This window comes from Euprymna scolopes, chromosome 21, assembly GCF_053919585.1.
Source record: "Euprymna scolopes isolate OS-2025 chromosome 21, ASM5391958v1, whole genome shotgun sequence".
Lineage (NCBI taxonomy): Eukaryota > Metazoa > Mollusca > Cephalopoda > Sepiida > Sepiolidae > Euprymna > Euprymna scolopes.
The window spans coordinates 51,009,402-51,081,490 of record NC_136502.1 but is presented as its reverse complement, the minus strand read 5'-3'; the positions used below and the strand labels follow the sequence as shown (position 1 = coordinate 51,081,490).

At 31.4% G+C, this 72,089-nt stretch overlaps 2 protein-coding genes across 5 annotated transcripts; both read right to left on the bottom strand.

Annotated features, from left to right (window-relative positions):
* Nucleotides 1–13,239: 13,239 nt before the first annotated feature.
* Nucleotides 13,240–47,324, bottom strand: LOC145242287 (uncharacterized). Of its 4 annotated transcripts, XM_080105294.1 has the most exons (3): nucleotides 25,437–25,513; nucleotides 18,176–18,250; nucleotides 13,240–15,414 (listed from the first exon to the last, which is right to left on the bottom strand). In XM_080105294.1, the coding sequence occupies exon 3, from the start codon at nucleotides 14,852–14,854 to the stop codon at nucleotides 13,697–13,699; it is 1,158 nt and encodes a 385-aa protein (XP_079961420.1). In that variant the 5' UTR covers nucleotides 14,855–15,414; nucleotides 18,176–18,250; nucleotides 25,437–25,513; the 3' UTR covers nucleotides 13,240–13,696. The 4 variants fall into 4 exon arrangements, 3 of the variants coding, with proteins under 3 accessions (XP_079961420.1, XP_079961422.1, XP_079961421.1); XM_080105296.1 differs by lacking the exons at nucleotides 18,176–18,250; nucleotides 25,437–25,513 and adding an exon at nucleotides 47,254–47,307; XM_080105295.1 differs by lacking the exon at nucleotides 18,176–18,250 and having other exon boundaries at nucleotides 25,437–25,512.
* Nucleotides 47,325–62,339: 15,015 nt separating this feature from the next.
* Nucleotides 62,340–71,136, bottom strand: LOC145242286 (uncharacterized). Its single transcript, XM_080105293.1, has 2 exons — nucleotides 71,040–71,136; nucleotides 62,340–65,215 (listed from the first exon to the last, which is right to left on the bottom strand). Exon 2 carries the CDS (start codon nucleotides 64,878–64,880, stop codon nucleotides 64,080–64,082), a length of 801 nt encoding a protein of 266 aa, XP_079961419.1. The 5' UTR covers nucleotides 64,881–65,215; nucleotides 71,040–71,136; the 3' UTR covers nucleotides 62,340–64,079.
* Between the last annotated feature and the right edge of the window lie 953 nt (nucleotides 71,137–72,089).

The window sequence follows — 72,089 nt, the reverse complement described above, 5'->3', positions numbered from 1 at the left end:
TCCTTCCTCCTGTTAATAATGGGTTTCTAAATAATGTTATTAATTCAGCATGGTATCCTAAGTGCACAAGTACCTTTTATTTTTTACATATTTGTTTTTTCGTTTTTTACCACTAAAAATACAATTCTACCTTAAGTACAGGTAAGAAGTTATAAATACAATAACAGAAACGCATGTACTAAGTACATTTTGTTGTTTTTTAGTACATTGTACTAAAAGCGTTGAAATCAACTTTGAAAAACTTGAAAATAATTTTTTTAAATTGACGAACTCAGCATAAAAAATGAATTTAAGAGCAGAAAAAACGAAACTCATTAATGCACTCACTTCAGTTATAGCAAACTTTTTCTCTGTTAAGCAGATTTTAATTTCTATAATAGATAACATTTTAAAGAAATTTTCGCACAATAAATAATTATCAAATATTTACATATTATACATGAAAATAATTCTGAAACTACTATCTATATGAAAATTGATGATATATACCGATTTATCTTATGAATTTTGAAATATTCTTTATTAACTTTGCTCGGTGATAACTTTGCTTCCTGTGGTTGTAAAAATATAAATCAATGTCTAGTAGAGATTGACTTCTATGCTTACATAGCCTGTAAAATTTCAGCCATATCCAATCAAATTTGACCCCGCGCATATGTATCCAAACGTAACGTATGAAATGTAAACATTGAAAAACCAGTTTCCCTTTTTGTCGTCATTTTTTACCGTTTTTTCATTTTTAACTTAGCGCATAAAATCATTAAACGCATAAACGAAAAATGAATTACCATCATTGAAATGCTTATTCTATTCTCTTTCCAGCAATGTAGTTCTTTTAAAAATTGACTCACAAATAAAAAAGATATAGCTCGTTGAAGCACATTATGTATGTAACATTGCCGATGTCCACGAAAATACAGCATACTCTTGTAATATATATATATATATATATATATATATATATATATATATATATATATACACACACACACACATATATATATATATATATATATATATATATATATATATATATATATATATATACATAAAATAAAAATTACAATTAAATTTACCAAAATGATCCAAGATGGTAAAACTAAAGTACATTGCAAATATTAAAGAATTAATATTTATAAAGTTATCTCAGCCAGATGTAAAAGCTCGATGAAACCAAATAAGAGATAGAGCTTATAATAGGAGCAAACAGTTAATAAAACATGTTAAAAACACTTTGAAATGAGTTAAAAACATATTTAATCTGAAAAGGAAACACTTGATAAGTGGATAGTCCTTAATCCGCGGAGTTTCGAAGAAATACTTTCCTTCTCATCAGAGAGTAGGAATTAGCAAAATGCGGGATCGGATTTTGCATGCAAAAGTATTTGATGAAGCAACAAGTAAGTCAAAGATCTTACGTGATAACAAAAAAGTGAAGGAGAGGAAATATGGTGACGAAAAAGGTGATTACACATGAATGGATAGTCTGGTGGAAGATAAAAAATCCAATGCTGGTAAAATCCAAAAATATAACTTCAAGAAAGTTAATTGAAATAAGTTAAGTCTTATACTCCAGACTCTAAGTCATGTCGCCTCTGCACAACCGAAGCTATAACTATAATTACTTCCCCTCAAAGTAACAATATAATAAATTCTAAAAATGAACTGATCTCTTTCTGTAAACATTTCCAAATTTAATTATCTTTCACCAGACTATCCATTCACGTGTAATCATCATTTTCTTCACCATATTCCCTCTGCTTCACTTTTTTGTTATCAAGTAAATGCAAAATACAAGATTACAAGAGAAATAAGCAGGACTTATCCTTGTTTTTCAACAAAACCTGCATAAGAGAAAAAATGCTGCTCAAATATACAAATAAAGATATGTATAGATCTTATTTCTAATAAAGAGAAAAGTTCCAGGGGTTTTAGGAAGTAGCTTTAAGAATTTGAGATGCAAAAATATATCTACTATGTGTACAAGGGAAAGACTATAACATTACATTAGATATTTTCACAGAAAACTTATCATTAAAATCACATGAAATATTTTTTACAATTATATTAGTTTTTGGTGAAAATATTGAATAAACCATGCTTAATTAAATGATAATACAGTTTGTTCAAGAATTGTTTTAGTTAAATGGACTTCATTAACACGGATTTCAAGTTTTTTTCGTACTTGAAATATTTTTTAATTGTTTTATTTGTTAATATCTATGATTCTTTATTTTAATTAAAAAGGAAAAATAAAGCCATGCGTTTTTCTCTTTTTTATTACTTTATAACTTTAATAAAGGTGCGCTTTATCTACACAAAATAATACATTTTCATCAAGATTAAAGACGCTAATAATGGATTCATTATATTCTATCATTAATGATTAAATACTGAAAATTTAATTAAAATCCTGAATTTTTGTGAACTTTTAAGTGAAGGGAGGAAGTCAAAGTGTATATACATTTTGGGGATCGGTCCATATCTTAAATGTACAATATTACATCAACTCTTTGTCATACAATACAAAGATGGCTTTCTTAAAAAAGTAATGTGTTTATTGTTTGTTTTATACGTAAACAATTTAAATATAAGAAGTGTAATTTGGATCTGTTGCAGATAGGGGAACAACAAATGTCATATTCACAATTACAATGCTGACAGAAAAAATTATAGAGATGCAGAAAGACCTCTGCCTGTGTTTTATCGATTTCTCAAAAGCCTTTGATAAAGTAAAACATGAAGACCTAATCAAAATGCTAAATAACATAAACATTGATGAAAAAGACCTTAGAATTCTGAACAGTCTCTATTGAAGACAAAAAGGAGACAGAATAGTGAAGAAACATTAATAAGAAGTGGAGTCTAGCAAGAGTGTGTTTTGTCACAAGATTTAGTCAACCTTTATAGCGAAAACATATTGAGAGATATTGAGGACATCTAAGGAATAAGTTTGTATTGACACAACATAAATCATCTTAGGTATGCAGACGATACTGTGTTAATAGCAGAATCCGAAGAGACCTTCCAACACATGCTGGATACTGTAGTAGAAGCAAGTGAAAGTAAAGGACTTGTTTTAAACATCTCAAACACGGTAAGCATGACAGTATCCAAGAACACCCAAGCTCCAACATACAAGCTACAGTTAAACAATTTGATAAATTCAAATATCTGCAATACTGGATCACATCTGATGCAAGGTGCACTACTGAAGTTGCATAACCACAGCCAAAGTCACCTTCAGGAGCTTGCCATAAATCATGATCAGCAGAAACATTAAAATTGGCATCAAATTCAGAATATTCCGAAGGTATGTATGGTTTGTTCGATTATACGGTTGTGAGTGCTAGACAATCACCAACACCATGAGGAAGAGACTAGAGGCAACTGAAACTTGGTTTCTGAAGAGAATTTTGAAGATATCCTGGACAGGAAAGAAAACAATTCAAGAGGTATTAGAAGTGGCAAAAACAGAAAGGTATCTAATAAAAACAGTACGAAAAAGACAAATGAGGTTCATGAGCCATGTCTACAGGAAAAACAGAATAGAACAGATTAGTTTGACAGGAAAGATCGTGGGTAGAAAAAGTAGAGGACGTCAGTGAGAAACATATGTTGACCTTGTGAATACCTGGGCAACATCAAAAATGATGAGCAACAATGAATTCATGAATGTCTCAAGAGAGAGAGAGAGAAAGAGAGAGAGGTGGATAGCCATAGCCGTCAATGCCTATACCAGGTAGGACACTACTTGATGATGAGACGTAAACAAGAACATTGTGATTTAATAAAGCATAATTTTATAAAATAACACTTGTCTCCAATCGGGTGATATTTTTGTGGTTTCATGTTTTTTTTGTTTGTTTTTTTTACTTTTGCTTTTTTTTATTTTGTAAGTGTTTTGAGAAAGATTGTAGTATTCTGGCCCTAATTGAAACAACATATTTGTTTTAACTGCTCAAAATACTTAGAAAAAGTAAACTGGATTGGAGTGATTCTATGAAAATAGCAAGTTATAAACTATGGAAACCTTTTAAAAAGACATTTAAACCAACAAAAATTAAAAAGTATATATATTTTTCCAAACTGTAATTATTATTATTATTATTATTATTATAGTAAAAGAAACTCTTTAATATATCGAGTTACTTCCCCTTGAGCACTCCTTGTATTTATATTAGTCAGTTCATAACAATAAACGTGTGCACATTACGATCGATCCCGTCTCTAGTGTCTTCATTAACTTACCCACAATGTTATAATTATTTTTTTTATTTTCTTTATTTTTTGGTACTGTACATAAATCTAACATTCTAAAGTGGAATTAATTTGAAATGAGGCTCGATCCATTTTTTTTTTTTTTTTTTACCTGGAATTGCAAAATAAAATGTCTCTTGAAACTACTAAACTGAAACTCCAAATGCCGTCGTTAGATGAGCGAACAAAGCTCTGATTCAAATAAAGCCCCCCCCCCGTTTTTTGTCTGATCAGTTATCGACGGAAATAGGAAAATAATGAAATATTAATTAAATTATAGATTTTACAATGAAATTTCAAGAGTCGATAAATTGATATAATCATTAATTTAAAGAAATACTAATAAAATAAAAATGGTCAACATTAAACGAGTCTCAATAATTGCTAAAAAAATCGAAAATTAAACAAAATACTTATAGAAACCCACTCAATAAATGTTATCAATCGTGCAAAATTTTGTGTTCTACCAGTATTTTTTTAATTTTATTTTCAATTTTAGAGCGAAGATCGACACTCCCAGATAACCGTCTCTTATTGCCCATTTCTTTCTTGTTCTAACTTAAGTCTCGGCACTACTTGTGTTTCCAAGTAAATAAACGCTTCAAAATGAGTTAAAATACAAAACATATCTAGATAACTAGAAAAGTAACTTATTTTGCCTTCGAAAAAATTTATTTATTAAATATTTATTTTTGATTTTTACTACTTTTTTGTTTTGTTGTCTATGGACTTCACGGGAAACGTGGACCCAGCGTAATTTTTTTTTTTTTTATTAATGAATGCTCCATGAAAGCACATGCACAAAAGGTTTACAAAATTAATTGCAAAAACTTTTTTTGAATTACTATTTGAGACAAAAAAAAAACCCAAAAAAACAAAAGCATTATTTGAATACGTATGAAAAAAGAAATATAACAAAATTTTTTTTTAAATATTTAGTAGAGAAAATATAATGAAAATAAAATAAAATAAAATAAAATAAAGAAGCACAAAATAAAAGTATGGAATCACATTTACTCAAAGAAATAAAAAAAAAAATCCAAAAAATAAAATTAAATACACGTTTGATTAAAAAAAAATAAAAAGTGGGTTTGTATTACTGTACACATAGATTCGAAAAAGTTGTCAAAAAAACAAATATATAACAAATAAATGTTATCAAAGGCAAGATAAGTTACTTTTCTACCAAACTGGATACATTTTTTTTTGTTTTTATCCAATGTAACATGTTTATTCAGCTCGAAAAACATGCAGTATTGCAGTGTTTACCGATGTATTGGAAAATTCAAAATGGCGCCCGACACTCTCTTTAACATGGTAAGTTTGGGAAAAGGTGTTATAAATAATAAACTAGATAAAATACTATTAAAAAAAAACACCGAATATATGTCAACTTCACGGTAACATATAATGAGTGAATTTCTAACAGTATTTTGTCTAGTTTATTATTTATAACATCTTTTCCTGAACTTACCGTGTTAAAGAGAGTGTCGGGCGGCATTTTGAATTTTTCAATACATCGGTAAACACTGTATGTCTTTCGAGATGAATAAACATGTTACATTGAATAAAAACAAAAAAAATGAATTCAGTTGGGTAGAAAAGTAACTTATCTTGCCTTTGATAACAATTATTTGTTATATATTTGTTTTTTTGACAACTTTTTTGAATCTATGTGTACAGTAATACAAACCCAAGTATATATACACGAACAAACGTGAAAGAAAACCTTTTGCGCATTTCAGGGAGCTATCATTTAAAAAAAAAAAAAAAGAGAAAAAGAAAAACGTTTACGCAGGGTCAACGTTCCCCGTGGAGTACCAAAATGCTAATGTTGAAGAAACAGTGGATTTTATAAATACTTACTCGTTTTAGATTTCCCGTTGAGTTAATTCGACTCTCCAGTTTTGTAAGACAAAAAATTGGCTGCCTGGAAGAACACGGTGTATGTATTTATTTGCTTCCCCACGGAAGCAAATGTGACACAAGATCGTTTTTAGGATTCGGAAAAGTTATCAAAAAACAAATAAATGTTATCAAAGGCAAGAGAAGTTACTTTTCTACGTAACTGGATAATTTTATATTGTTTTTATTTAATGTAACATGTTTATTTCAGCTCGAAAAACGTGTTTACCGATGTGTATGTATGTATTGAAAATTTTAAAATGGCGCCGGACTTTCTGCTGAACACATTAAGTTTGGAAAATGAGTTCAAAATATAAAAATATACAAAATACTGTTAAAACGTGACGAAGGCTGACATATATTCGGTGGGTTTTTAACAGTATTCTGTATAGTTTTTTTTTTTTTTTAATTATTTCTAACTCATTTTCCCAAACTTACCGTCTTTAACATAGAGTCCGGCGCCATTTTAAATTTTCAAATTCATCGATAAACACTATGTTTTCGAGCTGAATAAACATGTTACATTAAATAAAAACACCAAAATTTATCCAGTTAGGTATAAATGTAACTTATCTTGCCTTTGGTAACATTTATTTGTTATATATTTATTTTTTGACAACTATGTGTATAGCAATACAAACCCCGTTTTTAATGGGGGGGGGAGTGTCCAGCTCCCCCAAAAAGAGCACTCTGGAAGTAGGCAAAAATATCCTGACCTGTGCCAAAACATGATGTATCATGAAATTTAGTCCCGTTTTCCGTTGTTTTTATTGTTTAATTATTTTAGCGTTCACAGTTGAGATATATTTGGTTTTACTTGAAATTTAATATATGTTTTAAATTAATAAGTTTTTATTTTCATTCCAATTCAACACTTACCTTTAAAATAGCAACTTTTATAGATTTTCGTGTATGCTGAAACAAACATTGCATTTAAATTTTGTGCAAACAAGTAGTTTTTATTTTACATATTAAGAAATATTTTCTAATGTCGATGGCATTCACCATTCTTAACATGAGGAGGATGGGGTGTTTTGTGACACGCATTCCCGTTAGTAATTTTCAGTTGAAAAATAAAACAGTAAAACCATAAGGGATTACATTAGACAATAACTGTCTTAATATCCAGAAAACTACTTGTCTTTGCAAAATTTAAATGTGATATTCATTTTTAGCACACGTGAAAACCTATTTAAGTCGTCATTTTAAAGTGAGTGTTGACTGTTGAGGTGGAAAGAAAGTAAAAGAAAATACCGTTTTAACCAAATTTTGGCACCTATGCAGTTTAATATTATCAAGAAAATTTAGAAAGCCATTCTTAACATAGACGTGAGGTGTTTTTTTTTTTTTAATCTTACATTGTGCACACGGAATTGTCCTAAAATGAAAACAATTTACTTGTGGATGTTAAACTGCACTAGCGTCCAATTTTTTTTATGTAGGTTATGAATAGATATCAACTACCTCTCAGCCAAGTTCAATAACAAATGAATAGTTTCCGGTGAGTGGCAGAATTTCCGGCATAAAAACGGAAGGAAAAAACAAAACATCTAGTCAACAAATAACTGCTACAAAAAACAATGAATATTAACCGACTTACAGATAGTCTACGGGTCCTGGTGTATTTTTTGTGTATTTTTTAGGTAGCAGTGTGGTCCCTGACCTTGATATGGCCATTTTGAACGACGATAGAGTCTTTGGGTATAGCCAAGAACAACACTAAGATTTAATATAAATAATATAGTCAATAATAAATAATATAAAGGTATGCAAAGGGAGAAAAAGAAATTTAAACAGTGAGAAATTAATCATTGTGAAATTATCAAGTTTACATAAGGGGAAACATGACAAAATCCAATTTTTTGGATCAAGTAAAGATTAGATACCCCATAGCAGACGACAAAAAAAAAAGCGAACAATTCAAGAGGCACCGTTTGTTCGACCTTGACATTGATAGGTGTTTCTAAACTTGTAAACAGGCCAAATAGCAAACATATTCGAATGTTCGCGAGCAAGATTTTTAAAAAATATATTTACAAAACTTTTAAAGATTTAAAAGTAAAAAGTAAATATTTACAAAACATTTTCTTAGATATTAAATATTTACGAAACTTTTACAAGTTTAAAAACACCTAACGGCAATGTCAAGGTCGAACAAACGGTGCCTCTTGAATTGTTCGCTTATTTTTGTCGTCTGCTATGGGGTATCTAATCTTTACTTGATCCAATTTTTTTATGTGCGATCGTTTTGGAAATGATATCCTATTGAGCTTTTTATAACTGCAATACTCCTTGATCTTATAGACCTTGTCTATAACACTCTATAATATATATATATGCACACACACATATTTTCGCTTTTATATATATATATATATATATATATATATATATATATATATATATATAAAGCGAAAATATGTGTGTGTGCATTTTTTTGTATGTGCAGCAAAGGCTTTTGAAGAGAGGGGGGCGTTCGGGGACGGGGTCACTCATTCTTACAACTTTTTATATACGCACTAGATTATAATCTCTCCGATTTACGAAACAAGGTCGTGTCTATCTTTTATTTCAGTAACTTTTATGTTACAAAATTCGCGCTGTGATTTCATTTCTCTATGGCGTGATGCTTGACCCAGAAAACCACATGTTGACGTCCATTTAACCGCCTGCTTTTTTAAACGTTTAATTTCAACCATTATCACTTCTCTCCCCTCGTAGTGTCGTGGTAAGTTATCAAGCTATTTACCTCAAGGCTTCAGGTTCAAGCTTACCTTCCTACCAAAACTTTTTTTTCTTTTACACCAACAAACACCCAGGAAACGCCAGGCAGCCCCGCTAGTATATGTATATAAAGCAAAATGTCTGCAAGCATTTGTGTATGTTTACGAAAGCCTTTTCAGAGTGGGGTTCCATTGTCAGTTAAATTATGCGAGAAGTTTTCCCATAATTCTGAGATCATAATAACTGAGAGTCGCAAACGAACACCATTTCTTTCTTTTTTTTTTTTTTGGATAAAGTTAAAAAAAAAAAATGCCCCCGTGCCATTGTCTCAAGTGTTTGTTTGTCTTTTTCGTATAATAAAGTGAAACTATTCGAATGCAAATGACAGAAAGTGGGAAGTTTGCATCGATCCCGAGCATCTTTGTCCGATTATCATATCCAATGTCGTTGATAACGTGAGGCCACTGTGGGATCGGGAAAGACAAATGGTCTACATTACGATCCTGGCCGTGACAAGAATGGTGATTTGGACGTTGTGATTCCAAGGTGGCTGGGGGGATGTTGTCTTTTTCTGATCAGGATCTGATTGCTTTCTTTAAACATCAATTATAGGTGAAGATCAGACGTAATAGCAAGAGGCCGCATCGCACAGTATTTGACAGAAGATGGATACATGTAGCAAGTCTGTGTGTACGAAAAGGAGCCAAATTTGAATACGTGTTTCCCACCTAGGTGTGGAACGTGCAGTTCCGTCAAGTGTAATCTAATTTTTAGCCTCTTAGCTAGCCGAGTGAGTGCGCCATCCCTCTCAGACTCCAAGATCCTCATCCCCTCCTAATAGCAATTTTTCTTTTCACCTCTCTTTTTAAATTTCACGAATCTTGGAGAGAAAGAAATCAATCACTAACACCCTCTTTTTCGTCCCATGTAGAGGGCATCGCCACTTAGAGACTGTCCAACAGGAGCTCACATTTCTTTATAAACCGAAGTGCAACGAGTGGACCAGCTTTGGGTAGTATTGAAACCGCTACCTTCAGACAATGCCCACCTGGAACTATAGAGATTCAACAATCTCTAATGGCGATCAAGGTTGGATTTTTTCATCTTATAAATCCATGTTTATTTATTATCTGATCAATGGGTCCGTACCAAAATATATATTATTTATTTGGAATTCATTATTGAGATGAGTATTTATTAATTTATTTATTGCAAACTGTTATCCTCATCTTTTAATTGTTTTTTCACTACATTCTGGCCAACAGTTCCTCTGGCCTTCATCAGGTTGTTACCGTAACTGGATAGGAACTCCAAATATCCTAACTGCATCCTCAGCAATTACTAGACGATAAAAGTAAAAATTAAATAATTTTTTAATTGTTATAATTTACGATGCTTAGAAGCGGGAGATGAAAGAGGGTAAGCAATCATAGCAATTTGCATTTTAGCATTCGTGAGGGGAAGAGGATCACTTTGCGATTCAATTAATGCACATCTCCAAAATACAACCATGCTGCAATTATTTTTACATTTTCTGTTGTTAGTTTTAAATAAACTTCATATTGGAAGTCATATCGACGGTTGACTAAAAGATAAATCAATTACCACGTAGCATGTTCTAGTTTTACACACACAGACACGGAGAGATCTGTCTGCTTTAGTTACATAATGAGAACAGAGACAGCGAGTACTTGTAAACACTCATTTATATAAAGGGGAGTAACTCTAAGTTACTGAACGGCTTAGATCATTAAAAAAATGACACGTCATCACAAACCCATACACGGGGAGGTAACTCCTTACAAGGAACACAACAATATTAGTAAAGGTATTTTTTTTTTGTTTAAACTTTAGTAAAGGTATTTTTTGTTTAAACAAAATAATATATTTCCACTAAAATTTAAGTAAAAATAATAGGGAGGGGTCAAAATGTTTATTCATTTTGCACATACCTACCTGGAATAGAAAGATGAAGTCACTATAACAATATAAACGCAAAATTAAAAAAAATATATTAAAAAAGTGCATAAAAAAATCAATTTTTCACAAGTGTTTACAAACTATATATATCTTCAGCATGTAAAAAAATATATAACTATTTCCACAGCTGCAATATCTGGCTGTGGAAATAATTATTAAAAACTTAATAATATAATGCTAACTATTGAACAATTAACAGTATTATCAGCTTTGACTATGAACAACTGTTCGTTAAAGTGGCTTACCAGATTATATCACTCAATTAGTGTAGCCAAGACCACTAAACTATTTTAAACAAATATATCCTTTTCCAGGTCATTGCATAAACTATAAGCTTTCTATTATAATATAGTGTGACTTCAATTTGGAGAAATTATTAGCATTCATAAACATTACAATTCAATTTCTATTTATAAGTTCGGGGTTAAGTGTTTTTTAATGAATTCAACGAAAGTAAGTTAGTGGCACTACATAAGCCATAGCAGCGGTTATAAGAACTATGAAACTAACTAAAGCCGATAATTCGCCATATGGTTATTATTAAACTGGAAGTTGCTAGAAGATTGTGCCTGTTTCGTGAATCTATTTCTTACACATTACAATTAATTTTTATCCAGTGTACATTTGCTTTGTATTAAAAGAAATGCTGACAGACATAAAAACATAAGGTATTTCAATTCATAAATTATTTTATTCACATCTTATGCAAAAGAAAATTAATTCATTGCTACATTGAAAACAATTTATAAAGATCATTAGAAAAGCAACAAAAGGCATTTTGCATAATTTTATACCATAAGAAATTAAAATATACTTTTTATACTGACTTTTGTGAGAATTCTTTAGAATAATAATTGTAATTGTATCTCGTGTTTATTTGCATGTCATAAACAGTAATGGTCAGATATAAACATAAAAATAAAGCACTTGAAATGAAAGTAATGTCTTGTGGTTTGATACATTACAATTAGACTTGCAAACTCCCACGGCCTGTGATACATGAGGTAGTCAAAATATATCGTTTTTGATCTGAAGATCCAGTGTCTCTCAAGTTTCTTTCCCATCATAATCAAGTCTCCCTAAGTTATCTGTTTTTTAGTCTTCCTTTTCCTTTTTTCGTCAGGTGTCCATGGACACACTTGTTTCGTGATTCTTTCTAGCCGAGCCAGCAGAAATGTCATTTGCAGGTAATTATTTTTTTAAAATTAAAATGATTCAACATTTATCACTTGTTACAATAACCATTCAACCCATACACAGTTTCACATACTTCAGAAATAGAAATTTTTTTTCTCCAATTTATGTGTCTCTATTTTTACCCGAGAACCCAAGGAAATAACTTGTTGCATATTTCGCAAAAACTAACCCCCACCTCTGAAAATGTGATTTTACAAAAAGAAATTTTGGATTTTAAAATAACTGATATGAATATTATGCTTTTATTGGGCGCAAAGAATGTTGAGAAATCTATCCCATAATCTGCAACAGATTTGTGCACCTTCTCTAAGTGATGTTGCTTATAGTAAAAACACTAAACTGGATACTCCACCAGATTAGATGAATTCTGGTCTTGGACTCCCGTAAGACCAAGAGGCAAACAGAAGGAGATATTATAAAATAATTAGCTTGTCAATAAGTGAGATGAAAAATAATATTACTAACCTCTTTATTAACTCAACGTTGGGAGATAAATGAGAACTGTAATGGTACATTCGAATATCTATAAAGAAGGGGTCCTATAATTTTAGAAAACTTCAACTGAAGTAAAATATAACATGCAATACAATATGAACAATAACACCCGTTATAATTCATGTTATATAGTCCTTTAGGTCGAATAAATATATTTCCACAATATGATGTAAGAAAATATGGTAACCTTTTTTACTTTAACTGCAACTCAATACTCACTTAAATTAACAGCTTTTACAGGTTTTTAAGTTTGCTGAAAATGAATACCACATTAAAATTTGGGACAGACAAATAGTTTTTTTTATATCAAAGCATTTTCTTCCAATGAATTAATTAATTTCAGTGGCTGTCACCATTCCTGACATGTTTTGTAGCATGCATGCGCATTAGTACTTGTTCAGTTGGGGAAAACAGGAACCAGTGAAAACAAAGAATTACATTAGATAATGAATTTCTTAATATCCAGAAAACTACTTGACTAACCCAAATTTAAATATATTTGTTTTCAGCATACCAAACAACCTACAAGTATCGTCAATTTAATGATGAATGTAGAGTTGCAGCTAAATAAAAAAAAAATACTGAAAAGCCTTTTAGCAGTATTTATATGTGCGTCTTTGAATTGATTTATCACAAAAAAGTCCCCATTCCCATTTCAAAAATATCTGCTTTTTGGAGTTATTTTCGAGAACATGATTTAATGAGTGAAACAATACTGAGGATACAAACAAAATTACAGGAATAAAGTTTTTAGTCTGTTTTTGCTTTTGTTTTGATGTATTTTTAAAAATAAGATGCAAAGTAAGCAAAAATAAGGTTTTACTATTTTATTGTTAAAGCACTTTAGAAATTACTCCTTCATATATTGTCCCCTCCATTTGATTATGCTGTATGTTATTTTCTTGTTGCCTTTGCTGTATTAAAAAAAAACTTTCAGCAGCACTGGTGTAATATCCATCATAGTGTTGTTGACTGTGGTAACATCAACAGTCAAAAGTTGAACATAATTAAATTTTATAAGCCAGAATAAAGCCACATAAAGGTTTTTATTCTAGTTTTATAATCGTTATGCTTTCTCATTTTCATTTCTTTTTGGTTGGTGTTTCAGTTTAAGGCGAGTTATCCAGATGTCTGATTAAGCTGCTGGATCTTCTGTAGTATGAGTTTTCATGTGCGTCTTTAAATGCTCCTTCCTTGGAAAAGATGCATCACAGACTTCACAAGAATAAGGTTTCTCATTGGTGTGTCTTCGCATGTGTACAGTTAGATTAGATTTTCCTGTAAAAGTTGAACCACACACTTCACAAGAATAAGGTTTCTCTCCAGTGTGTATTCGCATGTGTATCTGTAGATGAGGCTTCTGAGAAAATGATGAACCACACACTTCACAAGTGTGAGGTTTCTCCCCAGTGTGAATCCGTATGTGCCTCTTTAAGTCAGATTTTGTCGTGAACGATAAAACACAAACTTCGCAAGAATGGGGTCTCTCCCCAGTGTGTTTTCGCATATGTACTGTCAAAGTAGACTTTTCTGTAAATGCCGAGCCACACACCCCACAAGAAAATGGTTTTTCTCCACTGTGGATCAGCATGTGCGTTTTTACATAATGTTTTCTTGCAAATGAAGATCCACATATTTCACAAGAATACGGTTTCTCTCCGGTGTGGATTTGCATGTGTATTTTTAATGGCGTCTTTTGTGAAAATGCTAAGCCACACACTTCACACACATGTCGTTTCTCCTTCATGTGAATTTGCTTGTGTTCCTTTAAATCAAACTTTGTTGTGAACGATGAGTTACACACTTTACAAGAATGATGCTTCTGTTTAGCGTGGATTTTTAAATGTCTCTTTAAATCAATTTTGGTCGGAAATGATGAATCACAGGCCTCACATGGATGAGAAGTCTCTCCAGTATGTGTTCGCATATGCACATTCAAATAATACCTTGTCGTATATGTGGAGCCACATACTTCACATAAGTGCACAGAATAAGGTTTTACTCCAGTGTGGACTTGCAGGTGCCTCTTTAAGTTCTGTTTTGTAGTGAACGATGACTCACACACTTGACAAGAAAATGGTTTCTCTCCAGTGTGTATTCGCATATGTACCGTTAACTGGGATTTTCCTCTGAATGCTGTGCCACATACGTCACAAGTGAAAGGTTTCTCTCCAGTGTGGATACGCACGTGAATTTGCAAATCAGATTTTGTTGTGAACGATGAACCACATGCTTCACATAGATAAGGTTTCTCTCCACCACGTTTTTGCATGTTTGCTTTTTCATTTAACATTTCATAGCATGTCACACATGCACACTGAACAAGATTTGACAATCTTTTGACTGTGTGATTTAAAATTAGTTTTCTCTAAAAACACTGAGAATGGACATATTTTCTCCAGTCAGGTGCTGTGTTTTTTAAATTTATTTTATTGCGAATGTATATATTTTATTGTTTTTTGTATTTTCTTCCTTTGAAGATTGTAACTTTCGGTATGGGGCAACCAAATCAGCTGTCAACATTGCCCAGAAACTAATCGAGAGCTCTTTTTAGTATCCTTGTTGTTCCCCTATGTGCAATTGTCTGGATCTCTTTTGCATTTGGTTCACCAGGAATATTAGTTTAGTAGGACTTATAGTGTACACTTGTAGGTTTCTTTAAATTCGAATTTGTTGAAGACTATGATACACACACTTTGCAACAAAAATGTTTTCTTTCTTATGTTTGTCTTGACTTCACGTTTTTATGTTTCACATTAATTATCACTTGTAAAATAAAAATTTATGCACTCATTTCAAAATTACGCATTCTATTCCATATGTGCTGGAACCATTTTCATTTCATAGTTTTACCTGAAAATTAATAAGATATTTTATTAATAAGCAAATCATACATTGATTATAATAATAAAAAAACAGTTATGGTAAAACCAAATATTTACAGAAATGTTTATAAATTCAGCATGTAAAAACTTACTTAGAGAAAAATGAATTATACTCAACCGTGAGATCATCTAATCTACTTCTATGTATTCGAATGTGTACATTGAAACCAATATGCTGATCTTGCATATTGTTTCATAATTGTTCCTCATTGAAATTGATATCCATAAACCCTGTTTAAGGCCTAATTGACCTTGCACACCTATTCGTGTCACATTAAATTTAGACATGAAGTGAAACAATTCACTAAATATAAGTGCATTAAATATTACGAGACAAACCAGAGTGAATAACTTACATCAAATATGCAAAATTTTACACTTATCCTTGTAAATGCTGATTTTAAGACGAATATTAAGATTAAAAAATAAGAAACATTAGTTACAAACTAATTTACTTAATAATGAGAAAATAAACTGTTCTAAGATTTTAATTCCAACTCAGAACATTTTGATGAAATGGAAATTATGTGAGAGATATTTGATTTCATGCAAAGAAACTTAAAATTAATATGTTCTCCATTTAAAGTTCTATCCAAGAACTGAGAGATGTCATTTCACTAGTCAACCCCACACAACAGTTATAATTACCAATCTATGTCTTGCTAATGAAACACAGTCTTTTAACGTTTTATAAAAATGAGAGAAAGTTTATGTTTCTATTAATTATCGATTCAGGTTTCATTCCCTCTCATCCCAAGGATTAACACATTTTTTTTTTTGCAAAAAAAATGTATAATTGAATGACAATAAATTCGATTGATTGATTGATTAATGCATGGATATCGATTGATAATGTGTATAAATTGATTGATAATACATAAAAATTGATTGGTAATGTATGTAGAAAAATGATGACAAAACTGTATCTTCATTTTATCAAATATAATTTACACAAAAGGTATTATAATCATAATTGGAATTCATTTAAATATTCTTTCAGTTACAAAAAGTCTGCAAGGATATTCAAACCAACTTGCAGTAAAATAATGTATTTTCAGTTCAGAGTATATTGAAGCTAGTAGATATGAGAAACACTGCTAGAAATATCTGATTGACAGAAAACATTAAAACATGAATTTTATTTAAGGCGATTTGATTTCATGCAAATTGTTTTACAAGTAAGATTATTGAAATTGTTCATTCCATGAGTATCTGAAAACTTTAAAAAATGTAAAGCACCAAGAAATCTAAAGTTCCCTATTTTAATTTCTTTCCAAGACCTTGGATACATTATCCAACAGCATGGAGCAATAATTAGCCTAAATTCCTCCTCTGATTAGGAGGGTCAAAAAATTCGGTTTTAGTAGAAGTGTATGATATAAGTAGCCATCCATATCTAATAATGGTTTCATTTGAATTATCAGAAATGTGTGAGACAATATACATTTCAAAGAACTCAATTAGAAAATCATAATATTAATAGTTATAATAATTAATGAACTTTATAAAATATTTTTATAATAACTCAATTATAAAATTATTAACTTAATAATGAGGAAGAATAATAATTACCTCAATTATAAAATGCAGTGTATAAAAACATACTTAGAAAATAATTAACTAATAATTTTAAAGTATGGTGGCTCATTGAAAATCTACACTCAAAAAATTAATAGAAAATTGTTCACTTAATAATCATAAAATTTTTAAGTATGGTGGCTCATTGAAAATCTACACTTACTTAAAAAATTAATAGTAAATCGTTCACTAAATAATCGTAAAATTTTAAAGTATGGTGGCTCATTGAAAATCTACACTTAAAAAATTAATAGAAAATTGTTCACTTAATCATAGTAAAATTTTAAAGATATTCATAAAAAAATCAGTATATTCTTCATTTTGAAAACAGGCATACCATTTCACCATCCAACATGGTACAACAATGACAAGCCTTAAATCTATTTTCTTGCTAATTAAACATACAATGGATGCAATAAACCTGTAATGAAAAGAGATAAAAACTTATATTTCTACCAATTATTTATTCAAGTTTCCCTCTTTCAAATCACTATGTAGAAAAATTTTGTTTTAGCAAAAGTGTATAATTTGAATGTTCATTAATTGGCATGTCAATGCATGTTTTCTATAGAAAAGCGACAAAACCTACATAAAAACTAAAAGCATGTTTATGTATAATGTTTCCTGCGAAAGAACATTGAAATGCTTCTCAATCTCTAAGTGTCCTCCTATGTGTACTATAAGGGAGTGAACTTTTCTTAAAACTTCAAATAGTCAATGGGTTGATTATGTATGCGCCCCTCTAAAAGAGTCGTGGTGGAGACACTGCCTTCTAACTTTAAATACATCGTTCACATTTTCATTGCATTTAAATATGTATATGACACTAATGATGAAATGGAGGAGTACAAAAACGTAATATAGTATTAGCTACATCATGAAAAATGTACATAATATTCTGAGTAATGTTGGATCTTTCTGCTACAATTCAAATTATTCCTTTGTACCTTTTTTCTCAGGCGGTCAAAATATTTTACTCTGAATGTTGGATGAAAAATGACAAAAATATTATTTAATTTTTCTTATATCAAACCGAAATTTAATTTGAAGCATAAAATAGTACTGCAAAATTTTGTTGGCAACTTAGTCTACTTAGAGGTAATCCAAATATACAACAAAAACATGAAAATAAAATAGACCATGCTTCTTACCGGTAACCTGAGTTTGGGTATTTTTGAGTTTTGATAAGCTTGCTAGAATGTTTGTTAGGTTTCTGTTGGAACAACCTTGAAAACAAACGAAATGAAATAGCTTTAATCTAAAGTATATCTAGTAGAGCTGAACTGACACAGAACATTGATACATGATTTTACAATTCTAATAAAAAAGCACTTATAAAACAATATTTTACAAATAAATGTCTACACTTTAACCAATTCAAACTGATGTAGTCACACAGACACCATGGATGGTTCTTTCTTACACATGGAAGTCCACTTGAACATTGGAAAATGAGAAAGAAAAAGAAAAAAAAACATTTTTGACAAGGAAAATTTTGGAAGCTCAACAAAATTAAATATATTTCAGAAAAATATTTTTTGCAAATATATTTCTATCATGTTGATTTGAATGTATTTTAGGATAGGTACTAACCAACAGGAAACATTTTGAAAAAAAACAAAAAAAAAAAACACATTTTTAAATGTCAGTTTGAATTATAAACAAAAATATTATTTATGCTTAAATTTTTTCCATCAACAAATTTTTAATTAAAAAGAGTCTTTTATTCATGTAACACTTTACTAATAAAAATCTATTTACAAAAGTAAAAATGAAATTGAAATTAAAAATAAGAAAAAAACACTGACTTTGAATTTGAGAAAGGAAATCTGATAATTTATTTCGCAGAAGAGGGGGAAATCTTTCTGGACAAGGGAAAGTGATTTTTTTTTTACAAAAGTGTCACCTCTTATCAAAGCTTGGAGGCCACTCGAGGATAAGGATTAATGAGTGTACAGTAGTGATTGGGATAACAGTGTAGTAATCGTTAGCAATGGAAATTTGGTAAACTGGATTACGTAAGGGGAAACTTCATCAAGAAATTGTTCAAGACGATCATATTGTAGTCAACTGGAAAGAAGAGAAACAACAGAGTTCTATGAAAGAAGCTATAGAATCCATGTTTATGTTTAGGCACAGATAAAGAGTGGGGAAATTATTGATAGTGGTTTCAGTTAGACGAGTGTTTTTCGTGAAAGTTTGACAAGGGGAAACCACAGATTGGAGCTACCAGAAAAGAGAATTTCTTCAAACACTTTAAAAGAAAAGAAAAGAGCGTACTAAGAAATATGATAATGCTATTAGAGAAGTTCTTTTAATAAAAATAGCAACTGTGATGGCGGTTGGTATTAATTATTGGAACCTTTCTTAGTAATGATGTTTTGGTCTGTAAGAACTGCAGTTGGATATAAGATATTAAGTACTTCTATTTATCACTCGTAGTACCCTTTTGGGGAATTTGAAGTAAGCCAAGCATGTACATGTCTAGCATACTAATATTACTGCTTTTAAAACAAGAATCTATTTTTAAAAAAACAAAACAAAAAGAAAACAATATTATGTCTTATGTGATGTATGCGAATTTTGGTTCTGAGTTTTTTTAAACGATTTACAAATTTGATTTTAATGAGGCCTTCACAAATTGTATGTTACAATTTATGTAACAAGATGAGAACACAAAAATTTGGAAACCTAATAAAAAAATAGTCTTTCTGGGTTTGTCTGATTGCTCCTAAATAAATTGAAAAACAGCATACATTTAAATTACTCCCCTTTTTCCTTGAAGAGATCATGTGACCAGATTTTAAACAAATGTACATTTCAAAAAATAGTTAACTCTTTTCTTGATGTGCAATTGACAATGATTATGAAGTTCTGACATAAAAATCCTTGTTCACAGCCAGTTGTTTCCGGAAATTTTTGTACAGATACTTAAAATTTTCATAGACTTTTGAAAACTCAGTATGTTATTCCAATACATCTTACGAGATGAATGACCAATTTTTATGACTTCAGGTTCAAATCGATACAGCAGAAATGGGGATACACCCTACTAAAACTTGATTGTCACAGCTGATGAATTTCAAAAATGCAATCTGAACGTGAGGACACTGTAGAAGAACAGTATGGAATAAAATTCTGTTTTAAACTTGGAAAATGTGCCACAGAAATATACGGGGTGTTTCAGACAGCTTTTGGACTAGCTTGCATGAATCGAGCATCAGTTTTTGAGTGGTATAAGAAATTCAAGGAAAGCAGGTAATCGGTAAGGGATAATGAGAAGTGTGGGGCAAGTAAGTAAGTCAGAACACCAGAGTTGATTGGCCAAATAAAGAATTTCATGGATAAGGACTAACGTGTGTCTATAGACAATAAGTGAACAGTTTGATGTCAGTGTGGAAACTACACACAATTAATCGTGAGGAACTGAAGATGCAGAAGATTTGCATGAATTTTCTCCCAAGGGTGCTCAGAGAAGATCAGAAAGAAAGACAGGGAGATAGTCGGGCTGATCAATTTAGATCACAGTTCTTAATGACCTGCACTAAAAGCTGGATTGACTGCTATGACCTAGAGATCAAGAGACATTCCCATTGGAAGCATGCTCTCTCAGGCTCAAGAAGGCAAGCCAGAGCAAATCCATCCAGAAACTTATAATGATCCTTTTTTTTTTTGACAGCATGGGCATAATCTACATGAACTGGGTTCCCTCTGGACAGTCAGTCAACAAGGAATACTATGTTAAGGTTTAAAAGAAGTTAGGAAGAGATTCCATCGGAAGAGGCCAGCACTCTTCAAACTGGGTCAGTAAGATTTCCACTAGGACAATGCACAAGTCTACAACTCCATCCTTGTCACAGACTATTTGACCAAGATGGGCATCAAGACAGTTCCTCACCCTCCCTATAGTCCAGACCTTGCTCCCTGTGACTTTTGGTTATTCCCTAAGCTCAAGGAAAACTTTAGAGGCTGACGTATGAGACAACTGAGAAGATAAAAAAGGCTGTAACAAGGGTCTTTGACATGCTTATGCAAGAAGACTTCCATGGAACCTTCCAAAAGTTGTTGGAGCAGTACAACAAGTGCATTGCAGCCAAAGGAGATTACTTCAAAGGGGACTAGACTTTCATGTGTGTACTATCCATATAAGTGGCCACATGAAAAAAATAGAAATTTATTTAAGGCACTCTGTATGTACAGTCAAGAAATGTATTTCCGTAATTCTTATCAGAAAATTAAATCGTTCAATTACAAAGAAAATAGTGGGTAGGTTGGGTCGACTGTTTTTTAGTTATCTTTAAATCGCAGCAGAATAAAAAGAATAGTAAAAAAGACTGAAAGTAAAAAGATAACCTACACTTCTGACGGGTTTTCTGTGTGCATTTCAATGCATTGTTTTTTAAGGAAAAAAGTGATTTGTGTCTTTGGGATGTATGAGTAGGATTTTAAAGCATCTTTTTTAGAGTTTTATGTGTCTTTGATGCAGGATGTATAGTACTCGGCATTTCTGAGTGTATATAATTTTGCAGAATAATTACTACGACAAAGAGTTTTTAAAAATTGAAAATACAAATGCCAAACAGTGGTTGAGTATTTAGACTGGGAAGTGTGAATGAGAATTAGAGGCAAACAGACAGAGGTATGAAGACCATTTAATGGAGGTGAACATATGCACAAAAATAAAAGACTCCTTTTTAGAAGCTGGAATGTTTCCAATTTTGATTCATAGATGAGACTGAAAGTAACCAAACTATCACCAAACAGTTAATGAATGCAGCATTAAATGAAACAACTTTTTCTTATTTTTGCTGATTTAAGATAACCTCACCCTCTCATTTAAGGATGTGCATGATCTCTACTGTGTGATCTTTCACATGTTTTCTCATCCTAACTAAATAACGTTAACCTTGCACATTCGGTAGATCACACATAGAAAAGCAATAAAATGTGTTTAATAATCAAAAACAACATTAAGGAAATTAAGGTGCTTATGCATTTTTGTTACCATGCTATTTTTTAAAATATTATTTTTAAGTCAAATTTAAGTTTTACAATATCTTTTATATTAAATAAGGTGAAACTAGAGAATAGTTAAAAAACACCCTCCCCTCCCCATGTTAAGAATGGCTTTCTAAATAATAACGTTATTATTTCAGCAAGGCAACAGAAGTGCATAAGTACTGAATTAAATTTATTTCTTTTATTCTATTTTTGTGAGAGGGTTGTTTTAACTTTATTTTTCTCAATGGGGTAAAAATATTTTAACACCAACCTAGTTTTGTCTGCTTTTTCAAATTTTTTTTTGTGTTTTTAAAACTTTAAATTTTTATTTTTACAGCAAATTTATTGCTTGGTATTCTCCAAACGTTAAAATTATCTACCAAAATCTTACGTTGCATTATTTTTAGATTACGAGTTCTTAAATATATTTTTGTTGAACAAAAAAAAAAAGAAAAAAAAAGAATGAGACAATAATTAATCCCTCCTACAATGCAATATAAAGTGATAAACGTTTTATTATTTTTCACAAAAATGAATTGTTGGATTGGCATGGAATCCAATAATCACAAACTCTTAGAATCTCAATGAATTTCCATAAGAAACAAATTGTTTTATTTGAATTTTAAATTATTCTAATTGCAAATAACACTGTGCACCTTGCTAGGTGTATCAGAAATCTGGAGGAAATTTTGACACCCCTAACAGAAAACTGCGAATAAAATATAAAAAACTCGTAATTTCTCTTTTATAAGTGGGTTGTTTATTTTCTGTATGGAATATACTTTCAAAATAAACTATTAAAGTTGTTTTAAAAATAATAGAAATATTTTTTTTTAAATCAGTGTTTACAAAATGTTTACAAAATGTTTACAAAATGCTTACAAAATGTTTACAAAATGTTTAAAAAATGCTGGTGTACCTTCATGCAGCTATTTTTTAATATCTCAATTCAATAAACGTTTACGAGTTAAATATTTTTCAATTTTTAAACTTTAAAAATCTATCAAAAGTTTACTATTAGTTCAACTTTTACAATATTTTCAGGGTCAACGTGAAATTTTATGCTCTTTCCAATAAACCAAATATAATATTTTAGAGAAACGTTTTTTTTTTCAAATTCACCCTCCTCCCATTTTGAAATGTCTATTAAAATTTTAATAATTGATTTATGTGCCAAAGTTTTATATATCACAAATTGATCAATAAAGAAAATATTCTAATTTAAAACAAAAAAAAGAATAGTTTTTTTGGAAATTTACCTATAAAGTCCAAAGTGTAAAACGTTTTTTTTTTAAATCATTTTGATTTGCTTTCTTTTTTTAAATGAAAGCTCTTGTTATGCTTACATCGTCAAGTAAATACCAGATGCTGACGGCAAATATTTCTATTTCCTTGAATGTTTTCTTCTTTTTTTTTTTTAGATATTTAAAAAAAAAAATTTAGTCGATAAAGAAGTATTAAAATATATCAATCAAAAACTTGTGTATTTCATTAAAAAAATTTTTGTAAAAATTGACGAAGCGGATTTTTTGTTCTAGGGGAAAAACTTATAAATGAGTGTGTGTTTCCTTTTTAAATACAGAGGATGAAAAATACTAATTTGGTTAACACACGCAATAAAAAAAGACATTGACATCCTTGGACTCATCTGTATTTCATAAATTTTATTTTAGCAGGAGCAGCTTTGCGCAAAACACGTTGCGAAAATGCGATTTTCTACGACCCTCGCATTAAAAAAATCCTTTTATTTAAAAAATACATGGAATTTAAAATATCAATAAGGATAAAGTCTTAACAATTAAGGATGGAACTACCCATTTAATAGTATATTTTTTAAGTAAGTGATTTTTTGGCATTTATATATATACATATATTTATAAAAAAAAGTCAAAATATGTTGATTTTCTTTATATTTTTTTTAAAGAAAATCGCCTTAAAAAACAAATATTGCATAATTTGCTATTAAACATGTTATTTTTTAACAATTTGCTCCTTTAATGGGGAAAAAATTAGGGTTTGAATTACATTTTTCAAGTAGTTATAAGGTTCGAAAAATAGTAAGTTGAATTATTAGTTCTGATCTTGATTTTTAATGGCAACTCCCACTTTCTGATACACCTAGCGCCTCCTCGCCATGTTGTTTATGCCTGTATCAAACTACGGAAGCACAAAATGACCACTCAATTTAATGAGACATTAAACGTAATCACACAAATCATTAAAATTATGAAGGGTTTTATGTTGCCGTAGCATAAACAAAGTGATACCACAAAATCATCTTTTGATAAACAATTTCAAAAAAATTCTAAATCGAAATATTTATTGTTTTATCTAATGGTATACACAACGTTTTGTTTTTTGTTTGTTTTTCATATATTATAATTATGAAATAATTTTTGGAACATTAAATCAAAATTTTATGTAAATTTTCTGTTTTTTTTATTTTCTTTAAGTCTAACTTTTTTTAGGGGAAACGTTTTCTATCAAACGAAGGTTATATGACATCTTTTAACATCGACTTTTATCGGTGCAATGAATCGATAAGTCATTTAAATAATATCATCATTTAGATAATAAACACTTAAATATGAAAGTCGTATTTGATTCACTTATGAGTAAAATGAGTTTTGGAATTACTCTCAAGCAACTTTTACTAAACCCGGTTTAATAAATAAATAAACAACAACAACAATAATGATAATAATATTAATAATTAGAAGAAGGAGAGGGAGAAGAAGAAGGTTTGTTTTACTGTACACAGATTTGAAAAAGTTGTCACAAAACAAGTATAGAACAAATAAATATTATCAAAGGCAAGAGAAGTTACTTTTCTACCCAACTGGATATGTTTTTAGTGTTTATATTTAATGTAACATGTTTATTCATCTCGAAAAGCATACAGTGTTTACCGATGTATTGGAAAATTCAAAATGGCGGCCGACTCTCTCTCTCTCTCTCTCTCTCTCTCTCTCTCTGAGACGGTAAGTTTGGGAAAAGGAGTTATAAATAATAAAACCAGTCAAAATACTGTTAAAAACCCGCCGAATATATGTCAGCCTATGTCACGGTAACATATGTTGAGCGAGTTTCTAACAGTATTTTGTCTATTTTTTTTTTATTACTCATTTTCCCAAACTTACCGTCTCAAAAAGAGAGTCGGCTGCCATTTTAAATTTTCTAATACATCGGTAAACACTGTATGTTTTTCGAGCTGAATAAACATGTTACATTAAATATAAACACTAAAAACATATCCAGTTGGGTAGAAAAGTAACTTATCTTGCCTTTGATAACATTTATTTGTTATATATTTGTTTTTTGACAACTTTTTCGAATCTATGTGTACAGTAAAACAAACCCTAATAATAGTATATATACTATTTATTTATCATATAATAAATAACTACTTACTTGTTTTACAAACTCTTGTAATGTGATTGTCATATTTAGTCGGTAAATTTAGATGAACTCTCCCAATTGATAAGACAAGAAATTTGCTACACGGTGTAGCGGACAAGTTGTCCCTTTTACTACACGAAATATATCGACGTATTATTTATTTATTTTGTAATATTTAGTCATTGTATTATTTAGCGTTTAAATAAAAACTAATAATCTTAATTTTTAATTGCTATCTAGAAGAAAACTGAGAGCTTTTTTTTTTCTTTTTACTTTAGCATCGGCATAAAGGAAACTATTTGTTTAAATCCAATTTTTAAGTGTGTATTTAAAGACAAATAATCTCTTAAACATCGCACCCGGTAAAACTAGAAAGTCGCACCCGGTAAAACTAGAAAGTATCGGTATTTTTTTAGATTAGGTCCACCTCCGCAATTTTCTTTTAAAATTACGGCTTTTTCTAGTTTTCTACTATGCTGAATACGGAAATCGCATTGAAATTTTGCAGAAACAAGTAGTTATCGAGATATAAAAAGTTGTATTATGCATTGTATTCTTTGGCAGTTGACGGTCACGATGGTTGCCATTTTTTAAATCGAAAATTAAGGTTTACGAGAGACAGCACCTGAATACACTGGAACTCTCACACAAGCTGTCTGATGCTAAAATCTTCTCCAAACTGAACGCAAAAACTGGTTACTTATCAGAGAGTCACAATCACTAACCACTTTCAATTAATCCTTCAGGAGATATTGTTTTAGAAGAAAAACCCTTTTGGCGTAGTTATGCCACAAGAAGATGAACATGATCACACAGAAGTACCCTGGAGCATAAACATTGATTGATGACGTGATCATCCATGAAAAAACCAAAGAGAAGCACGACTAAAATTACAAATGTTTATGAAGACTGCACAGAGAGCTGGCCTCATATTCAACAATAGCAAATGAGCAAATAATCAGAAACAAATCGGATTCTTTCGCGCTATCTTCGACGGAAACAGGATACACTCAGATCCTCAAATGTGGAGGAAATAAAATCACTCCTCAGCCCAACGAGTTGCAAAAGTACTAGAATTATTATTTACATGACACCATTCATTCCTAGACTTTCAGACCTTACGGCAAAATTCAGAAAGTTCTTGAAAATAGATGTTGACTACAAATGAAGCATTCGTTACCAGAAATCACTGCAGAAGATATAGGTACGGACAAAAATGGGCTGGCAAAAATAGAGGGACCTAATCTTGAAAACGGATTTATCATAATTTTTTTGTAGGTTTCCGACTACTTTTTGATTGCATTTGAAAGATTAGAGAATAAAGTTAATTTTCTAAAGGAAAAATATTTGTACACGTGAAAAAAAAAAAGTTATGAAAATGTTTTCACGGCGAGCTAACGAATTCAGTTAAATTTTGAAGTTAAATAAATTCATTGTAAAAATCCTTTAAAAGATAAATATTACTTTTCTGGGTCTATTTCAATGATAATTAGTAAAGTAACGTCCTAAGATATTGAATTAAATATTAAAAAAAAAAAAAACGTTGTTTATACAAAATACAGCTTAATTAGCCGTCAAAAAGCAAGTAATTATGCCGTTCGGCAAAACGCAACCGATAAGTTTGTAAACACGAATATACGAAAGCCCAACATTTCAGCCAATCCAAATGCTGTTTCAAAAGAAAGTCATGATAATAAAAGGAGGTATGGATGTCAGATTTCCCCCCCCCCCAGACGTATATACATTCCTATTTTGATCGTTTGTATCAATTTTTATCACTTTTTAATTTAATCATTTTTTATGTTTCTGCTTTTAAATTATTTTTTTTTTTAATTATTGTTCGAGATTATATAAAAATTATGTTGCGCCAAAAGTTTTACATTCTTGTGGGCAAGGAAATTATCAAAATCTTGCATATAAAAATTATGCGAAATCTGTAATTAAAAAAAAAAGTAGAAATATTTTTGCTCTTATATATATATATATATATATATATATATATATATATATATATATATACATATATATATATATTTGTGTGTGAAAATATTAAACAATGCTTAATTCATTGGTAATATCGGTAGTTCAAGAAATTCATTTTTCTTTGAGTTATATCGAATTCATTAATGTGAATTTTAGGGCTTTTTTGTAATGTTCCTTAAAAAATTATTTTTTTTTATTGTTACAAATTACAGTGCTTTATTTATATTAAAAAAAAGCAAAAATAAATTCTTGCGTTTTTTATTTACTACTGAAAACCATAACTTTAGTAACGGTATTTTTTGTTTAAACAAAATAATACATTTCCACTCAGATTCAAATAAAAATAATAGGTTCTTTATATTTCGCGATCATTATTTGATGAATACTGAAAATTTCATTAAAATTGGTTAATTCCCTGATTTTTGGTGAATTTTTAAGTAAAGAGAGGGGCCAAAATGTTTATACAATTTGAGCATCGGCATTCATTTTGCCCGTACCTAAAAAGGTAAAAGACTTAATATATAAGATGTTACTCTGCTGTTATGACCTTTCAAAAAAAGTCCATTATGCATCATCCAAATGATGGGGAACAGCCCTAATCCCAGAAGGCAAACCCATAACTTTGGGTTCAAAATCGTTGACCAGAGCAGAACAGCACTATGCCAATATTGAGTGGGAGCTCTTAGCTGCTTATTTGGTTGTGAACGTTTTTGAACATATATTTGTCGTTGTTCATTTATAGTTGAACTTGAGTACACACCTTTGTGAATGATTTGTCTCTAGAACTTAACAGCAGCAGCAGCAGCACCTCCTCAACTTCAATAAATGCAATTGAGACTCAAAGAATATGACATGATCATAAAATATCGACCAGCAATGAGATGCTACTGGCTGATGGATTATCTAGGCTTCATCTACCAGCAAAAGGAATAAAGAAGTCATTGATCTAAATAAAGAAATAAAGGAATAAAGAAGTCATTGAACTTTGTGCAATTCTCAATTGTGAAATTAATACAGTTCCATACAGCAATGAACGCCGATCCAATTTTGTGCGAGTTGAGGGATCTGATTCTTGACCAGAATCTCACAGAAAACTACATAAAAACCTTAAACCATACTGGTCTTATCCAGACAAACTCTCTATTGAGAATAGTGTATTGCTTAAAGATAGCAGAATACTGATCCCTAAATCAATGCAACCTGAGATATTATAAAAGTTACATTACGGGCACCAAGAAAGTGACAAATGTAAACTAAGCGCCAAAACCTGTGTTTTCTGGAGTTGCATCAATAATGATATCGACGTGATAATTATGGCTGTGACAATAGAATATTCTTTTCATCCTTTGGACTCTCGGGTATATATATGACACAGTTAGACACACTTAATTAACCGAGAACCACATTAGTCTATACAGAAACATATAAGATGTTAACGAATATATACTCAAGAATCAGGACAATTAAAAGAATATGGTTGTTATGTCCCTTGGATCGGTGGGGGTTGTCCCCCTTTGTTCAATGTTTATAATGTAAACTCTCGGACGTAAACGTAAATAAACGAGACTTGGGCAGTCGGCCATGTTAGTCTAAACGGTCACATATCCTTGTCCTGTTATTATTAATAGAAACCTGACATAACAATGGTGTTGTCACAGCCCTAGTGATAATACAGCAGTGTGCCATATGTTAAGAACACCAATAGTCCTAAACTGCCCAAAACAAGGCACATGAGATCCCTGTACGACCATATTAAATCATAGCTATTGACATTTATAGTCTTACCGGGATTAATTACCTTCTCATTGTGGATTATTTTTCCAAGTACTCCATCCGTGAACTAAGGGTATTCTCCAGCAATGAAGTTATCAGTTTTATCAAGCGAATCTTTACTGAACAAGGAGTGCCAGAAAGGATTATCAGTGACAATGAATCACAGTTTATCTCTTAGCATTTCAGAGAATTTGCTAAAGCTTGCGATTTTGACAATAACGCTTCTTCTCCCAGATATCCCCAATTGAATGGTATGGCAGAACGCTGCATACAAACCATCAAAGCAGCCATGAAGAAAGCTATGCTGAACGATCAGGACATAAACGTGAGACTATTATGTTTCCGATCATTTCTGATGGATCATATGATATTATCACCAGGAGAACTACTATTTAATAATAAACTACTCAGCAATCTCTCTACAAAATACACCAATCAAAACAAGAGGAAATTCAGGATCACGTACGACAGAGACAGTTGTTGAAGAACAGACAATGTTATAAACATGCTAAGGATCTCCTTAATCTTAGCACAAGCAACGAGTGTGAGTACAAGACCAGGACACGAAAAAATGGATTCCAGTGGTCATCAGACAAACCTATACTGAACCGCAATCCTATATTGTTGAGGCTCCAACAGGACAGGTTCTTCACACAAACCACACACATCTCAAGGATGATGCCCACATCTCCAATAAAACACAGAAATTTCTGCACAATACATCCCTATATTAAAATCAGCTTACACCACCCAATATTCCAAATATACATCCTGCAGAAACTCCCAACACATACACATCAGCATCTGCAGAAACACACAAACCTGTATATAAAACACAATCCAGAAAAAGCAAAATATCTGGAACAATCATGAGATCGGCTCATGTCATCAACCCCACAAAAAAAAAAGATACAACCTATATTAAATGTCCATACCTGAAACTCCTACCAGCAAACTCTGCTTGAACGTTCATTTTTTTAATCAAAGAGGGATGTCACGATATTGATTATGTTACCCGTTTTTTTTTTGTTTAACTGTATGAGTTACGCCCCTTTATTGAATAAAAATAGCTCTTGTAGCTCAATGATGTCTCGTTATTTCTTCTCCTTATTTTAACTTATTCGTACTTACAAATATTTCAAAAAGGCACAACAATGACAAAGGAAAATAGCTGGGAACTTCCTAGTCAAATGCACCAACCAAAACACCAACAAGAATCAAGAATATTTTGTCACGATTGTGTAAATGCAAGCAATTCAGAAGATGTACTATGGTCAACAGACAAAAGATCTTCCCAAACTGCTTATAGGACAGTCTGTGCCTGTTTTAAATCAATGATGGCTCCCTTTCTGTTGACTAAAAACAGTGTGGGTGACTGACAAATAGAATTACGAATTACTTGGAATCTCTATCAAATCATGGTTGATGGAATGAGACCATATTATGCCCAGGAATTAGTTAAAAGGTACCGTTCAAAATTCTGCCCAGATTCCCGAGTTCAACAGAAACATTCCTTAGTTTGACATTGGCAAGTTGTTGACCTTGAAATAGTACATATTATTTGGATTCAGACTACTGTTCTCATCTTGAGTGTCATTTTCACAAAGTTTCCGTTAATGTAACCTCCGACCTTCTTTGGGTGTATCTTGTCGTTCTAAATTCTGTCCAAATTCCTGAGTTAAATAAAAGCATCCACAAGTTCAACAAGATATATCTGAAGAGGGTCGGACGTTACATCAACCAAAATGTTGTGAGGATGACACTCGAGATGAGAACAATAGTTGAAAATTCTAAATAATATGTAGAACTTTTCACAAAAGGTCGTACATAGTAGAGAACCCTTTTAGAAAAAAACTCTCCATCAAAATCGGTGGCAGCTTAGAGTAGGACAAGCATAAACCATATCAAATTCTGAGTGTTATAGTATTGCAGTTACTGTTTGCTGTGAATTGCTCAGAACCAGATGTAACCCTTCTGGCTGTTGATTATCTCTGAAATAAAACTGCTCAAACCTTCGCCCGTATCGTTCATATCTAATTCTTTTACCAAATACAAACAACCCTCACATCATGATGGTGGCAACGTTTCCATTCATTTATCATCCTACCAGAAACTAAAATTATACAGGTGAATTGATTGACTAATATATATATATATGTATGGCATTACAAGTACAATATAAGATAACATTACACGCAAGGGAAAAAATACATGCAACACCATTTTTTTTTTCTAGAGACTGCAAGTAACTTTCCATTATATAGCAATTGCATTGTCTTTATCACACACATCATACATTTGAATTTTCTCCGTCGTACATTTTGCTTGAATATATAAAACAATTTTTAAAAAAACAAAATATAAAAATACATTATGGCGCATCTTATGCCAATAATGAATGAACCAGATCTTAGTGAAGCCATTGCACTTTAAAGCAAAAATTGCCTTTATATATAGAAGACGAAGAAATAGCAGATGAGACAAAAAAGATGCCAGAAAAACATGCCTTGGCATAGGGTACAAAGGCCTAAGGCATTTAAAGCAACACAAAAGTCAACTGAACACTTGTGGAACTTTTTTGAAAGACAGCTAAGGGTTGTTAACTTTAGACCACACAGACTGCACCTTATGCAGTATCGCAAGAAGTCTAATGAGTCCCTAGATGACTTTGTGACATCAGTAATGCTATTTGAAAGATGAAGAGCTGAGTGAAAGTCCTATAGAGCTCCATAATGACCTCTACAGCAAGCCAAAAGGTTACCGTATAACTAATGTACTGACCAAAGGCCAAAAATACAAAGCCTTTACCACTGGAAATGACCAGCTGACTCAACTAGGAATGCCAAAAGCAGAGTGAATTTATAAAATTAACTGAGACAGAAAATGTGTAACTGTGATAGGAGCCACAAACCTCGGCAGTGCACAGCATACAGTGATGAGTGCTTTGCATGTGGAAGCAAGGGACATTGGGCAAGATGCTGCAGAAAAACTAAATTAAAGGATCATAGGGAAAAAAGCAGACATAGGAATAAGTCCTGCAACCAGCAAAAATCACTAGGAAGAACTGGACACAGAAGAATAGTGGAAAATATCGACCACATCGATGCTAGCAGTGACAATGATGTCTACCTACATAATTTTCACTTTATAACAAACAATGCTAAAAGCATGGATAGTATAACAAGGGACGAAGTTTACACGACTCTGAATATCAAGCAACCTCACCTGAAATGCAGAACACACCATATTTTTCAGATGAAAATCGATTCTGAGGCATCCAGCAAGACACTCCCACTGAGAACTTTGCAACAGATGTATGGAAAACCACAAAAGGCCCTCTCCATTCTGCAACCCTGTAAAACTCACCTCAGACAAAAGTGACTGAATTCGATGCCTTGGAACCATTACTTTTCCATGCCAGTATAGACAATTACAACATAACATTTTATGTTATAGAAGTGCCAGGACATGCACGTAGGGCTTCCAATATATAAAAAGCTGACGCTAATAATCACACATGTTCAAACATGTCTATTTCTTCCATTATACCAGCTCATATCACAATACATCAAGCAGTTTGGCAAGATTGGAAGGTTTAGTGGGACCAGTAAACTTCTAATAAAGAAAGATGCAGAACCTTTTATCGACCCTCCGTGCAAATGCAGTATCCACGTAAACAATAAACTGAAGGAGGAAATGAACAGGCTCATTGAGGAAGATGTTCTCTTTAAAGTTGAGGAACATACAGACTGGTGCTTTAGTGTGACATGCAGTATAAAGAAACACAGGTTCCTCCGAATATGCATGGACTCAAAGAAACTCAACACCAGCCTCCAAAGATACCTGCCCAAAATACCGACAATGGAAGAGCTAAACCTAGCCTTTGCAAAGCCAAGGGGTTCAGCAAACTTAATGCTAAAGCGGGATAGTGATCCATCCACCTGGATGAAGAATCACAGCTGTTGACAACCTGCAGGACTCCGTTTGGACGAGTGTGCTAGAAGCGTCTATCATTTGGTCCCAATGTTTCCCAAGATATCTTCCAAGCAAAAGTGAACCAAATCCTAGAAGGCCTGGGATGTAGCCGTATTTGGCCAAAGCAATGAGGAACACAACAAAAATTTACACAATCTGATGGCTTGAGCAGCCGAAATTGGACTTGTGTTCAACAACAAAAAGTGTTTTATAAAGCAGCCCAGTATATCTTTTTTGGGAACATATACATCTCTACTGGAATTAAACCAGACCCATACAAAGTGTGTTATTTCAAGCGAATGCCAAATCCACAAAACAAAGGGAATAGCGACATAATAATAATAGTCTTGCAACAATGGAAACCCTGATCTCAACATTTTCCAAAGTTTCATAAATTCCTGGGGCATCAGGCATGTCACAACACACTAGAAGCAATGTCTTCATAGAGCGGCATGTGAGGCATATTAAATCAATAATAAAAAAATGCAAAAGAGAGAACTGACACCCAACTTTCTCTGCTGAAGATTAAGGCAATACCGATAGTCAACAAACTGCCATCATCAGCTGAAATACTTTTGGAAGACCCATACCAACCACCTTACCCAGCTGATCTGAACAAGGAAAGGAAGAACATCGTGAACAATTATGAGAAATCTACAAACATGAAAGCCCATCATGACTATTATGGTGAAATCAGAAAATTATCACGACTATTCTCAGGCCAGTGTGAGCGAGTGCTTAATAAGCTTGATAACACTTGGCACCCTGGAACTATTGTCAAGAATGACAAAGGACCTAGAAGCTACATAGTAGAATCCCCTAATGGAACTAGACTTTATCGCATGCTATACGACTTCGGTGAAAAAAAGGCTCACTTTGATATTCCTAAACCTGACACCATATTGGATGCGACAAGACCAAGAAAGATTGATGCCAAAGACGAAACCATCAAAGCCAAAATCATCAGGACTCTATTAGAAAACAATAAATATGGCCCACTTTGAACTAAGTCAGACAGAATAATAAGAACACCCTTGCAATACAAAGGCTTATAAATAGACATTCAACTAAACAGGGGGATGCTATAGTATCGCAGTTACTGTTTGCTGCGAATCACCTAGAACCGGATATAACCCTCCTGGCCGTGGACTGTCTATGAAATAAAACTGCTTAAACCTTCACTCGTATTGTTCAGCTTTCATTCATTAACCCAACATAAACAACCCTTACATCACTGATGTACACCCGACTGAAAATCTTCAGAAGTCCACCAAAAAATGTACACCCAGCACAGAAAAGCAACGGTAACTTCTTAAACAAACATCCCTCAGAGTACCAGACACAAACACCTATAACAATTAAAATAACCAAACTTGGGCGTATAATCAGACCCAAAATTTTAGAGATGAAACAATCACAAATTGCCTTTTTTTATTCTGTCGTTTTCGAAAATTTTTCTTTTGACAAAAAAAAAAAATGGGGAATCATGCACATTAAAATATTTTAATTAAATTCTTTTATTAAAAGCACATGCAAATCAAAATATAAAATTAGTTTGTTGTTAGATTGAAAACAGGTTAATTTTGAAAAGTCATTTTTCTATATTTTACAAAATGAACAATAAAAACCTAAAATATCTTTTCATACTGATTTTTTGTGGGAAGTAAATTAGCATTCGTAAGAATTATAACTGTAATCCTATTCAAATATTAATGATGCATTATGTATATTTGTTTGTGCCATAAATTTGAATGTTCCCATATAACTGTAATACTATTCAAATATTAATGATGCATTATGTATATTTGTTTGTGCCATAAATTTGAATGTTCCCATATAACTGTAATCCTATTCAAATATTAATGATGCATTATGTATATTTGTTTGTGCCATAAATTTGAATGTTCCCATATAACTGTAATCCTATTCAAATATTAATGATGCATTATGTATATTTGTTTGTGCCATAAATTTGAATGTTCACATATAACTGTAATCCTATTCAAATATTAATGATGCATTATGTATATTTGTTTGTGCCATAAATTTGAATGTTCCCATATAACTGTAATCCTATTCAAATATTAATGATGCATTATGTATATTTGTTTGTGCCATAAATTTGAATGTTCAAATATAACTGTAATCCTATTCAAATATTAATGATGCATTATGTATATTTGTTTGTGCCATAAATTTGAATGTTCACATATACCTGTAATCCTATTCAAATATTAATGATGCATTATGTATATTTGTTTGTGCCATAAATTTGAATGTTCACATATAACTGTAATCCTATTCAAATATTAATGATGCATTATGTATATTTGTTTGTGCCATAAATTTGAATGTTCACATATAACTGTAATCCTATTCAAATATTAATGATGCATTATGTATATTTGTTTGTGCCATAAATTTGAATGTTCACATATAACTGTAATCCTATTCAAATATTAATGATGCATTATGTATATTTGTTTGTGCCATAAATTTGAATGTTCACATATAACTGTAATCCTATTCAAATATTAATGATGCATTATGTATATTTGTTTGTGCCATAAATTTGAATGTTCCCATATAACTGTAATCCTATTCAAATATTAATGATGCATTATGTATATTTGTTTGTTCCATAAATTTGAATGTTCACATATAACTGTAATCCTATTCAAATATTAATGATGCATTATGTATATTTGTTTGTGCCATAAATTTGAATGTTCACATATAACTGTAATCCTATTCAAATATTAATGATGCATTATGTATATTTGTTTATGCCATAAATTTGAATGTTCCCATATAACTGTAATCCTATTCAAATATTAATGATGCATTATGTATATTTGTTTGTGCCATAAATTTGAATGTTCCCATATAACTGTAATCCTATTCAAATATTAATGATGCATTATGTATATTTGTTTGTGCCATAAATTTGAATGTTCACATATAACTGTAATACTATTCAAATATTAATGATGCATTATGTATATTTGTTTGTGCCATAAATTTGAATGTTCACATATAACTGTAATCCTATTCAAATATTAATGATGCATTATGTATATTTGTTTGTGCCATAAATTTGAATGTTCACATATAACTGTAATCCTATTCAAATATTAATGATGCATTATGTATATTTGTTTGTGCCATAAATTTGAATGTTCACATATAACTGTAATCCTATTCAAATATTAATGATGCATTATGTATATTTGTTTGTGCCATAAATTTGAATGTTCACATATAACTGTAATCCTATTCAAATATTAATGATGCATTATGTATATTTGTTTGTGCCATAAATTTGAATGTTCCCATATAACTGTAATCCTATTCAAATATTAATGATGCATTATGTATATTTGTTTGTGCCATAAATTTGAATGTTCACATATAACTGTAATCCTATTCAAATATTAATGATGCATTATGTATATTTGTTTGTGCCATAAATTTGAATGTTCCCATATAACTGTAATCCTATTCAAATATTAATGATGCATTATGTATATTTGTTTGTGCCATAAATTTGAATGTTCACATATAACTGTAATCCTATTCAAATATTAATGATGCATTATGTATATTTGTTTGTGCCATAAATTTGAATGTTCACATATAACTGTAATCCTATTCAAATATTAATGATGCATTATGTATATTTGTTTGTGCCATAAATTTGAATGTTCCCATATAACTTTAATCCTATTCAAATATTAATGATGCATTATGTATATTTGTTTGTGCCATAAATTTGAATGTTCACATATAACTGTAATCCTATTCAAATATTAATGATGCATTATGTATATTTGTTTGTGCCATAAAATTTAATGTTCACATATAAACACATGAAACAAATTCCATAAATATATTTACATGGGTTGTTTAAAAAAATTGACAGCATTCCATTAAAATATAATTTCACACATTCAGAAATAGAAAAGAAAAAAAATTAAATCATTTTACACATTTTAACACAGGTAAGCAATAAAAACCTGAAACATTGATACTGATCTTTGTGATAAGTATATTTGCATTCATAAGAACTATTGCTGTAATCATTTTCCATTATTAATAATTGAATTGAAAAGTATTTGTTGGGATCGTTTACTCATGTGAGTAAACATATGTTTCTGCAAATGCTGCTTCATCGAAAAGGAAGAGCCACAGATTTCACACGAAAAAGCTTTCTCATCGTTATGTATTCGCATATGAACAATTAGATTTGCTTTGCCTCGAAAAGTTGAGCCACAGACTTCACAAGAATAAGGTTTCTCTCCAGTGTGTATTCGCATATGCACCCGCAAATTTGACTTTGTTGAAAACGCTGACCCACAAACTTTGCACTGGTGAGGTTTCTCCCCTGTGTGACACCGCATGTGATTTTTTAACTCATACTTTGTCTTAAATAATGAGCCGCACACTTTACATGGATGGCAGGAAGAAGGGTTTACTCCAGTATGGATTATGATATGCCGCTTTAAATTCGATTTCGTAGCAAATGATGAGTCACACATTTGACAAGAATAAGGTTTCTCTCCAGTATGGAAACGCACGTGAGTCTGCAATTCAGATTTTGATGAGTATGATGATCCACATGCCTCACAACAGTGACGTTTTTCTCCGATTTGCTTTGGCATGTTTTTCGTTTTATTATTAACAAGTCACATATTTCATATAAAAAAACATTTTGTAATCTTCTTTATATACAAGAGAAAATTCGTTTTCTTATATAAAAAAAACTAAGTAAATTATTGTAAAAAGTACTTTTTTATCAGTCAGCAGGTTTGTTTTTAAAATGAATTTTATATTAATATTTTTTACCTTTTGATTAATCACGTTCACCCATAACAAGGCATATCGCCATTAGACAAAAAGGGCTACTATTTAGGACCCGGCCTAGGAAAGATTAACAAGATGTTGGCTTACATTACATTTAAACTTCTGCATATCAGTACAGTCAGGGAAGCAGGTAGCAGGAATGGAATTCCAAGGTCTGGCTGTTTGAAAGAAGAAACTATTAGAGTTTGTCATAAATTATGACCTACATTTTGATATTTTCTTTTCTTCTGTCTTGAATTCAATTTTTTTGTTTTACATTAATTTATTGTCACTTGTAAAATAAAAGTCAACGGAAATGTTTATCTGCTCATTTCACATGAAGTATTCTATTCCATATGCGCTGAAGCAATTTTCATTTCGTAGTTTTACCTAGGAATGAATAAAATGTATTATTTAGCAAATCATACAGTAATAGAGAAAAATATAAAGAAATATAAAACATGAAATCCAAACTAATTTATGCAGTTATGAAAAATGAATGGTTCAAAGATCTTAATTATAAGTAAATACTCCTTTTGCTAGTCAACTCCAAACAATAGTGACAAGTTTTTTCGCTTCGTTTGATAATCAAATACACAAAAATGGTAGTTCAAGTCCTGAAGTTTGAACAATGTTGTAGTAACATGCAAATTACATATACCTACCTTTATTAATACCCACCATTCAGCTTACAGTAATTGATGTTTCTATCAGGTAATCAATGCATGTTGTTCGCAAAACATTTTTTCCCTTGAAAACATTTGGATGATATGTGTTAACAAAAATCAGTTGTAGTGCCACAAAAATATAACTGATTTTGTAACAAAATCTTTTTTTTTTCAAATAAACTAAGCACAAAACCTGACCTAATGGAAATAAGCTTATGAGCCATCAGTGCAAAAATATCCTAAATAGAAATCTAGACAACATTCAAAAAGTAAAAAACATGTTATGCAATGTTATCTTTGTAATGTTTAGTTCCTATTGTCTCTCTACGAGGGCAGACTTTTAAACACAGATACATATGTGTGGAGGCTTTGAAAAGTTGGTGGATAAAATGTCATGTTTTGATTGGAAATGATTATTTTAATGACAAGAAGTATTTAGGCCTGATAGTTCTGGATGATTATGTCAAAAAAGAGTTCAGTGTAAGTCTTATAACCTCAAAATATTCAAAAAATTGGTGCTCAGCATACACTAAGAAGGACTGTCATGTGCTGGAGGAATTGGTGCTTTGCAAACAAAGAAACCTCATCAACGACCCTCTAGTGGACAGAGACAGAATATGCTTTCTACCACTGCCCATAAAGCTCAGCTTAATCAAGCAGTTCTCCAAGGCTCTGGACAAGGATGGTGACTGCTTAACTTATTTGTATCCGGCTTTTCCAGGATTGACCATGGAGAAATTGAAAGCTAGCATCTTTGATGGTCTCCAAATCTGGCAGCTCACCAGCGATCAAGAATTTGAAAACTCAATAAACAAAGTGGAACTGGAAGCATGAAAAGCAATTGTACTTGAAGTGAAAAATTTTCTTGGCAACAATAAGGCCAGAAACTATTCAGAACTTTTCAACAACATGCTGACTTCTTTCAGAAACCTGGCTGCAACATGAGTGTCAAGATGCTCTACCTATTTTCACATATGGACCAGTTTCCTGAGAACTTGGGTTCAATGACTGACGAGCAGGGGAAGAGATTCCACCAGGACTTAAAAGAGATGGAGACCAAGTAGCAGGGTTGCTGAGATGCAGTTATAATGACTGACTACTGTTTGAATCTGGAGAGAGACCTTCCTGCTGCTGAGCATTCCAGGAATTTGAATTCAAACAAAGAAACTTATTTCCAGAAAATTAATTTCCAAGTATGGCAGATTATTAAAAGTTAAAAAAAGTTTAAAGATCATTTGAAATTGTTCACTTCATTTTAAAATTAGTATATTCTTCATTTTTAGAACCAAAACAAATCATTTCACTGATAAAAACCTTACACCAGTGACAATCCGCACATTTATTTCCTCATTACTAATGAAACACACATTGGCTGCTACAAAACTGTAATAAAGTGAGAGAAAAGGTTCATTTATATTTTTAGCAATTACTTCTACAGGGGCCCCTTCTTTCAGATTCCTCAAAAGACAGAGAAATTCTGTTTTAACAAAAGTGTATAATTTGAAAAATCATAACCTATATATTATAGTAATATAAATACTTACAGATAAAATATGTGAGAAAATAAAACTACTCTGGCTCTCCTCTCTCCCCTGATTCAGTAGGAAGGACTACTATTAAAGGGCCAACTAATTGTTGTTCCAACCAATACGCGAACAGAAATGTGCAGGATTTTGCATCAGGCAAATTTGGAAATTGAAAAAACTAAATCCAATGCCAGGTAGACTTTTTTGGCTAAATATGAACAAAGAAATAGAAGAGATGATAAAAAAACTGTGATTCATGTCAACAATTTAGCAATCGACAAAGTTCAAAGTCAGAGATGTTGCATGATATACCTGGCCGATCATGGCAGAAGGTTAGCACAGATCTTTTCAGGCCGCGGGAGAAATATTATCTTAGGTTAGTGAATTATGACTCAAAATTTTTTAATTTAGCATCTCAAAGACATATCAGCATCATTGGTGATAACTCATACAAAACACATCTTCTCTAATTATGGAATACCTAAACTGGTAATCTCCAATAATAGTCCTAATTGAAGTCTCATGAATACAAGAAATTTGCCACAAAATGGGACTTTTCCCATGTAATTAGCAGCTTAGCATACCCACAATCTAATGGTCTAGTGGAGAGAACCATTCAAATAGTGAAGAAAATATTGCTCAGCTGTTTTCAGACTTGAGATGACCCATACCTTTCCCTAGTAACCTTACACACAACACTTGGCATAAATAACTCTTCTTTACCAGCAGTGATGAACTGCCAACAAAGAACACTTCTTCCAAGTATGAGAAATTATAGTCATGATCCTTGCAGATCATCCTCAACTAACAAACAGTACAACAGCGATCGGTGTGAGCTGGCTCCCGTAAAGATAGAAAATCATGTCCGAGTACACAATGGTCCAGGATAGGCAAACTGATTCAACATTGCTCCGAAACAAGATCATATTTGGATCTTATAGATAATGGCACAAGTATACATCGAACCTGTCGACAGCTACTGCTGAAACCTCGTTAAAAGATACCAGTAGCACAACCTTACCCGGACACAATATTCAATGTACCCTAGCAGGTTCATCAACCAATATCAGGAACACCAGATCCAGAAGCTCCAGAATTAGGAGCTCAATCAAGATTAGAATGACCAATATGTTAACCAAGATGTATGCAAGATTACACATGCTAAGAGAACTTGTATCTCAACATCAAAGAACTTGGCAGGGGAGGGGGTTATATATATATATATATATATATATATATATATATATATATATACGAAAAATATTTTACTGCAGACTTTAGATTTGGGACTTCCAGTTGCCGAGGTCTTCTGGTAAATGGATTTCACTTAATAAAATGTAAAAATAATATAACCCAAACGTTTATCTCTTTCTAAAGAATAATATAACTCAAACGTTTATCTCTTTCTAAAGAATAATATAACTCAAACGTTTATCTCTTTCTAAAGAATAATATAACCCAAACGTTTATCTCTTTCTAAAGAATAATATAACCCAAACGTTTATCTCTTTCTAAAGAATAATATAACTCAAACGTTTATCTCTTTCTAAAGAATAATATAACCCAAACGTTTATCTCTTTCTAAAGAATAATATAACCCAAACGTTTATCTCTTTCTAAAGAATAATATAACCCAAACGTTTATCTCTTTCTAAAGAATAATATAACCCAAACGTTTATCTCTTTCTAAAGAATAATATAACCCAAACGTTTATCTCTTTCTAAAGAATAATATAACCCAAACGTTTATCTCTTTCTAAAGAATAATATAACCCAAACGTTTATCTCTTTCTAAAGAATAATATAACCCAAACGTTTATCTCTTTCTAAAGAATAATATAACCCAAACGTTTATCTCTTTCTAAAGAATAATATAACCCAAACGTTTATCTCTTTCTAAAGAATAATATAACCCAAACGTTTATCTCTTTCTAAAGAATAATATAACCCAAACGTTTATCTCTTTCTAAAGAATAATATAACCCAAACGTTTATCTCTTTCTAAAGAACATCAGGATCTCTACTTTCTCAAAATAATAATATAGAATACAGGCCTGAATAGTAAGAACAAATTATTTCCTCATTATAACACTCCCAAATACATCAACAAAATTTATGTCAACATAGTTTTCAACCATGTGTATGAAACAACAATACAACAGTCATAACTCAGACACTAATTGCGATACCAAGATCTTATTTTTCTTAGTGGCATCATGCAACGAATGAAAAACGAAAAATAAATTTTTAAAATGCTTCTATCCTGAAGAAGGCGCGGTGACATCAAAAAGTTTTATTTATAAACAAATAAATGTTTGTTTATTAAAAAAGAATTCACAATGGTCCAGGATAGGCAAAGTGATTCAACCATGCTTCCAACCAAGGTCATACTTGGTACTTATGGATAATGGCAGAAGTATATGCCGAAACCACCAACATCTACTGCTGATACCTCCTTCAAAGATATCAGCAGCACAACCTTACCCGAACACAATTGTTACAATATTTTTTGCTACATAATGGGGTATGATCTCACAATTAGGAGATTCTATTTATAAACGATGCTGCTAGGAACTGAGGAATCAAATTCACATCCTGCTACCAACCAATCAGAAACCAGAATTGCTCCATAAATATTAAACCTTTCTGTAGCAATTTCGCATATGCTTTTTCTTCTTCGTATCAACACTGGAAGAATCTTTTGCTCTGTGGATTCCAACTCGAGAACTGTCTACTGCAAACCAGTCACCTCCCAGGACTTGTGTAGAACAACGAACCATCGGAAACTGTTCTGTCTACTGCAAACCAGTCACCTCATAGGACTTGTGTAGAACAACGAACCATCGGAAACTGTTCTGTCTACTGCAAACCAGTCACCTCATAGGACTTGTGTAGAACAATGAACCATTGGAAACTGTTCTGAAACTAAACATGGCTTACACTTCTAGAACAATATCCAGTGTACCCAAGCAGGTTCATCAACCAAGATCAGGAGCAACAGAAGAAAAAACGAAAACGATTTTTTTAAAATATTTCTATCCTGATAACATCAAAAAGTTTTATTTATAAACAAATGTTTGTTTACTAAAAAAGATCTGTGTTGAATCTGTTTAAACTTGCATTTTTAATTTAAACTTCAACAATGTATTTATCAGTGAGAAAAAAAATTCATGATACATTTCACATGCGATCTCGCATATCTCGATTTGGACGTTTAAAAAATCACCATTAAAAAAGACCGTTGAGGGGAAGGAAAAAAAAAAGAAACTAAAAATAAAAAAAGGTCTCTTTCCCGAAGAAAAAAAGTTTGATTTATAAACAAATAAATGTTTTTAAAATATCTGCACTAAATTGGTTTATTAAATTTGCATTTTGAATTTAAACAACGCTCTTATGGAGAAAAATAACTTCATATATATATATATATATATATATATATATATATATATACTTCATATATATATATATATATATATATATATATAGCAGCACTATCTATGTATACTTAACACGTTTTTAACAATTCGGAAGCTTAACTCATTGTTCTAAAAAAGATAACTGTATTGTACTAAGAATTATAAGAAAAATGATTTAATATTTTATTTATATAACAAAATTTTATAACATTAATGTTATGTTTGCAGGTTGAACCAAATAACGTATAAGGCAATACAAATAAAGACTCAACAAACAAAGGTAGATCCATAAGAAGTGTATTAGGAAAAGTATATTTACAGTATATTTACATAATGGTTGTCAGGTAAGAGAGTCTTGGCTGGAGAACATATCTGCTCTCAGCTCGGCCTTCGGTAGCTTCTGGTTAACACACACTCAGACTAACCGAGTCTTGTTATTTATGTGTAATATTATCCACATATGTAAATGAGCGGGTGCCACCACAACACCCTCCTCCCAAGATTTGAAGTCACAGAGATTTCAATATCTTTTTCTCTTGGGATTTAACATTAATGGTTCATTAACTTTCTTTTTCTACCTGATCTTCGGGGCTCAGGTGCATATTGAGGCGGTTCCAAATTAAAGGATTCGTATATAATGTCCATGGTTTCCTCTTCTTTTTAAGTTAAGGGGGGGGTCAAAATGTTTATACATTTTGAGCATCGCCTATTCATTTTGCATGTACCTATATTGGCGCTTAAGTCAACGGATCATTAAATCTAAGGGAGATAGCCAGCATAGACATAGCAAAAATAAACATTTAGGACGCTGAAATAATCAGAACAATGAAAGAATGTTTAAAAAGAAATGATTACACGATTACTGTAGCCGAGTTACGGAAATTGCTGAAACAGTTTACGAAAAGGAAAGAAGTTAGCGAAGTTAATCAACAAACTTAAAATATAAAAATGTTAATTAACTAAATGAACTTATTAATTAACGTACACAAAACAAAAGTAAACTGTTACAATGCAATGATGTTAATTAATCCACAACAAAAACTCAATAAACTTGTTAATTAACGAAAATAACGAAACTTTTTTTAAGGAGACTTTGAACCGTTGTTTTAATTTTTTTTTTAAACAAAAATAAAAAATTAGAAAATAAATTTGTTTTTCTTTATTTTAAGTAATCAGTCAGCGTCAGGATGATAAAAACTTTTTGGAAGGAGATTTTGAAGTATTTAAACCGTAATTTTTTTTTACTATGATTAAATTTGATTTTTCATTTTTTTTTCTTTTACTATTCTGTAGTTTCATTTTGCAAGGTATAATTTGGGGCGTATAATAATTAACGTACACAAAACAACGAAAATAGAAAACGTTTTTGAAGGATATTATGAAGTATTTAAACCGTCAATGTATTTTTTTGAAAAAAAAAAAAAAATGACGGTTTAAATACTTTAAAGTCTCCTTCAAAAAAGTTTCGTTATTTTCGTTTATTATAACAAGTTCATTTAATTTGTTTTTGATGAATTATTATCGTTTGAAACAAGTTTATTTAATTTTTTGTTGTGGATTAATTAACATCGTTACATTGTAACAGTTTACTTTTATTTTTTACTTTTGTTTTGTGTACGTTAATTAATAAGTTTATTTTTTTACTTAACATTGTTATGTTTTAAGTTCGTTGATTAACTTGTTTTCTTTTTGTTTAAATTTCTGGGACTAACTTCAACTTCACCCGGCGCTTGCAGGTATAGTATTTGTGTAATCATATTTTTTTTTCATTTAACATTTTTTCATTGTTCTGCTGATTACTTCAGCGTCCCAAATCATATCTTGTAAAATATGCTTATTTTTGCTATGTCTTTACTGGTTATCTCCCTTAGATTTAATGATCCGTTGACAGAAGCGCCCCCTATATTTTGAATATAAAATCAAATTGTATAAAAAAAAATCCTGTCTTTTCTTTGAGTGTCAATTTTTGAAGAGAAACGTTTTTTCAGGTTTGTTTTACAATCCACAGAGTAACGAAAACATGTCGAAAAACGAATATAATAAAAAATAAATGTTACCTAAGACAAGATAAGTTACTCTTCTACCTAGTTGGATATATTTTTAGTGTTTTTTTAATTTTTTGTATTTAATGTAAAATGTCTATTGTGTTTGAAAAACAGGTAGTTTCGAGCGTTACACGAGCACAAAAAAAAAATGTCCGTGTGGTATTCTTTATACTTTTGAAGTTTCGACAATGAGTTAAAAATAAAACGGTACTAGTGCAGAGAGTGATCCGGACGTAAATAATAACGTTATTATTTAAAAAGTCATTCTTAACATGGGGAGGGGAGAGTGTTTTTTGTACCTATTCTATACTTCAACCTTACAATTGAATAAAAAAAAATACATATCATTAAACTTTAATTAAACTTGGAAATACGATTTAAAAAATAAAGCGGATCACTCTCTGCACTAGCACCAATAAAACAAATGTCATGGTAACATTTATTGGGTGGGGTTCTAACAGTATTTTGCATAATTTTTAATTTTTTTACATGATTGTTGTGACTTCAAAGATATAAAAGATATCACGCGGTCATTTTTCTTGTCTAACGCTCGACACTATTTGTTTTTCTAACAGAATAAACGGGTTTGTATTACTGTACACATAGATCCGAAAAAGTTGTCAAAAAACAAATATAGAACAAATAAATGTTATCAAAGGTAAGATAAGTTACTTTTCTACCTAACTGGATATATTTTTTGTGTTTTTATTCAATGTAACATGTTTATTCAGCTCGAAAAACATGCAGTGTTTACCGATGTATTGGAAAATTCAAAATGGCGGCCGACTCTCTCTCGGAGAGGGTAAGTTTGGGAAAAGGTATTATAAATAATAAACTAGATAAAATACTGTTAGAAATTCGCTCAATATGTTACCATGACATAAGTTGACATATATTCGGTTGATTTTTAATAGTATTTTGTCTAGTTTATTATTTATAACATCTTTTCCCAAACTTACCGTGTTAAAGAGACAGTCTGGCGCCATTTTGAATTTTCCAATACATCGGTAAACACTGCATGTTTTTCGAGCTGAATAAACATGTTACATTGAATAAAAACACAAAAAATATATCCAGTTAGGTAGAAAAGTAACTTATCTGGCCTTTGATAACATTTATTTGTTATATATTTGTTTTTTGACAACTTTTACGAATCTATGTGTACAGTAATACAAACCCGAATAAACATTTAAAATTAAATAAAAAAAAACAAAAAAAAAAAAACACTAAAACTATATACAGCTAGGGAGAAGAATAACTTATCTTGCATTTGGTAACATTAAATTATTATATATTTGTTTTTGACCACTTTTTAGAATCTCTGTTTTTCTATCAAACGAAAGTCACGTGACATCTTTTAAGATGCATTTATATTCATCAAATGGATCAATGAATGAAAAAAAAAAAAAAATCTGCCATTTAAATAAATAAACCTTAAATATAAAAACAATACATAACCTATTTACCGAAATAACTTGGGAGTGTATTGAGTTTTGGAATAACTCTCAAATAATTTTCTTTTACTTAAACTTCGTTTTAGTAAAAAATAAATAAATAATAATAAAAAAAATCAAGAAATAATAAAATACAAATTAACTTACTTTACGCATTTTTATGATGTTATTGTATGTTGGTAAATATTAGTGAACTCTTCCATTTGGTAAGACAAGAAATTGGTTACACGGTGTAACATGAAATTTTGTCCCGTTATCTGCGAAAAATGTAGGATGTTCCAAAGCTCTTGAACACATTTTAAGTCCTTATATTTGCTTAACTTTCAATGATAGTAAGATGAAAATGGTGCCATTTTAAATTAAATTTTAATTTTTTTGTAAAACTATTGATATTTTTTCATTTCTTTTCAGATTCAGTAATGGCGTTCATTCAACCAGAAAAGGTGTTTTGTGTGCTTGAATTTCCAAAAACTAAATTTAAATCATTGACATTTAATCGAAAAAAAAAAAAAAAACCTGGACTGGATTCTCAGCGACATTCTCCGCTCTAACCACAATCCATCCGGTTCTCGAGAACTCAACGGCTCGACTCTCTCAAACACCTTAACTCCTGGCCTTATATTATCTCATTTATGCAAATTATGTGCGATCGAACCTGATGATTTGTCACCTTCTCGTGTCCCATTGATCGGGTTTCGAGTTCGCACATGCAGCCCACCCCACCTTTGTGACTGCAGTTACACTACAATTTCCACTACATGCTCCCCTGATCTCATGATCATAAACTGGGTAGGAAAGTAGTATTCGTCTCCGCTAGACACAGCTAGCGCTCACTACTCCGCTAAACACAGAAATTAATTTTTAAATTTCTCATTTAAAAACTACTTTACATACAAGTCGACTAAATCGCATTGTAATTCTTTTAACAGCGACTACTTTTTCTCCAAAAACAAAATTGACTTGAATTGTACTCTCATCAAAATAGCTATCGTTCAAAAACGATACCTTTTTTCTCCTGTTCAGCACGACACGATTTTATGTTAAATTTCGTATTTAAAAATAACTTTTAAATACATACAAATCACATTTTAAGTTCTTTTAACAGCGACGACTTTTTTCAAACACAATAAAATCCGACACGAATTGCACTTTCATTAAAAATGAAAGTCGTTTAAAAACGACACCTTTTCTTTTTAACACAACAGGACTTCATTTTAAATTCCTCGTTGAAAAGCGAATTTAATGCATACAAGCCATTCGAACCGCATCTTAAGTTCTTTTAACAGCGATGGCTTTTTTCAAACAATAAAATCCGACTCGAATTGTACTTTTATAAAATAAATTCACTGCTTAAAAACGACACCTTTTTCCTTGTCAGCACAACAGGATTTCATTTTAAATTCCGCATTGAAATAGGACTTCTATACATACAAGTCATCGGAATCGCATTTCAAGTTTTTTTTTTAACAACGATGACTTTTTCAAACAATAAAATCCGACTCGAATTGTACTCGAGTAAAATATTTTTTGTTTAAAAACGATAACTTTTTCTTTTCAATACAACAGGATTTCCCTCTAAATTTCTCGTTGAAAGGCGACGACTTTAATACACACAGGTGGTAGGTGGTCCGAATCGAATCTTTAAATTTTGTTAACAGTGACGACTTTTTTTTTCTTTTTTTTTTAACAAATATAAGCGAATTTCATTCCAAATTTAATGTTTAAAAACGACGACTTTAATACAAACAAATAGACCGAACTGCATTCTAACACGTTTATTTGACGACGATAGTTAAAGAAATCCAATTAATCCCATTGGGATTAACAAACAAAAAGACAAAAAAAGTCCGACTCACTTCATATCTTCAACCTTCACAGTTTGACACAACTCATTCAATTCTTTCTTTGACAACGCTTTTCAATTTTTAACGCAACTTTTACTTTTTCAGGTTCGACGCGAATCCTTTAAAATTTCCCATTTCATCTCAGCCGCATTGGTTCCATATTTAAAGCCGAAATAGCTTCTAATCGAAAAGAAAAAAAAAAAAAAAAAAAAAAACCTGGACTGGATTCCCAGCGATATTCTCCGCTCTAACCACCCAATCCGCCGAATCCGGTTCTCGAGAACCCAACGGCTCGACTCCCTCAAACATCTTAACTCCCAGCCTTATATTATCTCATTTATGCAAATTAATGTGCGACCGAACCTGATGATTTGTCCCCTTCTCGTGTCCCATCGGTCGGGTTTCGAGTCCGCACATGCAGCCGTGCAGCCCACCTCCGTGACTGCAATCACACTACAATTTCCACTACAGGAGTACAGGACACTTGTTCAACGTGCATTTCGCAAAGAAGATCTCACATCATGCGATTTTTTTTTTTTTTTTTAGGAATTTTTGAAAGGACTGGTCTATGTGCCTCCCATGACAAGAGACATGGATGAGCTGACTGAGCTGAAGGTCCGAATAACAAGCGGTTGCAACCATTGACAAGGCAATACTGAGACGCGTTTGGCAAGAATTGAACTATCGGTTTGATGTGTGTCGTGTGACTAATGCCATGAAGAACTTGAGATTACAAGCTTTCTGAATATACCAGATGCGTTTTTATATCCTTAATACTTCTCGAGATATTCAATGTCAAAATGTGCCCAAAACTTTTGGAACACCCTATATCTCGACGTTGTTTGTAAGGTTTAAGCCTTTTACTGCTTAGCCTTGAAATTAAAACGAATAATCTTAATGGTAACCCAGAAAATTAAACGACTCAGTATTGAAGTAAGTCAGCTGCAAACGGTGTTGGCTCAGATATAGAGACGAGGTTATTTTTTTTTTTAATTAAATTGTTTCTATTGTTTGATTGACATTTTTTTATTTATTTAGTTATAACATCAAAATTCGAAATATTGATTTTCAAGTAAACCCAAAAGAACCCACTTAATTCTCATGTCGCAGTAATAAAAATATCCAAAAATGAGGAAAAACGATAAAGTAGAAAATTAATTATTACTGAAAACGTTTTTTGAAGAAAATAAGCAAAAATTAAGTTTTACTAAATTGGACAAAGTTTCAGTTTTTAGAAAATATTTATCACCCTTTTGTTACAATTAGAGCTCTCTGGTTTCGTTTTTTGTTTTTTGTTTTTTTAGCAAAACTCAATTTTTTGCTAATTGTATTCAAAAAATATTTTCATTAATAATTAATTTTCTACTTTATTGTTTTTCGTAATTTTGGGATATGTTTATTACTGTGACATGACATTTCTGTATATACCATTAATTTGACTTGAAATTTAATATTATAATTTTCGAATTTGGCTACAATAACGAACAAGAATCAACTTTTGCAGCTTTTTTTATTTCATTATTTATTACCTAAAATACACAGGTGACTTTTTTTTCGGCGATCATCACCTGGTTCCATAAGACTTCTTATTTTGAGTCGGTTAATATTCCGTTTTATCAATTTGATTCTTTATTAAAAATATCTTCAAAAATAACTTTTTAAAATCACATTATAAAAATTAGTTTGATTGTCTCAAGTATTAATAATTTAAAGAAATTGCACAAACCCCCTTTCCCATAAAAACAAAAATGCTAAAAATAAATAAATAAATAAAAAATTGTGGTGTGTGTACACATGCAAAAAAACAAAAAACAAACAAAAAAAAACTGTACAGCAAAACTCACGCAATAAAGTAGTTTCATTTTAAATATAGAAAATTAAATTTGATGACTAAACGACGAGCGACGATATCTGAAGACCATTTCTTGTAGAACAAGGGAGATAAATTCAAATTAATTAAAACTTTTGCGAGATTTTAAAAAGCATTCATACCATGGTGAGGGGGATATTATAAAACTCAAATTCGCATGAAATAATTTTCTTATTAAAAATATTACAACTTAATATACATGATTTTTGGTGTACAATATTTTCTTTCCGTCACGGATACATACATAATAAAGATTTTTGGTGCTTTTATATTATAATAACGAAAAATATTGAATTTTAAGTAAAACAAATACGTAATTGTCAGGTCTCAAATAGTAACATATCCAACAATTACGAAAAACGATAGAGTAGAAAATTATTCATGAAAAAAAAAAAAATACACACATTTGGGTAAATACAGCGATATATGCTACAGCAGAACACCGACCTCTCTAATTTGCTTTTTTTTTGTTTTGTTTTTTTTCAGTGGTAATCAAGGTCGCTGACAATGAATCTGATAATCAAACCCGTCGCAACTTTACCTTTTGCATGGTATTAACCCCTGAACCCAGGGACTATTTTCCGCCATTTTACCGCCGTTGGGACGCTTTGAGAATTGATTACATAATATTATAAATTGAATTTTTTAAAAAATTCTTAATGCTGCAATATTTTAAGTTATAAATTTATTATATTTGTTTGTAGAATATCTTGTCCTTTTCTTATCCAGTTTTAACAACCAATCTTTTATTTTTCCATGTTTAAGCTCAACCATATTACTTTTCATGCTCGCATTTTTCTAATGTAATCCATGATTTTTCCAAGCTTCCAATAAATTCACTTGTTCCTTGTTTAATTTCAGTCTTATTTTTTTTTTTGCCCTCATAAACACATGTAATAACAATGTACGACACTCGTCTGCTTTTAATAAAGTCCCCAAACTATCTCCTTTTCATTCTTTTCTCTGTTTTACTTGTTACGTCTCTTTCTGCGACAGCAGTGAATTGGTAGCAACAGTAGTCGCTGAAGTGACGTGGTTGCTATGGAAGCCAATCATAAAAAGCGTCGCTCACCTTACATATTTTTACGATTTTGAACACCAGAAAATACATCATAACTTTTGTTTCGCTGAACGAAAATTGAAATTTTTTTTCACAATATAGCTGAGAAGGTGATCTATAAACTGTAATAATTGTTTGAAATGAGTGAGCAGTGAAACTTTAAAGCAGTTCTAAATGACTAAAAGTGCCACTTAAGCATATATTCAAGTACTACTGTGTTTGATTACTGGCATGGCAAGCTAGTTGGTGGCAGTTATTTTATTTTCATTTGTAACCTGTGTTTTGCAGATCTTCCTCACACGGCATACATACTCTTTGCCAAACTTCTCCCTCATCTTGGCACGTTGTATGCTATTATTTTCTTTAATGCCAAGATCTTCTAGATCTCTGATATCAATGTTTTCATTAAGCTGTATATTTTCTGCGTGGGTTTTCTTTCCAGCTCTGAGTGTACACTTGGCACATTTATCCAGGCCAAACTTCATTCTGATGTCATTGGAGAAGGTGTGTACTACCTGCAGAAGCTGGTGCAAATTTATGTCAGAGCTGGCATACAGTTTAAGGTCATCCATGAAGAGCATGATGGTTTACTCTCTTGGATCTCGATGGCGTCACTGTTCTCTCTTGTGTAGATTCGTTCATGTATCCTTAGATAAGGCTTCTCAGAAAATGCTGAACCACACACTTCATAGGTATGACGTTTATCACTTTTTTATTTTTTATTTTGTTCCTTCAAAGATTGTAACTTTGGGCATGGGGCAGCCAAGCCAGCTGCCAACGTTGCCTTGCTTTTCATTGAAACCAGCCGAGAGTTCTTTTTAGTATCTTTGTTGTTCCCTTAAGTGCAATTGTCTGGATCTCTTTTACACTTGGTTCACCAGTAATATTCGCTAGGTAGGACTTCAGGTTCTTCTTCATAAGCCCTGTGGCACCTATAATAACTGGTATGATTTATATTTCTCTAAGATTACAATTTCTTTTCATATCATACGAGATCTTGATATTTGGTCTGTTTCTCCCTTTCAGCTCTGTTCAGACCTCCATCATTAGGGACACTCACTTAAACCAAGGTTGCAACTCTCTCTGACTTATTCCATATAACTATGTCAGGTTTGATAACAGCATTTTCAAGGTAGGTGGCTGTAGAGATTACATGGTCGTAATGTATAGTATATAAGTCATGCCCAACTGTTCTTTCAGGTTGATGTTCCGAGAACTTGCTGCTACACTGGATGTTTAATATTTTACAAATGGTTCAGTGGAGGTACTTATATATTCCATCATGTCTCGTTGTGTAGTAGCCATCCTTCAAAAAAAACCTTGCAACTTGATACCAGATGGCTCACACTTTCTAATTCCGTGTGGCAGAATCCCTTTTTAGATTTATTTTGCTTTGGTAAGTTTTAAGAGATCAAGGGGCTCCCTCCTGGAGCTAACACTTGATTCTGTTATGATTTGAATTCATATCCGAGGGTTCTTTTAAGGATAGACATTGTTCCCTTTGTGGCTGCTTTCTGTATTTTGTTACAGCTTGGTCTTCCAGGGATTGTTTCCAAGTATTTCTGAAGATTTTATTTCATTAGGCAAATTGCTCCTATCAGTATTTCTGAAGATTCTTTTTTATTAAGACAGTTGCTCCTATCACAAATGGTATAATGTTTATTTCTTTCAGAGACCATGTCATTTTTAGATCATTTTTTAGGTCCTGATATTTTATTATCTTTTCCCGCTCAGTTCTATTAAGGCCAAAATCATTTGGAACTATGATATCGATAATGAGCGCAAATCTTTTGGGCTTGTTCCATATTACAATATATGGCTTGATAGCCTCAGTGTGTTGTCTTAAATGATGACTTACACACTTCACAGAAATGGCAAGAAGTGTGAATTTGAATATGCCTCTTTAAATTCTGGTTTAAATTCTCAGGAATCAAGGAGCTCTTTCACTGTTTCCATCTTTAACCACCATCCAGTCTACTTTATTCCCACACCTCTTTCAATCTTATTTACACACGGTTTACTCTCGTCCCTTGTTGCTATTTTAATAACGACATTTACCGGAATATGGACCGAGATCTTCATTGCAAACTTTGATTTCATATAAGCTGAACCGCCTGATGAAGTTTCTAGTTACTAAAAAGTATCTGACCGAAACATACTCATGACTGTGTAGCAACATTTCTGCTTATGTAAAAACAAATAAAAAATATACCTTGCTCTACTTCGATATTGAGCACTCTTGTATTAATCTCATTATACTTCACTGGTTACATTACCTCTTTAAATTAACAACCTCATATATATATATATAAGCGGACATTAACCGGTCCTATGAATATGCTTCTAATTTACACAAATTTCGTATTTATTATAATAGATTCAATTCTTTATTATTTCATATTATATTGTACACCATAAATAGTCATGATTTCAGGAATAGAAAAAAAATTTTAAATGCCATCAGTGTCACACTGTGTTAGCTCGTGTTGTGTGGTTGGTTAATAGAGAGAAACGAAAAGACGTGTGTTGTTAGTTTTAAATATAAAACATGGAGCCCTTTATTTCTAGTGCGCATGCGTGGTTGTTACAAAACAAGGATTGTCATGAAACGAAATGATAACGTTGTTACAAAACTAGGATTATAACGAAACGAAACGATAACATCGTTACATCCCCCCTTTACCAATATGAAGATTATGATATTGAGCATATTCAATATATGATAAAAGGTAAGGGCTAATTCAGAGTAGACTGCCTGAATAGCTACAGCGAAGCAGGGGATTATTCTGCCCCATGAATTGCTTGCTATACTTCTCTAGAAAATGTTCACAAGTTCATTTTTGATGGTGGTCGTACCATCCTGCCACTGCGAGTGTATTGTTGGGAGTCTCTTTGTGGAGACTGAGTTGCACATGCAGGTGGTTCTGCAAATGTTACATGCTTTGGCGTTTGTGGTGGTGTTGGCCTTATTGGAGCACTCCTAATATGCTGCCAGTTTCTCCGTATCATATATCCGTTTGCAGTTTGTAGGAGACATGATCGGGGACCATCTGCTTGAGAAGCTACGGTTGCTAAGTCCCAGTTTCCGTGTGTAGGGTTTTGTGCTCTTACCCTCTGGCCAGGATATAAAGGTGGTAGGTCTTCCTTGAGCGCATGCTGGTCAAAATATTTCTTTTGCTTGTGTTGCCTTTGTTTAAAAGCATCATATATTTGATCCTGATCTTGGTGGTTGTTTTCTTGTTGCTGGTTGGTTTCGTTTGTTGACCACTTTTCTTTACTGTAATTCGTTTTTCTAAAAATTGGCGGGTGAATTCAGCAACAACTTTGCTCTCTCCCAGGTAAGAATGTACGTAGTCAATAACCTCTTTCTGGGAATCGACTTCTTGAAGAAAGGCCACAAAGGTTGGAACATCAAGGTTAACTTTGAGGTTCTTAAGCAGAGATTCGAACCAATGGATAAAATCATCATTTGAATTGGATGACTGAAACAATTTTAGCACACCATCCGTATTATGTTTGTTTTTGGATGATTTTGTTTTTGTGTTTTGAGACGTTGTTGCAGTCAGACTGGGAAAACTGTTTGTATCAATCGTTGCGTTGCTATTTTTGGTAGGAGATGAGACTGACTGCTTTTTATTATTCTTTTGAACTTCCCATGTTGAACTGGCATTTGATTTGCTGCTTGCCTGCACTTGCCAGGGAGATTACTTACAGCTCCAGCCGGAGGTAGGAGAGGTTGATAACACAGGAGAAGTACGACCCCATGCGGCAGCCGACAATGGCATAGAGACTTTCGGTGCTGGTTGTTGAGGTTGGGCGTTGTTATTTTTTTTCTTTTTCTTCTCCTCTTCCAATTGTTTTGCCTGTTCCTGTTGGATTTCAAGCAACGATTTTGCAGCTGATTTCGACACAGTTACTTTATTGTTGGCCCATATCTTCGCCTGCTGTGCAGATGAATTGGTTGCTTGTTGTTGTTGCTGTTGTTGTTGTTGTTGTTGTTGCTGCTGCAAAAGAAGTTGTTGTTGCTGCTGCTGACAGGCTTCTTGCTCCTGCTGCTGTTTCCGCTGCTGTTCTTGCTGTTTCCGTAATTCTTGCCTCCGTAATTCTTCTTGTCGTCGTAATTCTTCCTGGCGGCGTAATTCTTCTTGACGCCTTAACTCTTCCTGCCGCTGTAATTCTTTTTGTTTCTGAATTTCTTCAGCCTGGATCCGTTCTTCTTCAAGCCGTTGTCGTTCTTCTTCTTGTCTCCGCACTTCAAGTTTCTCTTCATGTGGTGGTTGCGTTTTCTTGAACTCACCAATGCGGTCGAATCTGTTGGGGTATAAACGCATCAGATCATCTATGCTGTTGATAGGTTGTTGCTGAACGGATATGGCACAGTTCATTGTCACAACGTTGAAAGCTACAGATGTTGGCAGGCCCAGTATAGCTGGTCCTGGAGTGTTGACCACATAAAATTGATTGTTGAGCCATGAAGAGTCCTTGTATTTGCACCTGTTTGTGGTGCCATGGCATTTTATTTCAGTGTTGTTGTATGCTGTCAGTACGCATTTCGTTGGGTTTAGTGATCCAGGTATTGGGTTTCCGTCTTTGTTTATGGCGGAGGGGCACATACTGCGGAATATGCGTAAAGGTAGTGTGTTTGCCTGTGCACCCGTGTCTACCTTCAGTTTGAGGCTGTGCGTACTTGGGTGGTCTGTCAATATAACGTTGATATTGACAAACGTTTCATTTTGTGCTGTTTTTTGTTTGTGCAGTGGATGTTCACTGTTAATAGTGCTGAATGTGAGGTGCTCCATCGCCGCATGTAGTTTTGTTGTGGCTTGGTCGTCATGTTCAGCAACGCTGTCGACTTTTCGGCCTGTTCCATGTTGTCTGTGCCTTGGCTGGCTGCGGCTTTTGTGCCAGGGTTTTTCTTGTTTCCTGGGTCTGAGTCTCGCTGAGAAGCACAATTTGGCCTAATGGCCCATTTTCTCGCAGGAGCTGCATATGTCGTTCTTGGCAGGGCAATGCTCCTTGCCAAAACGGTGGTCCCGTCCACAATTTTTACACAAGTTGCTGGTATTTCTGTTGCCTTCCTGGCGTTCGCGACCACCGCGATTTATGGTGTCTATCTGTGACAGGCCATGTAGTTGGTGTATTTTGTTTATATACACGGCTGAAGCCTCATATGTGCGTGCTAATTTCACAGCCTCTTCTATTGTGTAGCCCTTCGGCTTGTTCAACAGTTCTTTTTGTAAGTCCGGTATGGGCGTGTTGGCTATCAGTATTTCTACTAAACGTTCGTTCATTTCATCGGCTGTGAAATCGCATTTCTTCGCCTGTAAGCGACACCTGTTTAGAAATATGTCTGTCGTCTCGGTAGGTTTTTGTTGGTATCTACTGAGTTCGAGCCTACATATACGGTGGTTGGTTGCCAGTTCCAGCTGCTCCAAAAATGCGTTGAAAATTTTGTTGGCGTCTCTCCGGTCTTCGTTTGACATAGACCCACTGTTGTATCTACGAATTCCTTCCTCGCCAGTTGCAAGTAGAATGATAGGCACTTTCTCTTCTTCTTTAGTTCCCTTCGCTGTGAAATAAAGTTCCAAACGTTGTTGGAATATCTTGAATGACTCTGCAGTGTTAGGCGAGTCCCAGTCGAGAATGGGAACTGGTATCAATATATTAGCCATAGTAGTAGCAGTGTTGTTGCGAGCTTCAACGAGCTTGTGTGTGCGTGTTTTACGAAGTTTTGGTTCGAAAAGAAAAGAGAAAAAAAAAATGTCTTACTTTTATCGTTGTTTTATTTTATTTTTCCCTTTATCTCGCCGCTGTCACCATGTCACGCTGTGTTAGCTCGTGTTGTGTGGTTGGTTAATAGAGAGAAACGAAAAGACGCGTGTTGTTAGTTTTAAATATAAAACATGGAGCCCTTTATTTCCAGTGCGCATGCGTGGTTGTTACAAAACAAGGATTCATGAAACGAAATGATAACGTTGTTACAAAACTAGGATTGTAACGAAACGATAACATCGTTACAATCAGCTAGAATTAAAACTTAAATCTAATTGATAATGAACATCGTCAAAAAATGATGGCGATCATTAAAAATAAAAAGAAAAAAAGTTTTTAAAATAGGAAGAAGAATAGAGGAAAGAGTATATAAGATATACAGCGATACATATAAATATATATATATATATATATATATATATATATATATATATATAAATAATACACACGCACACATATATATATATAAGTGACTTTGCGTATATACAAAGCGGACTCTACCAAACGCCTCTGTCAATTTTCTGTCTATAAACTTGATATAAAGGGGATTTGGAGGCACAGAACACATTCAATATGGATTTTAGATGGTAAAAATAACTCCTAAGGGGTTACAATTGAATAAAAATTGAACTTGGCATGAGTAAGTCCACTAAACATGGTACTTCTGCACTATACATTTATACATTAAAGTCGCTTTATCTATTTATACTTTTGTTATATTATGCCTCTGTCGATAGCTCAAATGGTAACAACAAAGGAAAGCATGTTAAATGTTTTGGTTTCAATTCTAGCTGATGGTACCCAAATATTTTTTTAAAAACTTTTGAAATCGTTACACTGTGTTGAATACGATACAACAATCAATAAAGCATACGATATATATATATATATATATATATATATATATATATATATATATATATATATATATATATATATATATATATATATGACATTTGCATAAATGAAAATATAAAATGTAAGCAGATTTTACGACCGAGCCACGCATGGAGTGAAGACTACTATACATTGGGTATAACAATAATCAATAGGGGATTGGCTCTATAATCATACGAAGTAGGGTCTGCTAGTTTGTTAATAATTTTAACAAATGCTGAAAACAAATTTTTAATTGCTGAAATAAAAGCATTCGATCAAACATTTTTTATGAACATCAGTTGTTAGTTTTCGACTTTAAAACAGCATCGACGCCAAGTGAACAATTTCCATTTTATTCTCTATTTTTATAATAAACAACTAGTTTATTTAAAAGATTCTTTTATTAGATACTAGCGTGGGTACCCAGCGTTGCCCGGGTGTTTAGAGGTGTGTGTTGAGCAAAAAAAAAACAAAAGTGGTAGTAAGCAGGCAGGCTCAAACCCGTACTGGAAAAGAGGAAATGCGTCCATTGCCAAACCGGAAGTGCGAAAGTTTAAATTAAGGCTAGTCAATCGAAAAGAGGAGATGACTTTCGAAAATATCGGCAAAAAAAGCGACCCCTCCTTGGAGAAAAGTGCCCAGTTGAGGGTGAAAGAATTAATGATTTTAGCCAATTTTTCGATATTTGTCGTCCGAAGGGTCGAGCTTCAAAACGATACCGACCTCGTGAAAATCCGTCGTCTTTGTCGAAAGTTTTAGGCATACATACATACATACATACATACATACATACATACATACATACATACATACATACATTTAAACAGACAGGTGATATTTATATTATAGATATAGACATATAACGTGAATCAACTGTGTTACTGTGTTTGAGGATCATACTACTTTACATCTTCAAAAAATGGCAGTCTCCCTGAAAAAATACTGCACCAAAGAATATATCACATGACCATTGCCAATATCAAATCAATGGCAATATCAAAAGTAAGAATCACAAAATCTGTCCATATATAAAAATATAAAATTTAATTGACAAATTTTTAAATCAATCAAAATTAAGGAGTTATTAGGTAGTCGGTTATCGTCAATATTCGGTTAAAAAAATGGAGATAAATGTTTTGTATGTTTGCTTTTGTTTCTTTTTTTTTAGAAAGGAAAATACTGAGATCAAGTTTGTAATTGCCAATTTGTATAGAATATGTGCTGATTGAGATGAGTGTCGAAAGAGTAGATAGCCATTATGCTGAAAAGGTTCACTAGAGTTTGAAGGAAACACAAACATCTTCTCTCCAATGATATAAATCAATCTTTATTTAAGTGGAACATACAGAAATGTAAACCTGTTTAGTTATTAGGTCGGCAGAGTCCATGTTGGTCTTGAATATGAAATTGTATTACCTGTGAATTACAACTTCGGCTAAAAATATCTTGATTGCAAACTTTTGTATAAAAGTTTGCGTTAAATATATTTTTAAGATTATATTATATATTATAAAGATATTATAAAATCTTCTGTCTTCAGTTTCTGTGAATACATTTGTCCACTTCACAAGTGTTTGCTCTCCTTTTGAATTTGATTTCTTTTATTTTTGCTTTTAATTTTTTTTTTTACAAGGAAATCACCACTTATCAAGGTCTAGAGGCCACTCGAAGATAAGGGTTAAAGAGTGTATAGTGGTCAAAAAGCACAATATCATAGTGATCGTTAGAAGTGTAAATTTGGTAAAATTGGATTACTTAAGAGGAACAGCTCGTCAAGAACTTGTTTACGTTGGATTTGAAGGCAACCATATTGTAGTCAGCTGGAAAGCAGGTAAACGGAAGACAGTTCCACTGGCATGCATTTCTAAAATAGAAGCTTTGTTCATGGAATCTACATTTAGGTTTAGGCACAGATAAAGAGTGGGGGGGAAATTATTGATAGTGTTTTCAGCCAAACGAGTGTTTCTCATGAATGTTTGGCAGGGGGGGGGCATAGATTGGAGCTCAGACGTGCACATGCCATGAAAATAATGATAACGCAGAGACAGGCTCGCAATGTCTCTTCTTTGAGAAAGAGGTTGCAGGGAAGAGAAAAGGGCATCCTCCACTAGGCTACGAAGTCTATTGTGAACTCTGCCAAAGCAAGATAAGGGTTTCCTAACAGCTCCTGCCCAGATGTAACAGCAATACTCCATCCTTGGACGTAACTGGCTCTTATAAAGGTAGAGTATTGCATCAGATCATATTATTTTTGTAATTTTTTTATTTTTGTCTGTCACAAATAATATAATAATCACGTGCAAACCAAGATACATGTGTTTGATATCCTTTTTTTTTTTTATCTAATTTCATTTTGCATTTCATTTTAGCTTCTAATCATTTTACAGCGAATCAATCAATAACTTATGGTGGGCATTATATTATTAAAGGATAAAATCAGTCATTACTTACAAACAATGTAATGGTGTTTTCAGAAAAGGATATATTGTACATAAAAAACACTTCCTTCGATAAGATAAAACTAAATAGAGTTTTTATATCAGACTTTTTGACAATTGGTTTAAGGCAGAAAGTCATCTAAATTTCCGATTTCTCATGCAATTGTAATAATAGCTTGTAGGAAAAAAGAAATTCAAAAGAATTAACTTTGTTCAACTAAAGGTCTGATTGGATCATTAAGTGCACTAGAAAACTGGCGCAATGCCTAAACTATTTCACCCAAGTTTGTTGAAGGCATAATGCTCAGTAGTAATCAACATATTGAATTTTAGTTATTATATGATTAGACTAATGTTTAATTTATAATTTTATAATTAAGCAGTATTACAACATGTGATTATTTTGTGAGAGATGTTAAATAATATCTTTTATGCCTCTCCCCCCCCCTAATTTTTAAGTAATTTTTCTTTGGGGTGTCTGGCAGCTTAAATTTTATTTACAAATATAAAGCAAGATTTTGTGCCGGAAAAAAAAAAAAAACTCATTAATTTATAAACAATAACAAACATGTTATTAAATGCTTTTTCATTTTCTGTACATATAAAGAATATTTTCAATGCTCTCTCACAGTCAAATTGCTACTTAAAAAAAAAGTAAGTTTGTAGATGGACAAAGAAGAATTGTAGCATGGAGTAGAATAAAATGTTTTTATTCTTACTTCCTAACTTCTCGTGTGTCTGCTACCGGAAGTGGTGATAAGGCAAATTAGTTCCTTCATTTTTGTTGTTCTTCAGTATTTCTATCGTGAAGCGATTTATTGAAGTAAGACATAAAAAGGACATTACTGAAAAATGTGCAAAACAAATTAACAAAATTAAAGATAAAATAATACAATTAGTCATTATCTGTACCTTTAATAACAAAAACGCGTTTTCAAAAATTCTTTAAAAATAAAGAGCGCAAAAAGTGTTTTCAATAATATTTAAAAAAATAAAACTAATTTCAAATTCTTAATTAAAATAAGACCAAAAACTTTTTCCAATGATTATTTAATAAGGAAAAAGAATGACTTTCTGCCTTAAACCAATTGTCAAAAAGTCTGATATAAAAACTCTATTTAGTTTTATCTTATCGAAGGAAGTGTTTTTTATGTACAATATATCCTTTTCTGAAAACACCATTACATTGTTTGTAAGTAATGACTGATTTTATCCTTTAATAATATAATGCCCACCATAAGTTATTGATTGATTCACTGTAAAATGATTAGAAGCTAAAATGAAATGCAAAATGAAATTAGATTTAAAAAAAAGGGATATCAAACACATGTATCTTGGTTTGCACGTGATTATTATATTATTTGTGACAGACAAAGATAAAAAATTACAAAAATAATATGATCTGATGCAATACTCTACCTTCATAAGCGGAAAAACGTAATATAAAAGAGTATATGCACAGGAGGAATATAGGCGTGAGAGAAAAAAGTGAAAGAAACTGACTTGTTTTGTCACCATTCCTGGTAGCCCTACACTGGAAGTTAGGTAGTACATTGGCTGATTATTACCTGGTTTTTAAAAAGTACTTGCTATACAGAGTTTTATTAAGGTGAGAATTTACCATAAATTATTTTCATATTATCTCAAAAGTTATTTAAAAAAAAAAACTATAGAAAACAACATACTTTTCTTATATTACATCTTAACAATGGGGTTATCTCACAAATGCTTCATGCTCTGTCTCATAATTTTCTCGTTTTTATCACCGCCATTATAACAATTATTTTCATTGTGAAAACTGGCTGATTTTTCAACATTTGTATAAAATCTTGCGAACACTTGTGTATTTCATAAATTATTTAATCAAAAGGAAAGAAACCAAAACTTTTCATGCAAAAAAATGATAGATCAACAAATAGCCTATCTCACTATATTATCTGTCATCATCATCATCAAGACAGGCTCCTTGCCCGAACCAATGTGACTCTTCCTCTCTAGAGTTTCCTGTCTTCCATCAGCTGTCTCAGATCTTCAGATTCACAATTGGCATCATATGCTATTTGCTGGACTATATGTATCTAGATCGTCCTTTGCTTGTGCATCCATGTTGTGGAGTCCATAGCAATACATCACTCACCAATTCATTCTTGCTCCTCAGGCAGTGACTGGCAAATCGTAAGCATTTCTCCCTGATGGTTTTACATATGGCAGGTTGCCATAAAGTTGCTGCTTCGTGAGATGATTTTGCCAAGATATATTATCATCTGTCAGTAGCACAAAAACATGCCTTTCTTACATGAAATATTACAAGTGACAAAGATCTCACTGAAAGTCAAATGACACCCATCACCACTTCTGCTGGAGGTTACAACCAAACAGCAATGCCTATTTTAGAAACGCCTGGATCAAACTATAATTATAAACTATCTGTTTCAACTTATCTAACTGTTCAAAGATTTGAAACAACACCAAAGGAAATAAACCACTTCTTATCTTGCTAGTACATTTTAGGGTACAAAGGAACTTGTTCACAAGTAGCATCTTAAGTTAGGCAAGATCACAGTAAGAACTAAGGAACAAATGGATAACAACGTGTTATTCTGAATGTTCATGCCTGTTAATTGATTATGACTTGAGAGACATTAGACTTTCTCTCAGAGGAAAGTCCGGATAAGTTATGATTAAACAACAATTATCTACTTCTCTCAGTCTTTTACTTCTAAACATTTTATATATTATTAACACAAACACAGGTAAATTGTTATTAATATTTTTTTTAGTTAAAAAACATGTAAATTAAAATAATCACTTTCGTTCATAATTTTATCAGCAAATCAAATATAATTGAAAAAATGACACATGTTCATCTTGAGGAACATATTCCTTAAAAACTATTATATTTCTATTGCGTTTCTTGGAAAATTATTTTAATGAAATTGATCAACCACACTGTAAGCCTTCTGTATATTGTGTGGCTACAAGTTTAATTAGAAATTATTTTACTAAAAAAATTATAAGCATTCATAAGAATTATCATTCAAATTTTATCCAGTGTACATTTGGTTGTCATAAAAAAACTCATCACACACACAGAGGGAAAATAAGGTGTTTCAATTCATTTGTTGAGATTGTTCATTCGTGTGTGTAAACATGTGTTTCTGTAAATCCCCACTTTTTGCAAAGGATGAATCACAAACTTTACAAGAATAAGGTTTTCCATCAGTGTGTATTCCCATGTGTCTGATTAAATTAGGTTTTACTCTAAAGGATGAACCACATACTTCACAAGAATAAGGTTTCTCTCCAGTGTGTATACGCATGTGTTTGCGTAAAGTCGGCTTCTCTGAAAATGCTGCACCACACACTTCACAAGTATGAGGTTTTTCCCCAGTGTGAGTTCGGACATGTCTCTTTAACTCTGCCTTCGTCTTAAATGAGTAGTTGCACACTTCACATAAATGGCAAGAAGACGGATCGACTCCAGTATGAATTTTGATATGCCTCCTTAAATCCGATTTTGTAGTAAATGATGAATCACACACTTGACAAGAATAAGGTTTCTCTCCAGTGTGTGTACGCTTATGGTCCTTTAACCGAGAGGTTGTTGTGAATGAAGAGTCACACACATCACAAGAATAAGGTTTCTCGCCAGTGTGTATTCGCATGTGTTCCGTCAAATGTGATTTTGTCCTAAATGATGAGCCACATGCCTCACAACGATAAGGTTTCTCTCCAGTATGTATTCGCCGATGTATATGCAAATAAGGTTTCTGTGAAAATGCTGAGCCACATACTTCACAAGCAAATGGCTTTTCCCCTGTGTGAGTTCGTATGTGCCTCTTTAAATCAGCCTTTCTATTAAACGATAAGCTGCACACTTTACACAAATGCAATGTAGTCTTTTTTGGCATGTTTTCTTTTTCATTTAATGTTTTATAATTGTCGTGTACAAAAATCTCACATAAAAAACGTTTCACAATTTTCAGTATTGAAAATTAGGTTACTATTAAAAAAAACGCCATAAAATTGTTTTTTAAGTACATTTTCCCGGAGTTAGGAAGTATGTATTTAAAATCAATTTTTTATTTGCAATTTTTTCCTAATGTGTTTATGCTGAGTTCAGGATTTTTGTTTTACATTAATTTATTACCAGTTGTTAAATAAAAAGTTAATGGAAATTGGTATCTGCTCAAGTGAAGCATTCTACTCCATGTGTGCTGGAACCATTTTCATTTCATAGTTTTACCTGAGAATGAATAAAATATTTTATTTAGAAAACCATATATAAATTAAAATAAGAATCACACACACATATAATCAGATATGTCTATAAATTCAGCAGTTCAAAAGCCTTTTGCCAAATTCGAACAATGCTGAATCATCTGTGAGATGATTTTCTAATACGCTTAAACATGTTTATCCTTCATTACCAGAATGGCAAGAAAAGTGTAAATATTAATGTGAAAAACTTTGAAATAAAGAATAAAATAATTTTGATAAAATGAATAACTTAAACACCTTGACTAAAAATTATAAAATAGAATTGAAGAGTATTCTTGCTAAGGTTATGTAGAATGGACTAAAATGCGTTCTCCAATCCACAAAAATTTGCTTTTTTTTTTAGAGATAAATATGATATAATGAGTTCAAACAGAGTCTAAGAGCTATTTTATATATCTCACCGATTTACATATTTAGTTATGAAAATGGAGGAGGGCTATATTTTGATAGGATGGAAGTTATGCGAGAGGTTTCATACACAAAAACTTATATGCAGTATGCCCTGCATTATGACTTTTATCCATGAACTGAGAAATGTGACCAGTACAAAGTCCATGTTCTGGTTTCTAACCTTGTTAATCAAACACACACTGTTTGTTATTAACTTTGTGTTGTGGTGGCACACATTCATTTGCATATGTGGATAGTAATTACACATAAATAGGAAGACTCAGTTAGTCAGGGTGTGTGTTCACCAGAAGCCACCAAAGGCCGCCGTGAGCAGAGATGTTTCTCCAGCAAAGACTCTCTTATTTGACACCATTATGTAGATATCCTGTAAATATACCTTTTCCTAATACACTTCTTATTTGATCTACCTTTGTTTGTTGAGTCATCATTTGTATTGCTTTCTACGTTACTTGTTTCAACCTGCAAACTTAACACTTTGTATGAAAGAGTGAGAATAATATTGTTTATATTTCCATTAATTATCGACTCATGTTTCTTTCACTAAAATACCAAGGATTAGAAAATTTATTTTATTAGGATGTATAATTTTATGATTATGAATTTGATTGATTGATAATGTATAAAATATGATTGATAATGTATGGGGGAAAATATTCACAAAACTGTACTTTCATCTTTGACAAATTGAATTTCAAACAAAAAATGTTATACTGACAATTTAAATATAAAATAAAGGTGAAGAAAGCATTTCTAACCTTGATTTATGTCCTTCAGTTGAAAAATGTTCAATATATATATATATATATACATATATATATATATATATATATATATATATATATAATCAGATATGTCTATAAATTCAGCAGTTCTTTTGCCAAATTCGAACAATGCTGAATCATCTGTGAGATGATTTTCTAATACGATTAAACATGTTTATCCTTCATTACCAGATTACCAGATTTCTGATAAAAGTAAAAGATAAATCTTTATATTTTTATCAATTATGGATTCATACTTTCACCTTTGCTGATGGAAAATTCCATTGTACTGTCAGTGTATTAGTTGAATGGCCACCCATATCAAACCAACTGAATTCATGATTCAATTTCAATAAAATTCTTCATATCATAATGATAGAACTAAAGTAGAAAATAATTAACCTTATAAGTATATTAGAAATAATGATTAATAAAGTTAATTACACACAATGGTTAATAACCTTAATTACAAAAAATTATTAATAAACTTAATTACAAATGATTAATATACTTGATTACCCAATGATTAATAAACTTAATTATGAATAATAATTAAAAAACTAAATTACAAATAATGATTAATAAACTTAATTACACATTGATTAATAAACTTAATTGCAAATAATAATAATAAACTTAATTACAAATAATTATTAATAAACTTAATTACAAATAATGATTAATAAACTTGATTACACAATGATTTATAAACTTGATTACAATTTGATAAATAAACTTACAAATAATAATTAATAAACCTAATAACAAATAATGATTAATAAACTTAATTACACAATGATTAATAAACTGATTACAATTTGATTAATAAACTTTATTACAAATAATGATTAATAAACTTAATTACAAATAATTATTAATAAACTTGATTACAAAAAATAATTAATAAACTTGATTACACACAATGATTAATAAACTTAATCAAAAATAATAATTAATAAACTTAATTACAAATAATTATTGATATAGTTAATTAATTATCATTAATAAACTTAATTACAAATAATGATTTATAAACTTAATTACAAATAATAATTAATAAATTTAATTTAAAATAATAATTAATAAACTTGATTACAATGATTAATAAATTTTATTACAAATAATGAATAATAAACTTAATTACAAATAATGATTAATAAACTTAATTATTATAATGATTAATATACTTTAGTACAAATAATGATTAATAAACTTAATTCCAAACAATAATTTATAAACTTGATTACACATTGATTAATAAACTTAGTTAAAAATAATTATTAATAAACCTAAATACAAATAATTTATAAACTTAATTACAAATAATTATTAATTAACTTGGTTACACATTGATTAATAAACTTAATTACACATTGATTAATAAACTTAATTACAAATAATTATTAATAAACTTCATTACTAATAATGATTAATAAATTTAATTACAAATAATGATTCATAAACTTAATTATAAAGATTAATTCATAAACTTGATTATACATTGATTAATAAACTTAATTACAAATAATTATTAATTAACTTAATTACAAATAATTATTAATAAACTTGATTACAAAAAATAATTAATAAACTTGATTACACACAATGATTAATAAACTTGATTACAAATAATGATTAAGAAACTTAATTACAAATAATAATTAACAAAGTTAATTACAAATAATTATTAATATACTTCATTACACATTGATTAATAAACTTAATTAGACATTGATTAATAAACTTAATTACAAATAATTAATAATAAACTTGATTAAAATACATCTTGTAAATAACTTTATTGGAAAAGTATTAACATAATAATAATAATAATAATAATAATAATAATATAGTAATAATAATAATAGAATTGGGAGAGTTAATTTGAAAATAATGTTGCTGAGATGTTTTAAATGCCTGAAAGTTAAATTATTTATATCATAATATGCTAAAGCATTTCATGTTTGTACATACGTCATTACCTTTCATAACAAATTGAATTAATGGTTAAATCATTCATGAATTATATGTGATTATTATTAGAGAGAAAAACACATGTACTTTACGCTTTTATTAAATAGAACATGTTACTAAACAATATTTGTTTTATACCAGTCACATTTAGTTAAATCAGGAACTTACACATATATAAAATATCTTGAACAGAACCAAGAATTATACAGGTCTTACATGGAAATATGCTGGTTTTCAAAACAAAAATTTATCTATATATCTAGAAAAGTGAGAATATGTGTATGAGGACAACTCTCAACCTATATACTCAAGGAATTTTTTGATCTACAGACTTTAAATTTGGTATATAGGGTATTCAGACACGTAGATAATTTTTATCAGGACAAAATGGCTGCTAAAGAGTCAGAATTCAAAAGTTAGTACTTGGAAGTCATTGGATTTTTATCTGTTTGTCAACTTTCACAAATGCACATGCGTGAATCGTTCACATGACAGATTTCTTATGTTAAGAACAATTAGGTTTGAAAACATTTTTTAAAGATTGTGGCAAGCTAGCTAAATAGTTATCGTACTTGACTCACTGTCTTTCAGTTTTGGTTTCAATCTCAGCTTGAGTTTTTTTTTATTTACAAAAAGTGAACTGTTTAATAAAAACATAATACTCACATGCACATGACTCAGGGTTTTTTTTCCATTTTTTTTACTACATTTTTTTTACTACATTTTTTTAAAAGAATTTGTTTAATACCGGGAAATACTGGGTACATCTGCTAATAGATATAGATAAAAAGACAACGTTGGATTTAATATGGTGTATGAAAATTTTGGCTTGTTCTGAAAGTGTACAGTAATGCTTATGTCTTTATAAATGGCTCAAAAGTTTTCATAATGAGTTCTTGAGAATAAATATGTATGGTTCTCAGAATAAGGAAAATAAAAATAATAATCAAATAAAAATGTAGTCTTTATATTTTAATGAAAACAAATCAAATGACAAAAATTACCTTTACTAAAGTTATAGTCTTTAGTAGTAAAAAAAAAATGCATACATTTATTTTTGCCTTTTTTTTTTTAATAAAAATAAAACATCGTAAATTCTAAGAATTAAAAAAAAAAAATTTACAGGAACATTACAAAAAAAGCCCCTGAAGTCCGTATTAATGAATTCGATATAACTTGAAGAAAAATTAATTTCTTGAATCATCGATATTATCATTGAGTAAGCTTTTTTTAATTACAAAAAATATTTCTATATTTTTTCTAAATTACATGTTTTGCATAATTTTTATCTATAAGATTCTAATATATTCTTTGCTTGAATGGATGTGAAACTTTCGGCATAACATAATTTTTATATAATCTTGAAAAATTAATATTTGTTTTTTAAATTTAAAAGCAGGAACATAGAAAATAATTAAATTAAAAAATGGTAAAAATGATACAAACGTTCATGATAGGAATGTATAGATGCACGGCTGAGGGGGGGGAGAAAACCAGCACCCCTACTTCCTTTAAACTACCTGGCGCCATTTTCAGGCAGCCTTTCAACTGTCGGTTATTTGGGCTTCTGTATAACATGTTTAGAAAACTTCAGTTTGTCATGATTCGCGATTCTCACTTTTGGAGATGACTAATAAAGCTATTTTTTGTCCAAAGAAAGTACGTTTTTTGGGTTTTTTTTTTTTAAATTTAATTCGATATCTTAGGACTTTACTTTTCTAATCATCTTTGAAATAAACACAGAAAACTAATATTTATCTTTCAAAAGATTTTTACAATTCAAAATTTAGCTGAAATTGTCAACCGTGAAAACATTTTTCATTATAACTTTTTTTTTTTATCACATGTACAAGTATTATTTTCCTTTAGTCTGTAATCTTTCAAATACAATCAAAAAGTAATTGGAAACCTAAAAAAAAAATTATGATAAACCGGCTTTCAAAACTATGTCCCTCTATTTTTTTTACTGACATTTTTATCCGTACCTACTGAAGAAAAATACTATTTAAATTAGTAGATATTCTAGTATTATCAGCTTACTTCCTACATGACACCATATTTGCTGGGACGACCAAGCAGTAACTAGTCTCTGCACTAATTTAAAAACTGGGTTAAAGTACACTGGGGGGGGGGGCACCCGAAGCCTTACCTTTAAGAAGTTGATTACGGAGACGTTGAAAATAACAAAATGCCTTTCGGAATAAACACCCCCAACCTCCCCATGTTAAGAACGACTTTCAAAATAAACAACCAGTGAGTGCACATTGATCGTCTCCGAGTGGTCTCCCAGTGAACTTTCACCAAAAAACTGTTAACGAGTTATTTTCCTATTAAAAAGTAATATAATCTTGACTTTAATTTGAAAAGATTAAGACAGTCGTAACCTTAAAAAAAAATATATCGCTAATATCGCATTTATTAAAAATAAAAATAATTTAATCCGCTTCTAATCTTAACGTTATATATTATAATTCAAATAAATAAAACTTAAATACAAAATAATAAATTTCTACCCAAATAACTTAAAAAATAAAATGAAATGAGTTTGGGGATGACTACAAAACAACTTAGACCTAATTTCAGTAAATAAATAAATAAATGAATAAATAAAAATTATTTTAAAAAAACAAAAAAAAAACTTACTTGTTTTCAAACTCTTGTGATGTGATTATTGTCGTATTCTGTCGGTAGAGTTGAATGAGCTCTCAAATTTGATAAGACAAAAAATGGCCTACACGGTGTAACATGACATTTTTTTCCCTGTTTTCTGCAGAAAATGCATCGATAAGAAAGTTTTTCAATATAAATTATTTTTTTTTTAAATATATTCAAACAAAAATATGTTCCAATTACAAAAATTGGTAAATGTTGCCTTACGCTACAACAGAATTTCGATCACTCTTATTAGGCTTTTTAGATGTATTTGAGGTCGCTGACAACGGATCGACCCGTCGCAAATTTACCGTTTGCATGGTATGAACCCCTGCACTCTGGGACTATTTTGCGCCATTTCAACGCCTTCAGTAGTGTTGTTTTTTTTTTTTGTTTGTTTTTTATAGTGAAGTGACTTATCACATCGCAGAGAAATCTTTAGCAGACATTTGAAATAACAAAAAAACTTGAAAAAAAAAATGTGGTTAATTTTTTGTGTGACGTAATAACGCTAGGTGTATCAGAATTGGGGGGGGGGATTTTTGACACCCCTAACACGAAACTGCGAATAAAATATTTAAAACAACTCGTAATTTCTTTTTTAATAGTGGGTTGTTTATTTTCTTTATGGAATATACTTCCAAAATAAACTATTAAAGTTGATTAAAAAATAATAGAAATATTATTTTTTATTTAAAAAAAAAACAGTGTTTACAAAGTGTCGGCGTGCCTTCATGCGGCCATTTTTTTACGTAATGAAATCAATTGAATTTTATGAGTTAATTTGTTTTCAATTTTTAAACTTTAAAAATCTATCAAAATTTTTCTTTTGGTTACATTTTTACGATATTTTCAGGGTCAATGTGAAATTTTATGCTCTTTCCAATAAACTGAATATAATATTTTAGACAAACGTTTTTTTTTTTTTATTCACCCCCCGCCCCCCATTTTGAAATGTCTATTAAAATTTTGGTAAATTTTTAGATTAGGTCCACCACCTCCACAATTTTCTTTTAAATGACGACTTATATGGGTTTTCGA

Excerpts from the sequence above, each read along its gene's own strand:
- LOC145242287 (XM_080105296.1), bottom strand. The coding sequence starts at position 14,854 with ATGTTAAATGAAAAAGCAAACATGCAAAAACGTGGTGGAGAGAAACCT.
- LOC145242286 (XM_080105293.1), bottom strand. The coding sequence starts at position 64,880 with ATGCCAAAAAAGACTACATTGCATTTGTGTAAAGTGTGCAGCTTATCG.